The sequence below is a fragment of the Gossypium raimondii genome, chromosome 12, assembly GCF_025698545.1.
Source record: "Gossypium raimondii isolate GPD5lz chromosome 12, ASM2569854v1, whole genome shotgun sequence".
NCBI classification, from domain to species: Eukaryota; Viridiplantae; Streptophyta; class Magnoliopsida; order Malvales; family Malvaceae; genus Gossypium; species Gossypium raimondii.
The window spans coordinates 26,650,426-26,722,514 of NC_068576.1; the positions used below are offsets into that span (position 1 = coordinate 26,650,426).

Genomic DNA, 72,089 nt, shown 5'->3' on the forward strand with positions numbered 1-72,089 from the left:
GCCAAATAATCTCTATTTTATAAACCAAAGATGTACACACTGCTTGAGACTGAAATATCGAATAAAAGACTTAAAAGTTCTCACTCTAATGAGGCGTACCTTTAGAATTTGAGACTTGGTGATATTAATCAACAAAGAATCACTATACTTGTGAAAGAAAATATCTTAAGTTCACTTAAAGAATTTGATCTTCCACAATGTGAATCTTGTTTGGAAGGTAATATGATTAAGCTATCTTTTAATATAAAAGGAACAAGGGTTATAAATTTGACCTACCACCAAATAAAGTGGTATTTTTGGCATATTTAGGCACTTAAAAGGCTTGTTTTCTAGGCATTTTAGGATTAATTATGTTATTTTTAGCAATAGTAGCTTAATTGTTTTTACACAAAAATTGATGTTTATTAATCTATTGGGCCAATTTGGGACTTAAGTAGTTCTAATGTGCTTAATTGAGTGTGCAAGATGATTATTTAGCAACCCAAGAGCCTCATGGATGACACCCGAGTGGAGTACGAGTTCCCTAGAAGCAAAACGTGAAGCTAGAAGACCAATTGCCACATATCAATGTCGTGTCGCGACACATGTATGGTGTGTCGTAATACAGAGCTAAATGTGGAGAGCAAGTGCTAGGAAGGCTAAAATCATTCATACAATCGATATATTATGAGATTAGGGCTTCTAATTGACCTAGTTAGGATTTTTAAATGTCTCTATAAATAGGAAGGTTATTCCTAAGTTGAGGAGGCCAATTAGGAGTCGTAGTTAATAGATTTAGTTTTTTATTATGTTTTTATTTCATTTCCAACGACTCTTTATTCTTTTTAACTAGGTTCAGTTTGAACCTAAGCCTTTTCTATTGAAGTATTCAATTTTCATTCATTGTTCTTATTCAAACATCGAGATCAAGTTAACAATTACGAGATTACGCAACTCCATGCACATCCGATTCCATTGATTGAGTGATTTCTTACTCTGCTCTTATTTTATTTATTTGTGTTCTTTTGTGTGTTTAAATTAAATCAAAGAATTATGACATATAGATCAATGAGACGCTAAATCTTTAAGAAGATTAATGAGTGGATGTAGGAGTAGTTAACAAATGTATTAGGTTTCTCGAGAGGAATTAACTTGTAATAAATTATGTATGCTTAAACCCTAGGAGTGACAACCATAGGAAGTAATCTAGGATAAACGAGGTCAGTAGATAAGTTTACTGAGTAAACCATAGTTTATCTTGGTGGGGAAAGTGAAAAATAGATAAGCAAGTATCTGACGAGTAGTTAATTAGTAAAGGCCGAGAGGTAAGACTAGTTAGTTAATAGTTAATTCCACCTAAAACTTGGTTCTGATGTTAATTACGACCACTGAAACTAGTTAATCTTTTGCTTGTTATTCTAATTTCGTTGTTTGATTATTTTCTGTTTATGTAATTTAGTTAATTTACTTATCATTGATTCTCTATTTAATTTTTCATCGCAATATATATTTTAATCATTACTATTTAGACTTATGATTGTAGAAATATATTTTTGGTTTAATTAATCCTTCATTAGGTACGATCCTCAGAATACTTACCAGTATTTCATTGTAACACAACTATATTATAATTTAACCTGTACACTTGCGGACACCACCATTTTAATTTAAGATATTTTGGTGTGACATTTGTACTCTAAACAATAACATGTTTAGAGGCGGTCAAGTTTTTGGCGTTGTTGCTGGGGAGGTTTCGACATTAAACAAAAATTTTATTTTCAGCAATTAACAAGATAAATAGGAAAGTTAAAATTTATAGATACGATTTATTTTCTTTTACTTTCTAATTTTTGTCATTTATTTCTTTTTCTTTTTAGGTCTTAGTGTATTACTCGAAGCGGGAACATCCCAATAGAGTTGTACCCTGATCCGGAGCAACTTCTAAGGCGTAACTACCATGAAAGAAGAAACAATCCAACCCTGGTAATTGATTTACCTGAGAAAATCCATTGTTTGAGGATCCACCCTGTAACAGTTCGTTTTTCAGTGGTGTCGAAAACAGTGGTTTCGGAATCACAAATTTGATGAGTGGGTTCGTATAATTAGTATTTAAATTATACGAGTCAATAATAGTTTTTATATTGAATTCTGATTTGAGGAATTTTAAGCAATTGAATTAAAAGTTAGTATAAGTGGTTCAGTTCAAAAGTCAAGTGATAATCGAAAACGAGGTATTAGGACCTCGTTTCCATAATTTAAGGCTGTAAATATTTTTATTAAATATTTACAGAGTTTTATTATATGTGAATTGAAGTTTGATCCGTAATTTTGATGATTTATTGCTCAATTACGGTAAAAGGATTAAATTGTTAAAAGGTAAAAGTTAATTACTTTTGATTTAAAAATAGTAAATAGACCAAAATGGTAATTAAACCATATTCAAAAGTCCAAGCGGTGGTGACATCATTAAATCCACTAACTTTTGGTCTATTTTGCTTATTTATTCCTAATTAGTTTAGGATTAAATTGAAATTAAGCTTGTTTAATAAAAATTTAAAATAATTGAAGGACCAATTGTACAATTAAACCCTCATTAAATGGCCAAAGCGGTAGAAATGATGTGGAATTATCTAGTTTTGTAGTTAATCGTATTCGATCCTTATTAATTAGTAATTAAATAAAATGACTAAATCGTAAAAATTGTAAAAGTCAATCATTATTAGTTTAAAAAGTTTAATAGGGGATTAAAATGATATTTAACCCATAATTAAATGTGGTAAGCGGTGAAATTTGTTTTTAGTGTAAAAATATGTTAATTTTATATTTTAAAGAACAAATAAATTAAGTTAAAAGGAGAAAAAGAAAAGAAATACAAATTATTACTTATTTCTTCTTCCCCAAATCGAAACCACCATTTCTAAGACATGGGGGTTCGGGCAAGCTTAGGCCCGTCGATTTGGTGAGTAAATTCTACCCGTTTTTAGTAATTTTTATGTTTTTAAATTTATATTAGTTTAATCTAGCTAACCCGGGGACTAATTTGTAATACTGTCAAACATCCTGGATTATGCCATTGATGATTTTAGTGTATTCTTAAAGTTTTATGATAGACTATTAAGCTTGGTTGTTAAATAGGAAAATTTTGTAAAATAGTTTTTGTTAATTTTAATGTAAAGGACTAAAATGTGAAAGTGATAAAATTGCAAGGACTTGGTGTGAAATAATAGCAAGTAGGGGCTGTAGAGAGGTATTGAATAATTCGGATGAAATTAATTGTGGTTAAAAATGGTTAAATTGCAAGTCTTGAGTTTAAGGACTAAATTGCATAAAAGTAAAATATTGGGGGTAATTTCATAAAAATGTCAAAAAGGACTTAATTGCATAAATGATTTAATTTTGCTGTTGAAATTAATGAATTGAATGAAATTATTATTTTAGATCAAGAACAAGTGGAAAACTGAGGAAAAGAGAATTTTTGAATAGTCCATGTACCTTTGTCATTGCTGTAATTTAGTCAGGTAAGTTCCTACATTATTTATACTTCTAATGATTCTTATATTCTATGATAATATGATTTTTTTTAAATGTTATATTGTACAATAGTATGACCTTGAAAACGAAAAATGGAATATCGATTATACTGAATGATTTGCTCAAATGAGCATTATGCATTAATTATACTGAATGCTTGCTCAAACGAGCATTATCCACTAATTATATTGAATGCTTGCTCAAACGAACATTATCCACTAATTATACCGAATGCTTGCTCAAACGAGCATTAAGCACTGATTGTACTGAATGCTTGCTCAAACGAGCATTATCCTCTAGTTATACTGAATAAGATTTTATGTATTGATCATTGTGATTGTCGGGAATTTCATTGTCTAAATGCAAATTTTGATTTATCATGTTTAAGTGGGTAAAAATTTATTGATTATTCACACGAACTTACTAAGCTTTATATAAGCTTATCTATATTTGGTTCATTTTTGTAGATTACGTTTTTGTGGACTCGAAAGATCGAATCAACATGAGAAATTACACTATCTGGGAATCTTTGGTAGACTTTGATTTTGGTTTGGTATATATGGCATGTAATAGGACCCTTTTTGAATATGTTGTATTGGTACTTAGTTTTGTGCAAGTTTACATTTTAGCTTGTGTTGTTATGTTTGACTAACTGCGAAAATATAAATGCTTTATCTAAGTTGAATTATGGTATGAAATGAAAAGTTCTGACTTGTAAGGTAACACTCCTCAACCCTATTCCGGTAACGAAATGAGATGTGGGTGTTACATTTAGTGTTATCAGAGCTGCAGTTTAGTTGGTTCTCGGACTGAATGTAGCGTTTATGAAGTCTAGGAATTACATGCCATATAAATCGATGATAGTGTGATATTGATTGATCTGATATAACCCCTATTTTTCTTGCAGATTAATAAATGTTAAGAGAATCTGATCAAACAGACTTTGATAAGATAAATGGTAAAAATTTCTGACTTTTTAACTGGGAGTAAATTATAGTTTACTGATTCTGCAAATGTTTGATAGTGAAGTTAAAATGTCTTTTCGAGTTAAAATGTTTTTTTATGAAAGGTAAGGTTTATAACTGGTGGTCAACATCAACAACGGTGGTATCAAGAGACAGGGTTAACTGGGATTTCTTCAGACTTGAATTCGAAAAAAAAATGTCATCAAATGTTATCTGGGCAGGAATTTTTATAGGTTAATGAATATAATTGAGAAATTGTGTCTTTGAACAGTGTTAAGTAGATATCTACGCCTTAGAAAGGCAAACGCCCTATAAGAGAAATAACACTAGAATTAAATGTAGTGGGACGAAGATAGAATTGTTAGATCTAAAGCTACTGTATTTGATATTATTTATGGTACGTTCTATATCTTTGATAATATTTACTGTATATGCGCTGGGTAATACTGGATCAACTTATATATTTGTACTGTATTAGTTACAAATAAGGATATATTTAGTTGAGTTAGATGTTCAAGTCATAATTCATTGGGTAGAGTGTAATAGTTAATTTGGTATACCAAAACCGTATGACTGTGATTTTCCTATTGATATGATGTTATTACCAATTAATGAATTTTGTATTATTTTGGGAATAGATTGACTAAAGTTATATGATATCGTAGTGAATTGTAGACTGAAATGAAATGAATTGAATTGAAATATCGGTGGTGTAATGATTATAGTTGAGTCTAGTAAATCGATAGTACAACCGCGTTATTTTAATTATCTTGGTACACTCAATTATCTTGGTACGAAAACGATTTGAAAATATTGTAAAATGTTTTGATATATATGTCTACTTGATACTCAAGAATTGAGATCGAAGATTGATCATGTACCAAATGCCAATGGTTTCTTAATCTTTTTCTAAATAATTTCAAATTTCGCTTAATTATAAAATTGATTAAATATCTCTTATCTCATATAGGCGACTTGTTTAATCAATTAAAAAGGCGTAATAGTGTTCACAAAGATTAATCTGATTTGGTTATTAAGTTTCTAGTTAAAGATTGTGATATTGAATTATATGAGTCAATAATAGTTTTATATTGAATTCGATTTGTGGAATTTTAACTAACTGAATTAAAAGTTAATATAAGTGGTTCAGTTCAAAAGGCAAACGGTAATTAAAAACGGGGTATTAGGACATCGTTTTCGTAATTTAAGGCTGTAAATATTTTTATTAAATATTTACAGAGTTGTATTATATGTGAATTGAAGTTTGGTCTGGTAATTTTGATGATTTATTGCTCAATTACGGTAAAAGGATTAAATTGTAAAAAAGGTAAAAGTTAATTACTTTTGATTTAAAAATAGTAAATAGACCAAAATGGTAATTAAACCATATTCAAAAAGGCCAAGCGGTGGTGACATCATTAAATCCACTAACTTTTGGGTTATTTTGCTTATTTAGTCCTAATTTGTTTAGGATTAAATTGAAATTAAGCTTGTTTAGTAAAAATTTAAAATAATTGAAGGACCAATTGTACAATTAAACCCTCCTTAAATGGCCAAACGGTAGAAATGGTGTGGAATTATCTAGTTTTGTAGTTAACTGTATTCGATCCTTATTAATTAGTAATTAAATAAAAATGACTAAATCGTAAAAATTGTAAAAGTCAATCGTTATTAGTTTAAAAAGTTTAATAGGGGGATTAAAATGATATTTAACCCATAATTAAATATGGTAAGCGGTGAAATTTGTTTTTAGTGTAAAAATATGTTAATTTTATATTTTAAAGAACAAATAAATTAAGTTAAAAGGAGAAAAAGAAAAGAAATACAAATTATTACTTATGTTCTTCTTCCCCAAATCGAAACCACCATTTCTAAGACATGGGGGTTCGGGCAAGCTTAGGCCCGTCAATTGGGTGAGTAAATTCTACCCGTTTTTAGTAATTTTTATGTTTTTAAATTTATATTAGTTTAATCTAGCTAACCCGGGGACTAATTTGTAATACTGTCAAACATTTTGGATTATGTCATTGATGATTTTAGTGTATTCTTAAAGTTTTATGATAGACTATTAAGCTTGGTTGTTAAATAGGAAAATTTTGTAAAATAGTTTTTGTTAATTTTAATGTAAAGGACTAAAATGTGAAAGTGATAAAATTGCAAGGACTTGGTGTGAAATAATAGCAAGTAGGGGCTGTAGAGAGGTATTGAATAATTCGGATGAAATTAATTATGGTTAAAAATGGTTAAATTGCAAGTTTTGAGTTTAAGGACTAAATTGCATAAAAGTAAAATATTGGGGGTAATTTCATAAAAATGTCAAAAAATACTTAATTGCATAAATGATTTAATTTTGCTGTTGAAATTAGTGAATTGAATGAAATTATTATTTTAGATCAAGAACGAGTGGAAAACCGAGGAAAAGAGAAATTTTTTGAATAGTCCATGTACCTTTGTCATTGCTGTAATTTAGTCAGGTAAGTTCGTACATTATTCATACTTCTAATGATTCTTATATTCTATGATAATATGATTTTTTAAATGTTATATTGTACAATAGTATGACCTTGAAAACGAAAAATGGAATATCAATTATACTGAATGATTTGCTCAAACGAGCATTATGCATTAATTATACCGAATGCTTGCTCAAACGAGCATTATCCACTGATTATATTGAATGCTTGCTCAAACGAGCATTAGCCACTGATTATTTTGAATAAGATTTTCTATATTGATAATTGGGCACGAACATTGAATTAATGCTCTAAATATTATTCATCTAATGGAAGTTGTGATTGTCGAGAATTTCATTGTGTAAATGCAAAGTTTGATTTATCATGTTTAAGTGGGTAAAAATTTATTGATTATTCACACGAACTTACTAAGCTTTATGTAAGCTTACCTGCATTTGGTTCATTTTTTTAGATTATGTTTTTGTGGACTCCGAAGATCGGATTAACATGAGAAATCACACTATCTGAGAATATTTGGTAGACTTTGATTTTGGTTTGGTATATATGGCATGTAATAGAACCCTTTTTGGATATGTTGTATTGATACTTAGTTTTGTGCAAGTTTACACTTTAACTTGTGTTGTTATGTTTGATTAATTGAGGAAATATGCATGCTTTATCTAAAGTTGAATTATGGTATGAAATGAAAAGTTCCAACTTGTAAGGTAACACTCTGCAACCCTATTCTGGTAACGGAACGAGATGTGGGTGTTACACACCCGAACAACAAGAGCAAATTCGTGGAGAGCTACTGTTAGCTTAACGAACATTGCGTAAGTTCACGCTACCAACATTGAAAGACTGACAATCAATGCAAATATTTTTCTATGTACGAACCTCACATTAAGGAAGCACTATATATATATATATATGACCTTTCAACGAATAAGGAAGGAAGCACCCACTAGAAGACTATGACAATGTCACGATCATTAGGATAAATTCTTTCCTTGTATATTTATTGGTTGCACATTAAAGACAGTGTGCTATCTAAAGTATGAGAGTAACATAGAAAATTTTATTTATTTTGTTTTTTTTATGCTTTTTCTTTTATTTTTCTTGTCAAAGTGTGCTTGAGCTTGTAGAAATAGAAGTGATTGGTTAGAAGCATGTATATAAGTTAATTGTATTTATTATAAATTTTGCATGATAGTGAATGAATTTAAATTTTCAATTAGTAGACTACTGAGTTCTATATATTACACTGTAAATAAGCATTAAGTAATTGAATATACAAAATCACATAGAAAATATAGGGAAACGAGCATGCTAGTATGTATGATAAATGGTAAAATTTATGATTACTTTATTAATTAAAATTTGAAAATATTGCAACACCTAGGGATGACCTAAGGCGTTGTTTGGTATAACCCAAAAAGCTAAACGTTATTCATTTTGATAACGTTGCCTACATAAGAGTACGGGGGCCTAGTAAGCAAAGCTAGACATGGAGGGCCTAAATTAACGTAGAGTCGCCACTAACCAATTACGGCTAGGTTGGTTAGTCACCTATTGTCTAAAAGTTTAAAATTAATACTACGAAAAAATCCTAAAAGTCTAGACTCGATCTCATCACCAAATTTTGGGTTCGAAAGTACGGTTATGTGTGGGGAAGGTTATAGCACCCCCACAATGCCTATCCGGGGATAGTCCTACGGGGTTTTAGGAGCTAGGTTTTTTATTTATTTAAGCATATTAATGTCTTAACCTAGGCTAAAATCTTATGGAAATCTTAAATAAAAACTCTAAAGAAAATGCCTCCAGTTTACTTGTAACTCGATTAAGATGTGTTCACCAAACTTATCTAATTTGAAAATTAAATTAGAGATTTTTACTTTTAACGGGAACCCTAAAGGATACCTAAATAATTCTAGTAAAATACCTTCAATTCCTAAAATTAATTCTAATTTAGAATTCTAAAGAAAGTTACATGAATAACTTTAAACCTCAAAATAAAGAAGTACTCAAGGAAATTTCGAGAAATACATGAAGTCCTAAAGTAGTGGTTTCTGAACCAACTCTTGATAATAGACTTGCAAACAATCAATACGATAGGGAGCTTCGTCGTTTTGGAAGGGTCTTTCGTATGCCTGAGTTCTTCTAATCTGGTGAAAGTGTTTTAAACACTTAGTCTGTCGATCAAGACGATGATGATCCACCCACATTTCATGAAAAAAATGCCAAGTGTTGATTCCAAGCTCTAGGAAATAACTATGAAAGATGGAATGGATTTTCTTAATTTCAACTCAATGTGGTAACTTGTAGATTTACCGAAAGGGACAAAACCCATAGGGTGTAAGTGACTCTACAAGAAGAAAAGAAATGCATATAGGAAAGTGGAAACTTACAAGGCTAGACTTGTAGTAAAATTTTATACTTAGAAAGCAGGTATTGATTATGAAGAATCCTTCTCTCCGATTGCTATGCTCAAGTCATTCTGTATATTGTTATTCATTGCGACAACTCTCGATTACAAGATCTGGAAAACGAATGTCAAGATAACATTCTTGAATGGCTATCTTGAAGAGAACATCTATATGATACAATCCACCAGATATATAGGTAAGGAAATGAGTATAAAGTTTACAAACTATAACTCCCTCAACTCGACCTGATTCATTGGGTCTGGATCTTAGGTGTTACTAAACGATACAAAACATTTAACAAAAACAATTTACATTTTCTCATTTATTTTAAACCTGTTATTTGAAGTTTAAAAAAAAGGAAAACTTAACATTTTGAAATTTAGAATAAAATAAAGGATAAATTACTTCTTACATTAGATTTGTTACAGATCTTTACAAGATAGAAAATTATTTTAAGACAGGTTAGAAGGGTGTATTCAAGACTGCACCGCAAATCCACTGTATGCATAACAGCCCACTCCGCCACCAACTTGGTGTACTCCTGAAATTGTCCCTCTAGGCGAAATCCTCTTCTCAACAAACCTAAAAAGAAATAACAAACCTTGTAAGTACAAGAGCCATACCTTGATGGATGCTTTGTAATCTTATAAGAATTTCTATAAGTCAACTTCTACTCTGCATTATTTACTACGACTGATACCATACGATCTTATCACTCTCGTATACGCCAATTATCATACCCATATTATACTTAATCTTTCATATTTAATTAACTGGAGAATCCTTCTAATGGTTTCATAATTCTCTTATCTCATAATACTTTCTTAATAGAATGTACCTTTAGAAACCACTTCTAACAATCCATAACTTAACCCATGCTCTTTTTTTTATTAAATTGCTTATTGAAATTGTCTTGGATGGATACATACATATGGAGGATATTTACATAGATTTTCATATTATTGTTTTACACTCAGACATATCCTAATCCAGTTATGTTCACACATCCTTACTGATAATTCACTGCAGATAACATCCAGATGAACTTCATATCATGCTATAACAGAATATCATATTTTAAAATATTATTTACTCAGATTCAAAATAAATTTAGAAGAAGATATGATACCCCTTACTTTACATACATACAAATCATCATAACAGATACCCTTCTTGACATACAGATACACATCTCTTTTTTATGGAGAACCCTTAAGACTTTATTCAACTCTTATTTTAGAGCATATCAATACCTTATCTTGGTTTACAAAACTACTAGAACTTACTTATATCCTACCATAGAGACAGACATTCTTGATAGTTCACGCCACATGGATTTAGCAGAACACAACATACAGACAATCAGATAGAGCATGCCACTAAGGAGATCCATTCAGAATTTGCCACAAAGGCATCCCTTTTAGAGCCACAAAGGCTATTCTTTTTAGAGTTTGCCACAAAGGCCATTCTTAGCTGTCATGTTTACAATATGAATTTGTCGAAACTCACATTACGTGAGGTTTGCCCATCATCGTCTTGGGACATGCAGAGAACCCCATTGGGTAATGAACATTCTTTAGTTCTTATTTAGAGGATTCCATGACCATGGACTTTCCTTTAGAGTTCATATCAGAGTTTGTGTTTTCAGTCTCAACGGGCTCCATTAGATACCACCGCGATAAACAGAAACTAATTCTTCATGCATTGACACAATCAAAATTCAACATATTTACTTCACTAACATACACCCAAATAGAACACATCTCATAGCATACATTTCAGACACATACACATACTCAACCATACTTCAACGTTTCAATAGTCCTACACCAATCATCACATACTATACTCTTCCTAACTTCGGATTCATAGTTCAATAAATTTTCTATAGATGACTCACAATATGAACAGTATACATGCATGAGTTAGTATAGAACTCACATAAATCTCACCTTCTGCAATTCAAAGCTCCAAATCATGGTATCCATCACAAACTTGCAACACCCACTGTTTAGAAACATAATTTCACCTTTAAAATTTTTGTACATACAAATTACCTTTCATTTCAATCGCTGACAATCCCATGTAGAAACCTTATACTTATAGTCTCGCTGTTCAATTACAACATACAGATTTACTCATTCAATACTTAATATACAGAGCTGAAATACTTACCCCGATGCGAAGTAACTACTGATCATAGAAGAACCTTATCCTCTAGATCATCGAGGTAGGATACATTTAGATTTAAGAAAGGTCTCAGTATATTCCACTTAAGGAAAAGAAAGAGGAAGGAATAACCCCTTTTTAGAACACACTCTCACATATAAATATGACCCATTTTGCTTAGTGGAATTTAACAAGTGTTATACATATTAGGACTTTTCTTCTTATTGGCCTACAATTTTTGAGAAAAATATAAATAAGTTCCCTTCACCAACTTATAAAGCTAAATTATATAGTTGGTTTCTAACCAGATTACTTAAAGTCTAACTAGCATAGTATTCCATACAAACCAGACGTACTATACCTGTGGTGAATACTCATCCCATATTTCACTTTTATCCCTTAACACGAACATTTTCCTAAAATAGTAGAATATCATGAAATCTAATTCTTACTAACTCAAGTGGTTTTTAGTATATGCCTACACGTATGTGCCAAAACAATCTTTTAGGCGAATAGCTCTATGCCAAACAAACTATTTACTATTATACGCCTAAAAATTTAGATCTGGCAAAACTGGAGTGTTACACAAACTTCATAGATCCATTTATGGACTTAAGAAAAAATCTCGTTCACGGAATTAAATATTTGATCAAACGATCAAAACTTTTATATTTGAGAAAAAGGCAAATGAACCTTGTGTTTATTAATGTATTGGGCATGGAAATATTTTTTTCTCATTATATATGTCAATGACATTCTACTCATTGGAAACGATGTAAGGACCTGCCATCAGTTAAGCTGTGGTTAACTCAATAGTTTAGCATGAAGGACTTGGGAGAAGCTAATTTTATTCTAAGTATTTGAATCCTAAGGGATCAAAAGAAAAAAAGTGACAACATTATCACAACCTTCACACATAAACAAGATATGCAATGGCTGATTCTAATAAGAAAACCCAACCTTCTATATCAAGATTTTATCTTTCTTTGGAGGACTTTCTTAAGACAATAGAAGAAAGACAAAACATGAGAAAGGTTCCTTGTGATTCTATAGTAGGAAGTCTCATGTATTCTATGTTATGCACACGTCTAAATATTTATTTCACAGTAGGGTAGATTAGTCGATATCAAGCAATCCTGGTCCAATACACTGACAAGTAGTTAAACATATACTCAAGTATTTATAAAGAACAAGGGATCATATGCTTGTGTATTCCAGAAGAGATATTACTCTTATCGAATGTACTAATTTTGACTTCCAAACATGTCGAGATTCGAGGAAATTGACAAAGGGCTGTGTCTTTGTCCTAGGCGGTTGGTCCATAGTGTGAATAAGTGTCAAGTAGGGTTACAATACTAACTTCACTATAGAGAGCCGAATATATGGTATGGAAAAATTTATGACACTATAATAGTACGGGTATAGCTAAACCCAAAGAAACCATATGAGGACAAAACACATTAATAAAAAGTATCATAAAGGAGACAATAGTGATTGACGAAGTAGTGGATGTAGTCAAATATCACATTTGAGAACAAACCTTATGGATTTGTTTACCAAGAATCTACTAGCTAGAGAGTTTTCGGGAAACATATGGAGAGTATAAGAATGTGGAATATATCTACTTCATTAGGGCAAGTGGGAGACTATTGGATCTGGTGCCCTAAGTGTAGTATTTTTCATCTATGTACACTTGTATTTTTTTGAACAGATTGGTTTAGTAAAATTATTCATGAATTAAATTAATACCCTTTGTATATTGTCCTCAATGGTTTTTTTCATGAAAAGAAAAATGAAAGGAAATATTAGCTCTGTGGTTATCTAATGTTTAACTAATATTAAGCAATATTATATGGGCAGATTGTAATACGAAAAGACAACTTATTTTAGTAGATGAACCTAAACATGTCATTAGTCTAATTGGAAATGAGCAAATCAATTCAAAGACTAATATGTTGTCTATTAAGTCCAATTGGGGAGATGCTTTGTCTTGAGAATTAGAGCAAATGACTCCCAAAAGATAGAGATATAAATGTGGCTGACTAGACTGACAGTACATTAGACAAGACCCAGGTAGAATAGATCCTCAATTCGTTTATGGATTTATTAACTTGTGACACTCATAGTGTGGCATACTTTAATCCTGAGTGGATGATAGGCTATGTATTTGTGACTCGTATAGTTTGACATAAGTAAAAGTCTGAGTTCGAATAGATAAGGAACCGAAAGCTAGTGCATTGGGTATACGACTTTTGTAGTATGTAGCATTATTCACAATAGAGGAATTCATAGCCCAATAAATGCATAAATGACATCTATTCATTGGCATTACATGATAGATGTATAGTAAATGTGGCCACATGTCGTTTGTCTTTGGGATGAATGACTTAATTACTATATGATAGTAATTGACTTTTCATAAAAGAATAGTAATTGTTACCATGAGGTAAAATAGGATCATATTGAGAGAACGATTTATCCAAAAGAGATAAGGATATCCTATAAAGGTAACACACTTATGACAAGGTTATTGGACGAGCACTGATCGAGTAGCTTTCGTAATGATATTCAATTAGGGAGAGCTCAGTCACGATACCATAGTGGAATGACTTCGTGACTAAATGAGTTTATAATTGATAAGTGAAAAGTTGGAACTTAATTATAAATCATTTAGGCTCTATATGTCCAATTGGACCCTCCACTAGCTTGTCGAAACCATAAATGAATTGCATGGTGAATCAAATGAATAGAAATAGATAGAAATGATAAAGTTAGAAAAATGGGTTATATTCGGAAATGAAAGTGGTTTCTCACTTAGTATAGAAATGATTAAAGATTAATTTAAGTTTTTTGAATTATTATTTATTTAATTGAAGTTCGAAAATAGAATTAAATTAATTAGTCATTATGAATCCGTTGAAGGTAAAAATTAAATACATTTTCTCATTGATTTTTTACGGTAAAGTTACAATGATTTTAACGAAATTAGAATTAGGTTGAGAAAATTATTTAATGGAAAAATTAATTTATTTAAATTAACAAATAATATCTATTTAAATTAAATTAATAAATTAGAATTGGGTTGGATTAAATTATAAAGTGTTGGGTTAAATGTCTAAGAAGCACTTATAATTGGACCCGATATATAAGAGGTCCAAAACCCCTTTCTCTCCTAGTTCAACTAGGGGATTTCTTTTATTAAATAGGCATTAAATACATTCTACTAAATCAGCTAGGGTTTTATTTCTTTTCCATATAATTAGATGGCACCGGTAAGGCTAAATATATAAGAAGTTATATGCAAATTTAAGATATTGTTATTCTGCCCAAAAATAGTGAGAGTTTATATCTATGTATAAATTTTATTTTTCGAGAATAATGACTCTATCGATTTCTATAAAAGAGAGATTTACTTTCCTATTGAAAGTAAAGGAAATAATTTTGGTTTTGTATTGTTATAAATATCACAAACCGACTTGGTTTTCAAAATTTTACCTTTCCACTATGCAAGAAAATCATTTTTGAACCAGATTTTTTCCAACACTTTTGAATATGGGAAAATTGTTATACCCCTTACCCAAAAAGGACACATGGCACCATAATGAGACACCCGAAATGCTCCCATGGATAGCCCTCCGCTTACCTCTAGACCTATAACACTTGGTATGTTCTTACCTAAGTGTCTGGACAGTCATCAGCCACCCAAATACCTCATCCTCTAGGTCATTCGGTTTTAGTGGGTGTGCACTCACCCCTAAAAAGGGGACCACCAATGGACCATTAGGCGAAATAACCTCGTACTACCTCAGCCAAGGGTATGTCAGAGTAGTACAAAGCATGAGGATAACCCACGTACAATGGCCTTGCCATCTTGCAGACTACGTGATCACCATGTCCTAGATTTTCTAGTGACGTGGCCTTATTGGGAATGAGATCTCATTCCTTATAAATACCTTGTACCACGATGAAAGGGGTATCAAGCCTTTAGTGTTTTAGCAACCTTAAGCACTCTCAGTATTCAACACACTTAGCCTCCTTGTCTTACCTTCTTTCTCTGGATCTCTACCTATTTAGGTGAATCAACCATCCTTGCACCACCACCTTCCTCTCATTGCCTCTTCCCTTGTTGACACCTTTACCAACAGTTCTTGGCAACACCAATCATGGATTGTCATTTACATAAGTGTTTAGTTTGTTTAAGCTTTCATTAACAAGGTAGCTGATATGCCGTTGCTTATCGAAACAACGAACCTTGAAGGATTGCGGATCTAGGATTATAGCAAACATCCTTTCTGCAGCATAAACAACACACAAACAAAACAAAAGAAAGGGAACAAAATTCAAAATTAGAGATGAAAAACTCGAAAGAACCTGCACAATAGACTATGCAAACCCGAATCAAATATGTTTCACGTCGAAGGACTTGGACCCTCTAGATAGCAATCAGGAACCCTAAGTATCAAGGAAATTTTGACACGACAAACTAAGTCTGAAATGTCAAAAGAAAGTTCAATGAAGAACCAACATTGAGAGAAAATTATCACAAGTATTTGTTTAATAAAAATCATCTAACCAGATTACATTGTTTGAACATCTATTTATAAGTACAAGGAAGAGGTTGTCGAATTTGAACTTGTGGCTATAAATAAAGAATTCAAATTTGAATATGAATGAGTTATATCCTCTCTTGGCGCCATCAAATATCAGCCACACAATTAATATGTGTGAAACGTTTGAAATTCAAACATTTGAACTGTTGTTCTTATCCAAAATGTTTGAAATTCAAACATTTGAACTCTTGTTCTTATCCCTTTGAATTTGGCGTCATATGTAGAGAAGAGGGCTGATTTCGGCCACACATGCACACACATGTGTCAAGGCTGTTACGTGTGTGATTTGCATACTGGGATGCCACCTAGGCTGCCACATGTGTATGGGACACTCCCCGATACGTAGGACACCTTCCAGCTACTTTTGGACTTGTCAGCTAGAGTTGAGTCATTGAGTGAAATTGAGCTAATGGAAATGTACTGAGCTGAAATGAGATGGAAACAAACTTTCAGAACTATTTCGACCTGAGAAGAGCTGCACGCACATATTTGAGCTTCAACCGAGCTAGAAATGAGGCCTTAAGCTACTGTCCATTATTGTACCTATATCAAAACATGTCAAACTTCCATCAAAGTCTGGTAAATTTAATGGAAAACACAATTACAAGCTGGAACACTTGCAATTCTTATTCTTTAACACACTTACAATTTAGAAACAACTTAGAAACAACACAAATACTATCAACCCAATTGCAGAAACGTACTTAGCATAAAATAGACATACTTAAACACTTGAACTAGTAATATAACCGAGATATGTCACATATCAGCATGCAACATGTTATAAAGCCTATGTTCTAAGGCATGAACATGATCGAATGAATTTGGAATCGTAGCACAAGTAAGGAACAAGACTTCCCTGAATTTCTTTGCCTTAGAACGGGTAATAGGTCCTAATGGTAAGACCTCCGGATCGGTTTGCCTTGGTGGCTTTAATGTGCTCACATCATCCCCCCTTCTTGAAAAGGATTTGTCCTTAAATCTGTAGAATCATCATAAGGGGTTAAATCAAAAATATTAAATGTGGCACTCACATTGTATTCTCCCAGCAAGTCTAATTTGTAGGCGTTGTCATTCACTTTCTCCAACAACTGAAAAGGACCATTTCCGTGCGGTAACAGCTTGGACCGCCTTTGGGCTGGAAAATGTTCCTTTCGAAAATGAACCCATACCCAATCACCAACATCGAAGGTGACTCGCTTTCTACCCTTATTTGCTTGCTTTTCGTACTGCTGAATCCTTCGTTCGAGGTTCTCCTTAACCTATTGATGCAATTTCTTCACGTATTCTACTTTTGCTTTACCGTCCCTGTTCATCACCTGTTCCTGTGGCAAAGGCAACATATCTAGAGGCGTAATAGAATTAAAACGATAAACAACCTCAAAAGGTGACATCTTAGTAGCAGAATGTACAACATGGTTATAAGCAAATTCAACGTGTGGCAAACAATCTTCCCAAGTTTTGATGTTCTTTTTAATGATGGAACGAAGTAAAGTAGATAAAACTCTGTTAACAACCTCAGTTTACCTATCGGTCTGGGGATGACAAGTAGTAGAAAACATAAGTTCCGTACCTAATTTGCTCCAAAGAGTCCTCCAGAAATGACTTAAAAAATTCACATCCCTGTCAGAAACAATCAACCTAGGAATACCATGTAATTGTACAACATCTCTAAAGAACAAGTTAGCCACATTAACAGCATCATCAGTGTTATGGCATGAAATGGAATGTGCCATCTTCGAGAACCTATCAACCATAACAAATATGTTATCCCTATCTGTTCTAGTTCGTGGCAATCCCAAAACAAAGTCCATTGAATATCAGTCCAATGGGATTTAGGAATAGGTAAAGGTAAGTACATACCATGTGGTGAAACCTTTGATTTTGCTTTCCGATAAGTCACACAATGTTCACAATACCTTTCAACGTCCCTGTGCATCTTAGGCCAAAAAAGATGCTCTTTTAAGGTGTGTAACATTTTAGTAACCCCAAAATGACCCATCAATCCACCTTCTTGTGCTTCATGGATCAGTATATCATGCATTGAACGCTTTGGAATGCATATCCTGTTTTCTTCGAAAAGATATCCATCATGCCTGTACAATTTTCCATCTGCCCCTTTCTCATAAGCATTATACTTATCTCTAAAATTAGGATCATCAGAATATAATTCTCTAATATATGCAAATCTGATCAACTGTGAATCAAGGTAACTCAAAAGGGTATATCTACGTGATCATGCATCAGCAATGACATTGTCTTTCCCCTTTTTGTAACGAATGACATAAGAAAAAAATTCCAAAAATTCAACCCATTTAGCATGACATTTATTCAATTTATGCTGACCTGTAATATATCGCAAAGCCTCATGGTCAGTATGGATGACAAACTCTTTAGGCAACAAATAATGCTGCCACATCTCCAAAGCCCGGATTAGTGCTTACATTTCCTTGTCATAGACAAGATAATTCAACGTTGCTCCGCTAAGTTTCTCACTGAAATATGCAACGGGCATATTTTCCTGTGACAAAACAGCACCTATACCAACTCCAGAAGCATCACATTCAATTTCAAACATTTTATCAAAATCAGGTAATGCTAAAATAGGCGCTTTTGTCAAATAATCTTTTATTTTTAAAAAGGCATCTTCTTGTTCTTTACCCCAAGAGAAGATGAAATTCTTCTTTATAATCCCGATTAAGGAAGCGGTAATAGAATTGAATTGGGGAACAAATCGACGGTAAAAACTGGCTAAACCATGAAACGATCTAACCTGACTAATGAATGTCGGCCGTGGCCAATCTTGAATCACCTTTATCTTCTCAGGATCAACCTCAACTCCCTGAGAACTAACAATATAACCAAGAAATGTAAGTTTGTTAGTACAAAACACACATTTCTCCATGTTACCGAAAAATTTCTCTTCTTGCAAAGTCTGCAAAATAGCTCGTAAATGTTCTATATGATCCTACAAAGTCTTGCTATAAATTAGTATGTCATCAAAGTATACAACATAAAATTTGCCTATAAAAGATCGCAGAACATGATTCATCAGTCGCATAAAAGTACTAGGTGCGTTCATTAATCCAAATGGCATCACTAACCATTCGTACAAACTTAGCTTTGTTTTAAAGGCTGTCTTCCACTCGTCGCCTTCTTTCATGCGAATCTGGTGATATCCTTCAAATCAATTTTGAAGAAGATACTCGCTCCGCATAATTCATCCAGCATGTCATCGAGTCGAGGAATGGGGTGTCGATACTTGATTGTGATTTGATTTACTGCTCGACAATCAACACACATCCTCCAAGTCCCATTTTTCTTAGGTACCAATAGCACTGGTACGGCACACAGGCTTAAACTCTCTCGAATGTAACCTTTATCCAACAACTCTGAAATTTGTCTTTGAAGTTCCTTTGTCTCTTTGGGGTTACTTCGATAGGCTGGTCTATTTGGAATCATGGCTCCAGGAATGAAATTAATCTGGTGCTCAATGCCATGAAGAGGGGGTAAACCCTTGGGTGTTTCATTCGGAAACACATCTTGAAACTCCTGCAAAAGAGATGAAATGGAAGCAGGCAAAACATTAGAAGTTTCAGACAATAAACAAGAATCTTTAAACAACAAAATGAGCAAAGATTGTTGAGAGGAAAGACATTTCCTAATTTCTTTGCTACTTGCATACACATTCATCTTGGTTTTCCCACGAACTTCTTCAGTATTCTTTCGCAATCTCTCCTTATCTTCTTGCACTTGACTCGGTGTCAAAGGTGCTAAGGTGAACTTCTTTCCTTTGTGCATAAAAGAATATATGTTTGTAAAACCATCGTGCGTCATCTTCTTATCAAACTGCCACAGACGACCTAATAGCAAATGGCTCGCATCCATTGCAACGACATCGTAAAGTACTTCATCCTTGTACTTTCCAATGGCAAACGGAACTAACACCTGCTTGTTTACTTTAATCTCTCCTCCATTATTCAGCCACAGCAACTTGTAGGGATTGGGATGCTTTGTCGTCTTCAGTCCTAACTTTTCAACCATCACAGAACTAGCAACATTAGTGCAACTACCACCATCGATAATTACAACACATACCTTGTCATTGATGAGACATCTTATATGAAAGATGTTCTCTCGCTGCTGTTCTTCTTGAGTCAGTTGAGTGTTCAAACTTCTCTTGATAACAAGTGATTCACCGGTTGCAAACGTCTGCACATTGTCATCATCTTCATCAACATCTATTGTAGGAAGTTCTGGCTCTTCTTCTTCTATCTCGGACTCAATCTCGCCACTCTCTAATAATATCATGGTCCTCTGATTTGGACATTGACTGGCAATATGTCATCTACCAAGGCACTTAAAGCATAAAATGTCTCTCGAACGTTCTGGTTGCATTTGTTGTTTCCCACGCCCAACATCAACAACTAGAGCCTTGGGTTTGCTCGTTTCACCATTTTCTTTGTTTTGGAATAGTGTTTGCTTCCTAAAATTGTTAGGAGTACCCAAAGAATTGGAAAATGATTTAAATGGAGTATTACCTCTATTAGAAGACTTTCTACGTTGCTGTCTTTCAACTTTAATCGCCATATGGACCATGTCCTCCAACTCAACATAATGCTGCAACTCAACAACGTTAGAAATTTCAGAGTTTAAACCTGCAAGGAATCATGCCATAGTAGCCTCTCGATCCTCAACAATGTTGGCTCGCATCATGGACACCTCTATCTCCTTGTAGTAGTCTTCTACACTCCTATTTCCCTGTTTTATCGATTGTAATTTCTGGAATAAATCACGATGATAGTGAGAAGGAACAAATCTCTTGCGCATGATTTGTTTCATTTCTGCCCAAGTTCTCACGGGACCTTCACCGGTATGTCTTCGACTTATCACTAATTGATCCCACTAGATCAAGGCGTAGTCTGTGAATTCTATCACAACCAAACGAACCTTCTTCTGTTCTGAGTAATTATAACACTCGAAAACATGTTCTACTCAGCTTTCCCAAGCAAGATATGCATCAGGATCTGTTCGTCCCTGAAAAGAAGGTATAGCAACTTTTATGTTAGAAATATTATCATCAACTGCGCGTCCTAGTCGTTGATTCACCTTTGGTGAAAGTTCAACGTCATTTTCATCATTCTGTTCATTATGGACAGATTGGGAACCACCCCCATCGATCTTGTCCAAATGAGAATGTATAGGCTCTAATACATTTTCTAACAGATGTTGCAAGGTGCGAGTAAGAGCCTATATTTGCAAATCTGGTGGCTGATTTTCATCATGAATACGATCTTCCAATCCTATCATACTTAAACAACACAAAGAATACTGATAAAAAGTTAAGTAAAACAAAAAATAATAAAAGTCCTCACAGCACACTCACAAAACCTCTCGATTTTCACTCCAAAGAATAGTGCACTAAAAATACACTCAGCGCTCGTGTTTCACTTGAGAGAATACTTGAATGGCTCTTTTTTGTCTCCCCTTTTATTCTCACAACGCTCAATGCCTTTTTCCACTCGATCACTCACAATCAGTTCTTTAGGGAACTAACCCGATCCTTCGGACTTGTTAACTATGTCAAACTTACAAGAGAAAGGAAAAAGAAAAAAAAGGTTAAAGAAACAAACAGTTAAAGAAAGATATAGGACTGAGAAAAAAAAATGAAGAAACGAAGATGACAACAAAAAAGAAAACTCAACAACTTACTATAAAAGAAATGCTTACAACGATCCTATCACCGAATCAAACAAGAAAAGTTGTTTCAGATGATTTTCACGTATTTCAAGGTGTAATTTGAGCATCTTCCAACATGTCACACGCAATTCAACACTGTTCTTTTGTAATTTGCACAAAATTTCAAAAACTGATTTTGTTATATATTTTTTTGATTTTTTTCTTTTTCTTTTAAACTTTGATAATTATATATTTTTTTGTTTTGTTTGTTTTTTTTCTTTTTGGTGCAGAGCGTGCTAAAATCCAACCTAAGCTCTGATTACCACTTGATATGGCGTTGCTTATCGAAACAACGAACCTTGAAGGATTGCGGATCTAGGATTATAGCAAACATCCTTTCTGCAGCATAAACAACACACAAACAAAACAAAAGAAAGGGAACAAAATTCAAAATTAGAGACGAAAAACTCGAAAGAACCTGCACAATAGACTATGCAAACCCGAATCAAATATGTTTCACGTCGAAGGACTTGGACCCTCTAGATAGCAATCTAGGAACCCTAAGTATCAAGGAAATTTTGACACGACAAACTAAGTCTGAAATGTCAAAAGAAAGTTCAACGAAGAACCAAAATTGAGAGAAAATTCTCACAAGTATTTGTTTAATAAAAATCATCTAACCAGATTACATTGTTTGAACATCTATTTATAAGTACAAGGAAGGGGTTGTCGAATTTGAACTTGTGGCTGTAAATAAAGAATTCAAATTTGAATATGAATAAGTTATATCCTCTCTTGGCGCCATAAAATACCAGCCACACATTTAATATGTGTGAAACATTTGAACTCTTGTTCTTATCCTTTTGAATTTGGCGTCATATGTAGAGAAGAGGGCTGATTTCGGCCACACATGCACACACATGTGTCAAGGTCACATGTGTGATTTGCATACTGGGATGCCACCTAGGCTGCCACATGTGTATGGGACACTCCCCGATACGTAGGACACCTTCCAGCTACTTTTGGACTTGTCAGCTAGAGTTGAGCTGCTGGAGCTGAAATTGAGCTAGCTGGAAATGTACTGAGCTGAAATGAGATGGAAACAAACTTTCAGAACTATTTCGACCTGAGAAGAGCTGCACGCACATATTTGAGCTTCAACCGAGCTAGAAATGAGGCCTTAAGCTACTGTCCATTATTGTACCTATATCAAAACATATCAAACTTCCATCAAAGTCTGGTAAATTTAATGGAAAACACAATTACAAGCTGGAGCACTTGCAATTCTTATTCTTTAACACACTTACAATTTAGAAACAACTTAGAAACAATACAAATACTATCAACCCAATTGCAGAAACGTACTTAGCATAACATAGACATACTTAAACACTTGAACTAGTAATATAACCGAGATATGTCACATATCAGCATGCAACATGTTATAAAGCCTATGTTCTAAGGCATGAACATGATCGAATGAATTTGGAATCGTAGCACAAGTAAGGAACAAGACTTCCCTGAATTTCTTTGCCTTAGAACGGGTAATAGGTCCTAATGGTAAGACCTCCGGATTGGTTTGCCTTGGTGGCATAAATGTGCTCACATCAGTAGCATTGGGAGTTAAATGCTTCAGTATATAGTAACTTTGTATTTGTTATTTTATGAGTCTAGTTCGTATTATAAATGTACTCATGTGATCTGCAACAGGCAAAGCAGATCATTACCGCATTGTCCTACATTAAAATGTCAATTGATAGAGCTTTTCATTTAGAAAATAAGATTGGAGTTCATATCTTAACATGAAATTCTTTCAAGTTTTTCAGCTCACAAAGTAAAACACGAACCTAAAATTAGAGCATCAATTTGCACACAAAAAATGACATGTAAAATTGGCATTATGCAGTGATTTCAACGACCCTAATATTTGGCCCCTAGTAAGACCCTAAATTTGATCGGTCATTGCATTTCCAATGAAAGGGGTTATTTGAAGTTACCATTTTGGGTGCTTATTTGAAACATCTTTTTATTATGAATGAAAACTATGACTCCATCCCAAGTGAGCATTTGGGAGGCAAGCCTCGAAGACATGCTTTGTAGGGTGGAAAGAAAAAAAAAGGAAAAGGAAACCAACCATCACTGAAAGGGTCTCAAAGGATTGTTGGATATAACTTGTTGGTGATTACGTAACATGTTTCTAGTGGGTTAATGGCTAGACTGAGACTGAAAGAGAGTGAAGGGAACTCTTTTCTTTTTGGGAGAAAACAAAGGGAACACTTTATGTAAATTGAATGATCATTCAGTTTATAATATTTAGGGAGACCCAAATTGTTGATTTGGATGATGCTAGATATCCTTTAGATGGGCAGTGAGATTAAAAGTAGTGATGGTGAGATTAGTCAGTGTAACAGTGAGAATAAAATCAATGGTAGAATAGTGTTTGTATTCAAACACAATTGTAGCGGTGAGATGAAAATAAGAAATGGCTATTGAGGGCATTAGTTTAAAATGGAGTTATAGCTATTAAGGGCATTAGTTTAAAATGGAGTTATATAGGGAAATCATTTAATATACTGTTAGTAGAGTTTTTAGACTCCACAAGCAATATTAGAGGTTGAAAAATATCTTATAAGGATATAGTAAAATATTTAAAAAATTTTTAAAAAAAGACACATATCAATTTTTAAGACGGTTGGTGTAATAAAAAGTATATTGTCAATATACTAAATACTCACCCTATAATATAATAAATAATTATTTAAAAGCATTTTATATGAAATATTAAATTACACTTTTGTTAAATAACAATTAAAAATATTAAAACCATTTAATGAATTTTATAAGATTATTTATTTGATGAATTATATATAGAAATATTAAACTATGGTGGGATATGCATTTCTCAATTATTTCACTTTTTTTACCAAAATTATACAAATTTATTAATTTGATGAATTTTAGATACAAATGTTTATTACTTTTATTAGAAAAATGAAGATTGTGTGGCTGGGTTATTATTCTTATAACAAAAGGAGGGTCATAATTGTCAAATAAGAAGCCAATGTTTGTCAAATGCAAAGCCAATGAGTTCACTGGAGGTAAAAGGTTCAGTAAAAAAATTCAGTTTCAGTGGATGAAACTCACTCCACTGCTATCATCCAAAGGAAAGATAGTTGTGAGATTAAACAAAAAAGGAGTCTAGACAGACCTCGTTGGTGTGAACTGTGCATCATCATTGTCCTCGATTCATTGCTTGAGTGACTTCTCCTTTTTTTTCTTTTTGTCCTTTTGGTTTTCATTAAAAAAATAAAAAAAATTTTAAAAAATTGAAAGTGAACAATTAAAGATAATTAATCATAATATTAATATCTTCCGTCAATTATACATAATTTTAATTCATATAATAACAAATTTAGTCTTAAATATTTATATATTTTATCATTTTGATCATAATTTTAAAAATTTAATAAATTTAGCCTCAACATTTACATACTTATACTGGTTAAATTTGTTAAATTAAAATTAAATTGATAGAATATATAAACTTTGAGGGATAAATTTATTTTATATAAATCAAAATCATGTAAAAAATATTAAAATTGTGATCCATTGTTCTTACTTGCTCAATTTCAAAATTAACATAAATTTAGATCTGATTTTATGACACAGGCCATTTTGTTAAATTTGGTTTAAAAAAAAAAAGGTTTTTGTATGGAAAAACACAGCCATGGCGACTTGATTTTATTAGACGGGTCAGTTTATTAATTTTGGTAATTAAAAAAAATTGCTATATGGAAAAACACAGCCCTGGCAGCTCCACTGGGGATCAAACCCAGAATCTCTGGTTCCGTAGATCAGCGCCTTATCCATTGGGCCGAAACCAGGCTATCTGCCCATAAGGATTTACTTTAAGCATACTCTTTCTCCTTTGCTCCGGCTACCAAAATGAAAGGGAAAGGAAAGGAAGTGGGTAATATGGTTTCTCCTTTAATATGTGATATTTTATTATTATTTCAATTATGCTGCTTTTGTAGCTGAATTTGGTAGAAGCCAGCCAAAAGAAGTTGTTTTCTTTGTTCTTTTTTTGAGAATATGAATGGAATATAGAATCAGACACCACTCAAATCGACAGACAAAAAAGCTAGGAAGCTGTGGTGTAAAATATCTGTCTTTCGGGGGTGAATTGGATTGGATATTAAAAGGAAGGAAATGGGAATGAAAAAGTCTTTGAGGAGCAAAGCTGTTCACTTTGTAACTGATCTTACCACTGGCCTTCTTAACCCCATTTCTGATAAATCCTCCTCGCCTCTCCACCCTCCTCCTGTAAGTCTCTCTCTCTCTCTCTTTGCTTTATCTTGAGAATGCTTCTTCCTCCCCCACCCCTCCTTATTTATGCTTTTGAGTGCTTATCATAATTATGATCATCAACGATGATGTTTGCCATTGTTCTTCTGTTTAGTCAACATCCCAAATAATGTTTAATTGTGTGCAGCTTAGATATAGATTTTTCATATGCTTTAAATTGTTTTGATTTTTCATGTTTTCAATGTATTTGATTGGGTTTTGCAAGGTTGCATCTTTTGTTTTCCTTTCTAATTATCATTATTGTTTGTTTTCTTCTCTTTTTCCCCTTTCTTTTGTGGGTCTTGGTTAATCATTTCTTGAGATTAGGATTATTGAACTGATTGTGGAAATTCTTTGTTTGAACTTCAGCTATGGTTTAAAAGTTCAGGTTCTATTGTATTGTGATTTGAAACTTATCTCCATTGAAAAAACTTGCATTAAGAATCTCAACCTTGTCAAAGAATAAAAAGGTCTATGACTACTGAGTAGTTAATCTGTTTTGAAGTATTACTAAGTTACTCTGTTGAAAGCCTGCAATCACGTACGATTTCTTTGTGGTAGGAAAATTTGAGTGAGTCAAAAAGAAGCCAACTAGAGAAAGAGTTAATCAGCAAGGAGGATGGGGATCTAGTTGATGGCCCTGATACGTCTTCTTTTACTGCATTCCTCTGTTCACTGTTGTCTTCTTCGGAATCAGGTCACGATTTGAATCAGGCTGAGCGGAATGATAATCAAGAAGAAACTGGTGATTCATCCGACAACATAATGAAAGAGAATGGTAGAAGGAAAAGCTTACTTTCTAGAGGTAAGCAATCACTTAGAGCTCTTTACCAAGCTACTAGGATCAGTGGAAACAAAAATAAAGACAAGGGCGATTCTGACGTGAAAAGTGACGATGAGGGTGATGCTAAGTTCGATGGGATCGAGATGAGACATATGCAAAATGTTAAGGAGCTTTTGGCTTTGGGAGAACTTCCTGAATCTTCTGAACCGTCATTGCTTCTTACAGAGAAAACAAGAAATGCCCTTTATGCATCACTTCCTGCAATTGTTCAAGGGAGAAAGTGGTTATTGCTCTACAGGTGAATACCGTTGTTTCTCGGTTTCATGGATCGACTTTGGTGTTTCATTTGGATATATAATTTTGCTTAGACTGAGAAATAGCTATTTTTCCTTCATTGATATATCTCTGTTGGCCTTCATAGTACATGGAGGCATGGTATATCACTGTCAACATTGTACCGAAGAAGCATGCTGTGGCCTGGTCTCAGTTTGTTGGTAATGTTTAAATGACTTTCTCTTGTTACTTTTTTTTTTCTTTTTTCTATTCTTTCACAGCATATTTTAAGTCTTCAATGCAGTCATCCTTAATACTTATCAGGAATGTCATTGCCATGGATCCATGGTCCAAATATTAGTTGGACATGCCTGTATCGTTAACTTAATGAATTTTTATATTCTGAGAACTCATTCTATGTTATGCGGCTATGTCTACTGATCTCTGTATTCTTGAACTCTTTTTCCAATTCATATTCAGTTTTTGCATTTCATCTTTTATACCAATGATGTGTTGACTTCAAGTCCAATTGTCTTTTATCTATGCTTGAAGAAGGAATTTCAGAAGCTATAAACATGCTTGATGTCAGATTCCTTATTGCAGTTATTTTCCCAGTGCTAGTCCTTAGGCAAGGAAATCATTCATATTTTCTGAGCACTTAGGTCAAGGGCTCACAGCATTTTGTTTTATCTTATAGGTTGTTGGAGACCGTAAAGGTGCAGTGTTTGGTGGTCTGGTTGAGGCACCCCTAAAACCAACTAATAAGAAATACCAGGTGATGCTAGAAAACACCCTTTTTTTTTTCTTTTTTTTTTTGTATCCACCAATATTTTGTATAAATATATTCACATTTCATTTTGATTTTTGAACAGGGAACAAATAGTACCTTTGTTTTCACGGATAGACCCGGGGACCCAGTTATATTCCGTCCTACAGGTATTCCCATCTTTGTCTACCGTTTCCATTGTCATATATATTGATTACAAGCTGTTCAAACATCAGAGTATGCTAGTGCTGAAAATGTTACTATGGAATGATGTTTGTGTTTTAAAACACAAGTAGATTGACTACTGAAATGACATAAGTATATTAATCTGGTCTACTTGGGGCTTTAACTGATGATTGGCTCTTCTGGCTTTCTTTTGTATTTAAAACAGTTCCTGTCTAAGGAAACTTGGTATATCTAACTGCAAATGTGGAACAGGTGCAAATCGATATTTCACTCTGTGTTCCACTGAGTTTCTGGCAATTGGTGGTGGTGGCCATTTTGCGCTCTATCTAGATAGTGATCTGTGAGATATATGTCCTCTCTGGTTCCTTTTTTATATTTAAAAAATACAGAAGCCCTCAACCCCCCCCCCCCCTTTTTCTTTCTTTCTTCTCCTTTAAAATAGAATTCTTTTGTTAATTACAATAAGTTTGATACGAAACAATGCTTTTTGATATGTCCCAAATTTTATGTAAAGCTTGAATGGATCTAGCTCATTCTCAGAAACCTACGGGAACCCCTGTCTTGCATTATCTGAAGATTTTGAAGTAAAGGAGATTGAGGTACGCCTGTCTATCTTTCTCTTTCTCCATTCTACAACCATGTCACTGTTTTGTTTGCTTCATGAATTCATATTTGGCTTGTTTATAATTTTATCATATAGATGCTTCATTAACTTAATCCTTATATCACAGTTGTGGGGCTTTGTTTATGGATCAAAATATGATGAAATACTTGCTTTAAGTAGAACAGAGATGCCTGGAATTTGCCGATGGTAAAACACCCTTCGAGCATGATGCTATTTTACTTCTCCCTTGTGATCATCGACTACTGGGTGAGTTCTGATGATTTCTCATTTGGTACAATCATCCTTTTCCCGAGTCTCAACATAATTAACTGGATTTGGAATATTTCGTTGTATATATCCTTTCACTGTTTACTTATGCTCGACTTGTATATACTTCTGGCATCAAAGCTGAATTGTGGCTAAATGTTACTGAGAATATATGGACAAGTCAATATATTTTATTTTCAGCAAAGTTAAATCCAATCTTTACTCATTTACAGGGCCCACTTTGGAGAGTAATAAATCACTTCTTGAATCATATTTTCATTTCATATTAGTCATATTCATTTTTGATGAGTTGCAAATTTAAAAATATTTTCTTTTGGTTAAAAAACGATGGGAAAATATTAATGCGTTAAACGTCACTTTATAATTGAATCATGAAAGAGCACTCTGTGCCTTTTGAGCGTTGTCCTAAAGAAAGTATATACTGCTCTTAGCTTCAAGGTAAGGAGTACAAAACTCCCGCTGGCCTCTAAACAGGATTTTCTAGATTTTCATTAGCTCAAGCCTCAGTTCATGCTGGAAATTTTGAATTTTCAGAACACATCATTCGAATTTGCTGTAAAAACGTTAGTTGAAAGAGGATTGATCTCACTATATTAGAAGATGGAGTTGGTGCTAATGGCACCTATTCCTTCTAGAGTTTTCATGGTGAGAATTGAGAAAGGAAGAAATGTTTGACCAATAACATTTAATTAGCGCTTGCAATTTATTTAGTAATCGATATTCACTGTAATGTACAACCATGATAAACAAGACCTCAGAAAATACTTAAATTTCCACTATAGACAACTGCAAACAACATGCATAAGATACAAGCAATTACAACCAGCATAAGAATCCCAGAACAAGAAGCTAGTTTCGGTGGATGATAAACAAACATTACATAGCATAACCCAAGAGCTGACTAGTCAAATACCAAAAGGGAGAAAAAGGGGAGGGAATGGGAAAGAGATAGGAACTTAACTACATGAAAGGAGGCACCTTACAACATTACATTTGGATTCATATGACTTTTGAGCATTTGAAAGAAACAAATGCCTTCTCATTTCAGCAATGAACTAGGTCTATAAATCCGCCAGTCAGCTATCAAATAAAGATGCAGTATTTATGCTATTGCAATCTTTCCCGCAATTCCTCCTTTTTGTGCCTCATAAGCAGAGGCATGAACACCAAGTGCAGCCCGACCGGAGGGGTCGGGATTTTCTGACCATGCTGCATCCCATTCCACTGCTTTTGCTGTACTGCATGCCACACTTGGACCTCCTGGAACTGTTGACCTTGCAGCATTCTGCTTGCAATTGGATGATTAAATCCGCAATGTCAAATATTATTAAGCAACAAAGGAACAAACATAATAAAATTGTACACTATAGAAGTGTTCAGTTCAAGAATCTTGCAGAACTTATAATCAAATAGAGCTTCTTGTTTTCTCTGATATGCCTGATAATTATGACCTTGCAACACCTTGGCTAAGAGTTCCATTATACTAGAGGTCTAGGTGAAAGGGTCTTGAAGAACTTAAGTTCTTTTGCGTTGAGAGTTGATACCAAAGCACTCCTACCTGTTCCCTAAAAAATTAGGAATTCCTAAGCCCAGCAATTTTGGGCAAGTGCCAAGTAGACAAATGATGTGGCCTCCTAATAGTGGAAAACTACAATAACCTCACAAGCAGACTTGACAATCTGTATATGTTTTCATATACATATATATCATGTTTATGGTATTCTATATTTATATAAAGTGACATGGTAATAATGTGTTATATAGATTTGGCACATTCATCTATTAATGGAGTGTTTGTAGGTTCTTTTTTTTTGTAGTCATGTTTTAATTATTTTTATCGTGTCATGTAATTGTGCCATTTTCAAAATTGTCAGGTCTACTAGAGAGCATCCAACACATAGCAATCGAGAAATGTAATATTCAGTTTGGTTTGCTTTCTTTTCCAAAAGTGAAAATTGGACAAGGAGGAAAACCAAATCTGTTACATGTTTCTATACCCCACGAGAAAATTTAGACAAGCAGAAAAGAAAGAGAAAGACAGCAAGGTGAACAACGTAGTACCTTTGGAAAAAACTTCTCAAAGATAGTTCTGTAATAGTATCCCTCTTTTGTGGTTGGAGTATTCTCGGGGTAGATAAAGTTCGCATTAATCAACATTGCATCAGTGACCTGTCAAGTTCAGTAACAATAGGTTCTTACATGCAGCCAAATGGAAAATGTCTCCTGGAAGAACCATAAACAAATAAGTCTACCTGTTTGTTGGCATGGTCCTTCAAACCATCAATCCAGCTGTACCCAACTCCATCACTGAACTGCTCTTTTTGCCTGTATAAAATGTGCTGAAACAGACAGGGAAAAGAAGTTTCAAAAAAAGAAATTCTGCCAGGAAGTTTTCCATAAGAAATCATATTGAAACATTAATACACTGAAGAAATATAATCAAAGAACGGAGGACCAGAAAGAAAATGATATAGCCCCAGTAATTTTTTCTAGATGGCAGCGGTGTTTCAAAAGCAGATATAATAACCTTAGGCAGATATGGCTTCTTATCATTGTCAAATGCATTACGTAAGATCCACTTCTCAATCCTCCCAAGATCAGGCCTTATCTGAAACAAATTTGTATGGCACTAACCATAAGTGAACCTTCATTCACAGAGGAGGAAAAGAAAAGAAAAAAAGGTCTAAATATATAATTAAAATTTAGAACCATTCCTTTGACCAACATGAGATAGAAAACTACTATTGCTAAGAATCTGACACCACGTATTATTTGCATCAGCTCATTATTAAATAAAATATCCTACAAAACAGATTATCACCTCACACACCAGATGAAAGCACCAAAAGCTAGAACATATATTGCATTTAAGAGCGGAAAGTGACGTCACCCCTATAATGTTAAATGCCATCCCCATAGATAGGTGATACCAGGAATGACACCATGCAGCCAAAACCAGACATAAAGCAATAAACGTTAAACTTAGTAGAAATTTACCTCTATCTGTCAGTACTTTCTCATGTAATGGCAGTAAAGCTTTTGTCTAAGTTATTCCAGTATGGACAGACACAGATCAATTTTCTCAACATTAAACTAAATGACACAATGTAAATGACAGATATAGAAGCATAATACCATTTTCCACTCAGGATCTATACTCATTGCAATGTTGATGAACTCTTTATCTAAAAAGGGCACACGAGCTTCAAGTCCCCATGCTGAAGTTGATTTGTTTGCTCTCAAGCAATCATAAAGATGAAGAGCTTTGATCTGTCGAAATAATTAGAACACCATTAAAAAGGTAAACAAATATACAGCATATAGTCAGATAACCACGCCTAATACATGGATTCCTCCAATTCATTTACTAAAATCCTGGAAAAAAAAGCAATGACCATGCTGAATACCTTTCGACATGTTTCTTCATGAAACTCCTCTTTGTTAGGTGCTTTATGGAAATACAAGTAACCACCAAAGATTTCATCGGAACCCTCCCCTGAAAGAACCATTTTCACTCCCAAAGATTTGATTTTTCTTGACATAAGAAACATGGGAGTGCTGGCTCTAATAGTCGTCACATCATATGTTTCAATGTGGTAGATAACTTCCTCCAGAGCATCTATCCCTTCCTGGTGGGTCAAAATGGGAGAAAGAAAAACATAAAAACACAAATGAACATATTTTTCCATCCTTCTTTATTAAATCAAGCAGGGAATTACCTGGACAGTGAAATGAAACTCATGGTGACGAGTTCCAATATAATCTGCTACCTCTTTTGCAGCTTTGAGGTCAGGAGAACCCTGAATAATAAAATGTAAAAAAAATTGTAAAGTGGTAAACCCAAGTTATATTTCACAACTAAGACAAAGATAAGAGTGTATTATCTGAAGTTGCAGAAATTATCCTAACAACTAGAAGGAGACTAGATGAAGATATTTTACATAGACAATTTACATATTACTAGTAGCAGCAGTTCATAATGCAAGTCTATAGCATTCGTCAATGAATAATTTGATTCATCCATCAGCTACTCCAAAAACATCATAGTGCTTAAGGTAACAACAAACCTAATCAACAGGCATGTTTTGTAGACATTAAGTAATAAAATGACACAGGGAGGAAGGAAACCAAGATAGTAAGAGGATGTGGAATCTGTAAATGTGCCACATGAAAGTGAGTATTATGACCTTCAAACCAATGCAGAAGGTATGTAATTGTGATCCCCACTGGCAAGCAACTTCTGAATTAGCTAGCTGACGGGCAGCTACAGCAGCGACAAGTGATGAGTCCAACCCTCCTGATAAAAGCACTCCAAATGGTACATCTGTCATAAGCCTCTTAAACACGGCCTATATAAAATAAATTCACAGAAATTAGTGTTGTAACATGAATGGCATATCACAGAAGTAATACCAACATTTATAAATTTAACGTGAGAATAATAACAAATTCTAGAGACATGTATGCTCCTTCAAGTATTCAAATAACTGAGTTACCAAAACAATGAAAATCCATTACTAAGAATCTTAAAAAGTAATTTGTTTACAATTTTGTTTGTCTAACTCTGTCATGACTAAATAGGATGAATGGTACCAGGAAATAGAGGCAGACTGACATACAAATGACTACTTGGAAAAGGAGAACACAAAATTATAGAAAGAGCCACACAGTTAGAATTCAATCTTCCAGTTCTTGAGTAGAGGTCAAGCTGAAATCTTAAGAACTAATGTGCGGGATATATCCTACAAGCTAAGGATATATTAAGTTAACTAGAAAACTAAGAATCCCACACACTGAACTCCGTTTCTGTTCTCTTGGAACATATATTTCCTAATGAAAAGTAGCCACAAGAAAAGAAACATAGAAATAAAGATCCTAAAAACAAAGCTAACACTTGCCAATTAGGGGGAGGGAGAGACCTAATCAAAAGGAACCAGGTACTTTAACCCCACCTATGGTACTCCTATGATTTTTGAACAATGTTTGAATGCAATAGCATGAGAGTGCTATGTAATGAGGCCTTCGTGACTACTTGGCCAATACTGCCTTGGTTTCACGAAATTGTTTCAAGTGAGTGTTATGTTTTCCACCATTTTTTTTCTTTTTGATGGAGAGACGTAATGACATCCAATTACAGAGTTAACAGCAAACCAATAAAATCAAAACAAGAATCCCAGTTGAAGGTTTAGAGAATGCCTTCTCAAAAGCCTCCCGTAGAACTTTGGGATCGTAAGGAGTTGAAGGGATCTTTTCTGAGCACCATGGGGGATTATACCATCTTCTAAGCGCTCCTGCAGACATTTGGAAATGCAACAAATAAAAGGCACTGGGAAACAAAAATGAATTTGTAGAATTTGTAGAAGAACATCATATACCATATAAAATTCCAATTCTCCTTAAGAAGTTCTATGATTTATTTTTAAGCAGGTTAGGACTTAGGAATTAACATCCAAAGAAAAAGACCTTGCTTGCTCGAATATATATGCCCTGGAAGGAAAGACATAAATTGTTCACAATCATCACTCAAAGCTTTCATCTCTGAAGCAAACCATACAGAACCTGCAAAGAAAATAGTATTTAATTAGCAGTATGCATCCATAACAAGGAGGAGGGGCTAAATATAAACCAAAACTAGAAATGGAATCAAGGAAAAGAAGCTAAGCCCAAAGCATCACATCCATCCAAACATGAATAAATGCAGCAGCACAAGCTATCTCATATTTGCATGTTTCTTAACTATATTTGGCATCAAGCTTTCAAAGAAAAGAATCAAAAGAGCAAGGAAAAAGGTTTCTAAGATATTCTCTAGGACAAACATTTTCCTTTTCTGCAAACTTTTAAGGGGATAAACATTTTCGGGATAAGTAGTTGAACCATGTTTAATTTTCTGTCACTCCCTAAGGAAGTGGGACAACCATTGGAGCCAAGACCAAGTTCATGAAACAGACACCTAATTAGCCTAATAACTAACTAGATTCTAGCTATACATTATACATCTGAATAAAACCAGTGTAAAGAAGGAAAAACTGCATACCGTCAAGGCCCCATCCAATATAAAGTGGGGTAATTCCTATAGCATCTCGAGCTGCAATGAAACTTTTGTCACGAGTGTCAAGAAGGACAAATGAGAACATTCCATCCAGCATGTCCACAAAATCTTCTCCATATTCTTCATACTAGAAAAAGAAGTCAAATTGGTACATTAACGAAAATGAGACTTTGAAATGTGAAAACCGCGCAACAAAGGAAAATGCTTTAATAATGGAATAATATCCAACCTCTTAAGAACTTACAAGATGAGCAATTACTTCACAGTCACTTCCAGTTCTAAACTGATGGGAGTTCAGCTTTTCTCTCAATTGCTTATGGTTATATATCTCTCCATTAACCTATAATCATCAACCAAACATGAAAGTAAAACTAAACATCGCATTCTATCAATGATTCCATGTGATGGTCAAATTTGCTACTTATTTTTTCCCTTATTTACGGAGTAAAAAATAATAGGTAATAAATATACGAATGACTGAAATCATACATTTACTTTTCTATGTGAAAATGCAAAACCAATTTAACATAATGCATGCATTTTGTTTTAATTAATATGTAAATATAATCTTAAATTTAATTATTGAACAATATTATTCACTTTTATATCCAAAAACAAACATTTCACGCTAAAAACAAATAGAAAAATATTATAAAACTAAAATAAAAAGATTATTTTATTTTCATGATTATTGTACCAACCATTATCAATGTCTCGACGAAAAAAGAAAGAAAGTATACCGTGACAACAACAGTCTTATCCTCGTTATAAAGGGGCTGATCGCCTGAAGTCGGATCTACAATAGCTAAACGCTGATGAGAAAGGTAACAATTTTGATGGCAATGTAGTCCACTCCAATCAGGACCTCTATGCCTCAATCTACGCTCTCCATTTCAATCAAAATCAACGATCATTTTCATCTAAAATAAAAATAAAAAGTGCTAAAATCTAAATTCTCAAAATCACCTTCGAGACAGTTCAATAATGCGGGAGCGTTTAGCTTGAGAGTTGTCAATGCAGCCAAGGACTGCAAGTATTCCACACATGCTGCTGCCTGGGTTTTGGAATGGAAGGCCCTGTGGAGGCTGCTGAGAGAGGAACCTGAAGTAAAATCGAGTGGATTTTGTGATTTAAATAATGCACCCTATTTCAATCACAGCCGTTGATTTTGACTAGCTTTTTGCTTAGATTCCCCTTTCCGCCATTTACCAAATCCATAGTGTGTTCACAGATATAAATTCTTTATTAGGGTTTTGGAATTTTGAGGAATTTTTTTATTTTATCGTTTTTTTAAATAGATTCTCGATGGTGGTGAGGTCACTCGCTCGTTGGGAAATTGGGATATTTTTTTAATAGATACTTTTCAAATTATCAGCTGCTACGTAGAGTATTTTCTGTTTGGTGCACTTCAGATCTTCGCCGTCCGAATTTTCAATGAGTGGGTCTCTCTTAAGTTGTAATGTGTAGGATCGTAACCTGGAGCAAGTTCACTACTTTTCTCTTGCTAATAACGTTGTAGACATTCAAATAATAATTTAAAAAAGAAAGCTAATAACGTTGTCAGTCAAATTAAAAATTCAACACCGTGGAAGATTCAAAAATGGAATCTCTCTTTTTGACAAAAATAATTAAAAGCCTTTTTTTTTAATTTATCGAAATAGGCGCGGTATTTTATTATTTATCGGAATGGTCCTTTTTCCCGAAAGCGCGTCCATATCAGCACAATGTCAAGGGACGTGGCAGAAAATCGCGTCCCTGAGGGCGCGCTTTACTTACGTGGACGGAAATCGCTCCCTCAAGGCACGTTTTGTTGTCACGTAAGCGCTCCCTTGGGGACGCGTTTTGCCCGTTTCTCCCCACGTTAGGTTTTGGGTTTTTAGGGTTAGGGTTAGGGTTTAAGGTTTTTAAGATTTTTAGGGTTTTGGAGAAAAAAATTAAACAAATAAGGGATTAGGGTTTAAGGTTTCTTAATTAAATTAATTATAATTTTTTCAAAATTGGATTAGGTTTCGTGTTTATGGGTTTTTAAGAAATAATCAATTAAATTAGGGTTTAGGGTTACGTGAGTAATTAAATCAAAAATTTGTTAAGGAAATCGCTCCCACGTGGACGCGCTTTTACTACAGTAGGTCCTGAAAAAATAATTTTGAGTTGACGTTTTTGAGCAAATAGTATAAAAAAACGCTTCAAGCAGTATGCTTTATCAGAAGAATTTCTGAAATCGCTCACACGTTGACACGCTTTTACTACAGTAGGTCTTGAAAAAATAATTTTGAGTTGACGTTTCTCAACAAATAGTATAAAAAAACGCTTGAAGTAGGATGTTTTATCAGAAGAATTTCTAAAATCGCTCCCACGTGGACGCGCTTTTGCTACAGTAGGTCCTGAAAAAATAATTTCGAGTTGATGTTTCTGAGCAAATAGTATAAAAACGCTTCAAACAGGATGAGCGGGAGCCTTGAGCACCGAAGCTAAAGTTGGGCCCCTGTTGGTGCGGGAGCGTTGGGTAAAAAAAGTGTCCCCATTTCAGACAAATGAATGTCACCTGGTAGCGCATTGACCAAGTTTTTTTAGCTCTTTAGGGAGGAGGTGATATTGAGCGAGTAGGGGTTGTCCAGGGCACGGCCCACGCCCACCGTATGCCCGGACGTCGGTGCCCCCCCACCGCCGGTTAGGTTCCTGACGGTGCTCCGGCGATCCGTCCCGGCGGTGCTCCGGCGAGCCATTCCGGTAGCATAGGCCCTTGGTCGTGCGAGAGCCTCGGGCACCATCGGCACCTTGGTCCTAGGATGTGCGGGAGCCCCGGACACCATCGCCAAACTAAGCCCTTGGTCATGCGGGAGCCTCGGGCGCCATCGGTACCTCGGTGCTTCGATGTGCGGGAGCCTCGGGCACCATCGGTAACCTAGGCCCTTTGTCGTGCAGGAGCCTCGGGCACCATCAGCACCTGGGCGCTCGGATGTGCGGGAGCCTTGGACACCATCGACAACCTAGGCCCTTGGTCGTACGAGAGCCTCGGGCACCATCGGCACCTGGGCGCTCGGATGTGCGGGAGCCTCGACCACCATTGGCAACCTAGGCCCTTGGTCGTGCGAGAGCCACGGGCACCATCGGCACCTGGGCGCTCGGATGTGCGGGAGCATCGAACACCATCGGGAAACTGAGCCCCTGGTCATGCGGGAGCCTCGGGCACCATCGGGACCTCGGTGCTTGGATGTGCGGAAGCCATGGGCACCATCGGCAAAATAGGCCCTTGGTCGGGCGAGAGCCTCGGGCACCATCGGCACCTGGACGCTTGGATGTGCGGGAGCCTCGGACACTTTCGGCAACCTAGGCCCTTGGTCGTGCGGGAGCCTCGAGCACCATCGGCATCTTAGTGCTTGGATATGCGGGAACCCCGGGCACCATCGGCAACCTAGGCCCTTGGTCGTGCGAGAGGCTCGAGCACCATCGGTAAACTAAGCCCTTGGTCGTGCGGGAGCTTGGGGCACCATCAGCAAAATAGGCCTTTGGTCGTGCGGGAGCCTCGGCCACCATCGGCACCTAGGTGCTGGGATGTGCAGGAGCCTCGGACACCATCGGCAAACTAGGCCCTTGGTCGTGTGGGAGCCTCGGGCACCATTGGCACCTCGGTGCTATGATGTGCGGGAGCCTCGGACACTGTCGGCAACCTAGGCCCTTGGTAGTGCGGGAGCCTCGAGCACCATCGGCACCTTGGTGCTTGGATGTGCGGGAACCTCGAGCACCATCGGCAACCTAGGCCCTTGGTCGTGCGAGAGGCTCGGGCACCATCGGTAAACTAAGCCCTTGGTTGTGCGGGAGCCTGGGGCACCATCGGTAAAATAGGCCCTTGGTCGTGCGGGAGCCTCGGCCACCATCGGCCCCTAGGTGCTGGGATGTGCGGGAGCCTCGGACACTATCGGCAAACTAGGCCCTTAGTCGTGCGGGAGCCTCGGGCACTATCGGTACCTCGGTGCTATGATGTGCAGGAGCCTCGGACACTGTCGGCAACCTAAGCCCTTGGTCGTGCGGGAGCCTCGAGCACCATCGACACCTTGGTGCTTGGATGTGCGGGAACCCCGGGCACTATCGGTAACCTAGGCCATTGGTCATGCGAGAGGCTCGAGCACCATCGGCAAACTAAGCCCTTGGTCGTGCGGGAGCTTGGGGCACCATCGGTAAAATAGGCATTTGGTCGTGCGGGAGCCTCGGCCACCATCGGCACCTCGGCCCTTGGTCGTGCGGGAGCCTCGGGCACTATCAGCACCTTGGTGGCTCAGATGTGCGGGAGCCTCGGGCAACATCGGCACCTCGGTGGCTAGGATGTGCAGAGCCTCGGACACCATCGGCAACTTGGTGCTTGGATGTGCGGGAGCCTCGGGCACCCATCGGCACCTTGGTGCCTGAGATGTGCGGGCTAAAGAAAACTGTCCCCATTTCAGACAGTCGAATGTTTCCTGGTAGGAGATTGACAAAGTTTTTTTAGCTCTTTAAGGGGTAGAGATCCGCTACCCCCGGCGTGCCCTCTCTCCGAGCCATGGTGGGATGCGTCTAGCCCCCCACGGGGGTCGGGTCGTCTCGTAATGACTCACCACGGTGGTGAGTTGGTCGCCGACGGTGGTGGCCGAGGTGACAATTTTCTGAACCGGAGCCTATTCTAACAGAACCTGAAGATGCTGAAAGGAGTTCAGATGAAGAAGAAAGTCCACGATTCAAAGCATACTCACCTCCAGCCTACATGCATAATGTCGATCTGTCTGCAGATGATGCGTTGGAGTTTCCAGATCTACCACACCGGTTGCGTGATCATACAAGTTCGGGGCTGGATTCGGGTGAATTTGAAGTTGGTAATCAATTTTCCAACAAGGATGGTTTTATTGGTGCTTTGAAACAATATAGCATCAATAACGGCGTTAACTACCACGTGGTTAAATCTAAATTTGATAAGTTTGAGGTGAAGTGTGCCATGCAAGACGGTACATGTTCATGGAAAATCTACACCTCGTTGATGAAAATGACAGGGTTGTGGGAGATAAAAAAAAGTACAAAGGTCCACATACATGTGCTGCAGGTACAGTATTGACGGTTTCTGAATAATACTGTTATTATGTAATGTTGCATTATTTAATGTACTCCGTTTATAATTGTTTCCCAAGATCATCCCAAGATGGATTCACCTATGTTAGCTAGCTTGATACTACCCACGGTGAAGGCAGATCCCAGGACTTCAGTGCCAGTCTTAATTGCCAATATTCGTAGCCAAATTGGGTATACGCTCTCTTACCGCAAGGCTTGGATAGCTAAGCAGAAGGCGTTGGAGAAGATGCATAGTGGGTGAGACGTTTCATATAATGAAATATGGTAGTGGTGTCAAGTGCTAGAGAGATACGTCCCATGTTGCATCACAGACCTTAAAACGGAACATGCGTACTACAATGGCCGATTGCTACGTGGATGCCAAGTGTTCAAACGCCTGTTTTAGACTTTTAAGCAATGCCGAGACGCATTTCCATACTGCAAGCCATTGGTACAAATTGACGGTACCTTTATGTTTGGTAGGTATACTCATCGACTATTGCTTGCAGTGGCACAGGATGGTGGTGGGAGAATTCTTCCAATTGCGTTTGCAATAACACCGGGGGAGTCATCTGATGACTGAGATTTCTTTCTATCTAGGTTAATGAGGCATGTGTGCCCCCAACCTAATATCTGTGTTATTTCAATCGGGGCACCGGTATACTAGCTGCATTTGATCGACAGGGAAGCTTATGGCAGCGCACACACCATCGATATTGCCTAAAGCACGTTGCTTCCAACTACAACATGCAATATCCATCTAAGAGCGAACGATGACAAGTGACCAACATGGGTATTTAGTCTCTATCTGTGTTATTTCGTTTGCCATTTTGAATTTATTGTAAATGAAAAAGTGGTATGTAATATTCGATATGAACTTATATTGGCAGGGTATGAAATAAATAAAGACTGTTTTCACGAGATGTTGGCAGTTTTGCGTTCAATTAACAACGAAGGTGTAGACTACCTTTGTAACATACGTTTCGAACAGTGGGCATACGACGGCGGCCTACGATATGGTCATATGACCTAAAACCTGGCTGAATGCATAAATTCTGTTCTAAAAGGAACGCGCCATCTACCGATAACATCGGTTGTGTGAGAGACATATTTTCGTTTGGCGGCGCTATTTCCAAAGCGAGCAGCGAGTTATGCAGGCCAGATACAGGGAGGCCATGTATGATGCAGTAAAATACTGCAATAAATTAACAAGGCCAAGGCGCGGGCGAACACCATGCACACAGTGTGTCACGATCGAGACAACTTATGGTTTCGCGTGACAGAGTTTGACAGACCGCACCAAGGTGTTATTGGCGGGCAATATCGTGTACACTTGCGAAATAGGACTTGCGACTGTGGGATGTTTGATGCACTTCGTTATCCATGCGCTCATGTAATTGCAGCTTGTCAGAATCTCCGTCTAGATCCGATGAGCTATGTCAATGAAGTGTACAAATTAGAAAACATGTACAACGTTTGGAGACACATTTTCCCACCTATCCTAGATGAACGTAAGTGACCGCCTGTATCGCTTGCTCCTTTTAAGCTGTTACCGGATAGAGAATTGCGTCGCAAACCAAAGGGTCGACTTTTCTCGACTAGAATACGTAACAATATGGATATCCGAGAAACAACCAGTCAACAGAAGTTGTGCGGATGGTGTAGGAATCCAGGCCATACAAGCCGATCATGCCCAAATCACAATAGTTGAACGTCATTGTAAACAACTTTGTATTGTTTATATTTTTTTGAAATCAAAAATTGGTACAAATATTCAAAATATTTACTTATCTTATTTTAAATCTATTTCATTAAAAATATTAAAGTAAATTACAACCACTTTATTCAAAACTATTTTGTATTTTATTAAATGAAATAATATGCCAAGTGTTCAACATATTGCCTTATTTAAAAGAATTTCTATTATTAAGAATATTAACTATTTTGTATTTTATTAAATGAAATAATATCAAAATATTCAAAATAAACTATTTTGTATTTTATTATATCAAATAATATCAAATTATTCAAAATAAACTATTTTGTATTTTATTACATCAAATAATATCAAATTATTCAAAATAAACTATTTTGTATTTTATTACATCAAATAATATCAAATATTCAAAGTAAACTATTTTGTATTTTATTACATCAAATAATATCAAAATATTCAAAATAAACTATTTTGTATTTTATTACATTAATATAAACTATTTTGTACAAATATATTAAAATAAAAATCAATCTCCGTGTCTTGAATTCAATTGTGACATGGCGGTCATTAAGCGATTCGCGCTAGATTCCTTCTTTGTCCAGCTTTCGGCGGGGGTTGTGGTTGCTCCGGTGGGGATTCTGGTTCATCCGGTAGGGGATCTGGTTGTCGGTGTTGGGACGATGAGCCACATTGATAGAATAGTGAATGTGGAGGTGTTTGCATCACCAACAGCGAAGGTGTTTGAAACCCATACGGTGATGGGGTTTGGTAAAAAGAAGAGCTCCCCGACGGCCCCTCTTGTGATCCCTCCTGTGACGATGGCCTATACATCGGCGGTCTACTCAGCATAATCGAAAATGGAGATGAACCGGGCCATTGACTCCAACCTGCCATGAGACTAGAAAAAGGAAACATATAAGGGTTAGGATACATAAAAGAGCTAGGATACGCACCTGACATCATCTGAAAAGGCTGTGCCGTGGGTATCGTCAGTTGAACTGCTAGGTCGAGTGACTGTGTCGGTGCTGTTGCTGGGCCTGATGAAGTTATGGGCGCTAATGATGGGCTGGGTGAATTTCTGGGCCTCGTTGATGGGCCTGCGTCGTCGTCCCTTCTTCTTGGATTTAAAGAGCCATGTCGTTCCCTTTGGACATGCAATTGTTGTTGCCTTTCCTCTGGCGAGAGTAAATACGGCTTCCCATGGATCCTAAACCATGGCATGTATTTCGGCACGCACGCTAACTCTGAAATGATGATCGGTTCCCGAGTAGGTATATAGTCATACCGATCTTCCCACATTTGGATGTAGTGTGACCAGAATCTCGGCCAATCTGTATGCAATTGTCGTAGGTCAATTTTGTGATGATCATCCAATACCTCAGGTGCCACGGGAATCGGTTTTCGGAATCCAAATTGTTGTAATACTCTGTCTGACTGGTGCATCTCCATAGTCGCAAAGTTGACCAATGGGACTTTCACATGCCAACCGTTTCGATTTTGGAAGTACTCATCCGGAATTACTGCCCGAATTGCCGGATCCTCGTATGGTGTCCATTCAAACTATATGACCATGATGGAAATATTAGTTATGTACTAAATACTAAATACCAATCGACTATCTCATTATGGAAATATCTATTTTATTTAATACTTACTTGTGCTTCCGACCGTTGGTCCAATAGAAGCCGTATATCTTCAAGAGAGGTAGGTAATTGAGCATAACTTGCCGGATGGTTCCACCTAATTAAATAAATTTTTAGCATTCGATTATATTTTAAATCTACGTAATAATTATAAAATCTAATATAAAATTTACCTCGTTATAAGTGAGAATATATACGGCTGGTCTACTTGAGGACGTAAAAATGGAAAGTGAAACCGTGCCCATGGCTGTAGTAGTGACAAGCAACCTCCGATTTTCACTTTATTCGGTCGCATCGCCCTGCACATCTCTCGGTACAATGTTGCCAACATGGCAGACCCCCAGCTAAATTCATCAGCTGCTCGAAAATCAACGAGTTTCAGCAGCCATCTTAGATGCACGAGGTTCTGTGACAAGTCCGGCATCAGATAACCTCCAATTATTTGAAGAATGTATGCCTGAGCATATCGGATTCTTTCTATTTTGGTTGAATCATCATTTGTATCCGGGAATGTGTCTCGTAACCAGCCCATCACGATTCGACCTCCGTTAATATTCTCCGGAATAATGCCCAACAGCTCGTAGCATACTGCTCCCCAATCACCAGATTGAACAGACCCGGTGACTGCGTACCCGCCCACTGGCAACCCAATTGCAAATTGACATCTTCCAAAGTGATAGTGCACTCTCCACATGGAAGATGGAATGTGTGCGTCTCAGGTCTCCACCTCTCAATCAACGCATTGATGAGTTTCAGGTCCAACTTGCATCCCCAGCCTACCATCGCCACTTGCCAAAAACCCGCCTCCCGCAAGTAATTCTCTACCAACGGTGATGGAGGACCATGCATATTGCGGATAAAACATTGCAATATCCGATCTACAGACTTTTATAACAAATAATAAAATAATGATTATTTAAAATTGCATAAATAAAAAAATCTTAAATAATATTTAAAAATTAAATTTAATACTTACCATTTTCATTTGTTCCACGGATATATGCTTGTCATCAAGACGAATCAATTCCTACCATTGCTAAATTGGTACAAATTTTTACGATTTAAAAATTCAAAAAATAAATTTTAAAACTATTTTAAAAATAATTAAAAATTTGAAGCTCTTTTAAATAGAAATTTGAGAGGAATTTGAGAGGAATTTAAGATAATATTAGAGAGAAATTGAGAGAAAGGATTTAGTTGTGAAAAAAATAAAGGTGGGGGGGTTTTTATAGTTTTTTTTGTACTGTTGGGGGATCACCAATGGTAAAAAAAGTAGCCGTTGCTATTGTTCACGCGCGGGCAAAACGCGTCCCCAAGAGAGCGCTTACGTGGCAACAAAACGTGCCCCTAAGGGAGCAATTTCCGTCCACATAAGCAAAGCGCACCCTCAGGGACGCGATTTTTTGTCACGTCCCCTGACATCGCGCTGACGTGGACGCGCTTTCGGGGAAAAAGGGCCATTCTGGTAAATAATAAAATACCGGCCCATTTCGGTAAATTTAAAAAAGGGCTTTTTATGGTATTTTTCCCGTAGTTTTTTAAAGGTTAAAATATATTATAAGTACTGTATTTTTCAGTAAATTTAAAATTTATATTTTGAATTTAACAAAATAATGTTAATAATGTTAATAATTAAATTTGAATTTTGAAATTTAAAATTAGAATGACTAAATTTCTAAAAATAAAAGTATGTAGACTAAATTCCAAATTTGTGATTAATACAATAACCTAGTTTCTAGTTGTATGAATTTTGAGAATTTTATTTTTATTTTACAATACCTAAAACTACCCATAACTCTTAGAGGATAAATATACTTAAATACGTTTGAACCTACATCCTCTTACACAAAAAACAACATGATGTCAACCGAGCTATAACTTAACAAGCGAAATTAATTTTATTATTACTTATTTAATAATAAATTCTAACATGACATATTCACTTTAATATTTTTTTTATAGTTAAATATTTAGTGTGCACTTGTCTACGAGACTTTAGCAAGGTTGGTAAATGCTAAAGCTTTGGGACTTTGATGTTTCAAGTTCAATTTTTTTAAAAGTTATATGTGGTTTGTCTCGACATTTATTATGACTTAAATCTTATCATATTTAGGTCTTTATAAGTCATATCACATTTAGGTCTTTTAGAACTATTCTAGTTTGTCTCTGAATATATTTTAGTTATTATTTTAATGTGCTCTGTAAGACTTTATTCTAATTCTAAGCGATTTACACATGTATTGATTGCAATTGTAATTGAACTTGTAACTTCAATAAATAAAAATTACACACTTAAAAAGAGAAATGGAGACGAAGGCCTAATGCTTGTCAAAATGTACAAAAATTACTAAGTTATATATGTTACATCATTATATATTTTTGTGAAAATAAATCATGTCAAACTATTCGATTAATAAACTGAAAATATTAAAACTATAATGCTAGATTAAATCCCACAATGTATAAGTTCTCTCTAGAACTATTCTAATTTTCCTCCAAATATATTTTGATTATTAGTTCGATGTGCTAATTCAAATATTTATTGATTGTAATTGTAATTGAACTTGTAACTTCAATAAAAAAACCCACAATTAAAAATGGCAAAGGAAAAAAAAAGGTATAATGCTTATTAAATTATATAAAATAATCCCAAGTTATATATGTCATTGATGTGAGTCTCAAAGCCCAAAATCAGGCTCATGAACATGATAGGATCAATTTTCCTCAAGGCCCAATAACGAGGTCGAAGGCCAAGCAAATCCGAACAAGATTGAACGGGGCCATCTAAGATTTCATTACCAAGGCCCTAGATGTGCACACGACCGAAAAAGAAAATCAAGATTCACTTTCTTGTTTTCAAGAAAATCAAGAAACCAAATCTTGGTTCAATTTTGCTGTTTCAGACAATTTCAAGAATCAAGAAAATCAAGATTTCGAATCTTGGAAATCTTGGTCCAAGAAACCAAATCTTGCAGCCAAGGCGCATTGTATTTCATGTACGAGCTTGAACAAGTCAATTTCGAAAGCAAATAGATCACAAGACCAAGCTCTTGAAAAAATGGCCTATTAAAATGTCTACAAGCCCATCCTAAAGTTTAGAAAGTAATTTAATTAAATATTAGGCCAAATTTTCAAAGTGGTCCAAATTGTAAAATATTTAAACTATAGGTTCAATTTTATTTTAATAGGTAGATCATCATGTAAGAATCAACCCAAAGAGCCCATTTAATTCATTTGGCTGAATTCCCATTAAAAGTCCACACTTAGAATTATTTTTTTATGAGTTGTCATGTTAGTTATTCCTTAGGGTTAGGAAAACTTATTCTGGGGGCCTATAAGTAGCATAGACATTTACCTTTATACATATACAATTGATTTTTGTTTTTTTAAGTTAATAATAATTCCCTTTGACTTTTTCTTCAAGAATTGCTCTTGAGTTTCTTTTAGAAGTTGTTTTAATAATCTTTTAGGTTGTGGAAACCATCTTCAAGCTTTTTCTTGCCAAGATCTCTTTCTTGGAGGGGAATTAGAGCTATTGAAAGGAGTTGTAAATTCTTAATGTTTCTAAGGCTTCTTAGGATGTCATATTCTCTTTTCTATCCTTAATTTATATTTTCTTGCTTATTTAAGTTAGTTCTCACTGTTTTGGCTTGCTGGTTTTATTGATTTTCGTTCTAGGTTAATGTTGCTTCAAGAAAGACGTTCTTCTATCTTGTTCGAACAAGAAACACATCAAAATTAGGAGTTTTAATCTGTTCTTGTTGTTTCAAATATTCTTGCACAAAACATTTTGTTTTTGTCTTTAAAATCACTTTTAACAAATCTATTTGTGTTTTGTTTTTCCAGATCTGGTTAGGGTGTTTGCTTGAGGTCCAAGGACGGTTTCTTTCCATCAAAGAAACCCTAATTCGTTCTCTTTTGGACTCTATACCAGTCGGTTCATCTTTCTTTTGTTTTAATTTCTTTTGACTCTCTTTTGTGACAACTAATCTATTTTCGTTGTTTCTCGTTTTAGTTTACATTCGTCTATAGATCTAGGTTAAATCGGCAAATTAGACAAGCTATGATCATGTTCCACACACGTGCTGTATCATTCATACCATCATTTATTTCTATGAAAAATAAATCATGCCAAATTATTTGATGAATTAATGAAAAAAATAGAAACTGGCTTAAATTCCATCATGTCTAGGTCCTCTCTAGAGCTATTTTAGTTTGGCTTCAAATATATTTTAATTATTATTTTGATGTACTATCTAACACTTATTCTAATTATAGGCTATTCATATATGTATTTGATTGTAATTGTAAGGGTAAACTACCCTAGTAGTCACTCTAAAATTAGGTCGTTCCTATTTTGGTCACCTTAAAAAAATTGTTAATTTGATCACCATTATTAACTGAATTGACTAAAATGGTCGATTCACCGTCAAATTTAATGGAATACCTAGAATACTTAGAAAATAGTTAGCTTCATCTAAATCATTCCCAATAAGTAGTATGTCATCGACATATAAAACTAGAAAGACTACCTTTTCACCCATAATATGTTTATAAACACAAGGTTCATATACATTTTGCTCATGTCCAAAAGTTTTAACCGTTTGATCAAATCTTTAATTCTATTAGTGGGATGCTTGCTTAAGTTCGTATATGGACCTACATAGTTTGCAAAATTTATGCTTGTTTCCTTTAGTTATATATTCACTAGTGTTTGAGTTGTGTGACCCAAATTCTTGTTAAATAAAATAAGAGATTGCTTGCAAATCAAATTAAACAAAATATATTTTATTTCTAGAAAATTTAGTATTTATTATTATAATATATTTAGCATTTTGTTAGCATAATTTATTTAACCTACGAATTTAGCCTATAAATAGGCTCTTTTACAACCTTAGAAAACACACCCATTAAAAGATTAAAACTCATACACTTTTGGAGAATTTTGTGTTTACGTTTTGAAGGTTCTTTGTTTTTTGAGTTTTCAAGGTTTAGTTTTTATCTCCACAGTTTGTACTCTTTATTCTTTTGACATTATAGTAAAATTATCTTTACCCGTAGTTTTTTATCCTCTTTGGAGGGTTTTTTCCACTGTAACAACCCGTTTTCAGTGAAATCGGAACAGTGGTTTTTGGACCACAAATTCAAATTAAAAAATTAATTTATTATTATTTGATGGTCTATTGCATGATAGAAATACTGTATAAAAATTTCGTTAAGAAATTTTACTGTTTAAATGCTCAATTTGATAAAAAGAACTAATCGCATAAAGTGCAAAAGTTGTGTTCTAATAGCTAAAGGTGTCTAATAGCTATAGAATTTTAAAGTGGAGGTCCTTATATAGTAATTAGAGCATTAAATGTGATTGTGGATGTACATGGCTTGGAATTAGTGTAATTTTTAAAGTTAATGAAGGTTGATTTTGTAAATAAGTCATAAATGATAAAATAAATAAAACCAAATTTGCTATCATCTTTATCCATCTTTTTTTTCAATCGAATATTGAAGGAAGAAAGCCATTTTTTGCTCTTTAGGGTTCGACAAGCTTGTTTCCATCAATTAGGTATGTGTTTTGTCCAGTTTTTGATAATTTCTATATTTTCGAGATCGTTGTAGCTTAATCTAGCTAGCCCGGGGACTAATTTGTGAAACTGTTAAAGTATTTGAGTTTTTCCATTGATTAACATGTTATGGTTTTGAAGTTTAATGGTAGAAAATGAATGGTTGTTGTTAGATAAACAACTTTTGTAAAGGAATTTTTGATGAAATTATCAATTAAGGATTAAATTAAAAAATGTGATAAATTGTGTGGTAAAATTGTGAATTTGTGAAAAATGTGGGCTGTTATAAGCATGTATATAATTCAGCTATGATGGGTTGTAATGAAATTGTGCAAATTTCCATTTTTATGAGATAATGACTAAATTGCAAATAATTAAAAGTATAGGGGCAAAATGGCAATTTTATCAAAAATTGTGTTGGATTAAATTGAATGAGAATTATATTGAAATGATTTAAATTCATTTGTATAGATCCTATCAAACCTCGTACGGAGTTAGATCGAGGCAAAGAGAAAATATTAGATTAGTCGCCTTCGTACCTACGCACACTCGTCGAGGTAAGTTCGTGTAGTTAAATTGTGTAATTATATGATTTGATTGAATTAGATGTATGTTATTTGCATTAACATCATATATGAATACTGATCGCATATCCAATGACGTACGACAATTATCGAGCCCCATTTGAACTTTAGAAATTCGTCCCAGCCAATAAGTATACAAGTTCCAACATTGAATTGGATTTCATCGAATCCATCTAAACTTCCATAGCTACTTTCTAGAGCTTGGAATCAACACTCTATATTTCTTCGTTAAATGTAAGTGGGTCATCATTTTCTTGTTCGACAAACTCAGTGTTAAAAACACTTCCGCTATACTGGAAGAAATCAGGCCTTTAGGAGATCCTTCCACTGTGACAAAGCTCCCTATGTTGTTGACCATTTGCAGGTCTACTATATAGAGTTGGATCTAAAATTAAAATTGGAGGGTTTTCTTTATTTCTTGAAAGTTCCTCTAGTAACAATCTACTTTGAGGTTTAAAATCATTCATGTAGCTTTCCTCAAGGAAAGTAGCATGTGTTAACACCTTAATGGTTTGATCTTTTGGGTTATAAAATGATCCACCATTCGGTCCTTTTGGACAACCAACAAACATGCACAATTTCATCCATGAATCCAACTTCTTCACATCTTTTCCTAATATGTGGCCCAGGCTTCCCCAAATTCTAAAATGATTTAGGCTTGACTTCCTACCATGCCACGATTCATATGAAATTTTTGGCGTAGCCATAGTTGATACATCATTTAGAATAGATTAAGTCATTTATAATGTGTATCCCCAAAAGGATATCAATAATTGTGAATAACTAAACATTGAACAAATAATGTCTAATAAGGTTTTGTTCAGTCTTCCTACTAAATCATTTTGTTTTGGAGTACTTAGCATGGTTAATTAGGATAATATCTCATTCTCATAGGTATATTAAGAACTCATCCCATAAATACTTTTCACCTTGACCAGATTGAAATGTCTTTATGGGTAAACCTAATTGCTTTTGCACTTTTGCACGAAACTCTTGAACTTTATCAAAGGTTTCACTCTTGCAATGCTTTAGGTGTACATACTCATATATAGAATAGTCATCTATGAGGGTTAAATAGTACTCATAACTGCCTCACGCACTGACATTCATAGGACTACATACGTCAATATGCACAAGTTCTAAGGGTTGAATAGCCATTGCACCTTTTGCTTTAAAAGATCCCTTGATCATTTTTTTGGAGTATGTCCAAAGACCAATCATATATTGATTGTAATAACATACTTTTACCTAGTTTATTAATAAATTCATTGCCATTATTGTTTCCAGTCTTTTTTAAATAAGATGTATAATGATAAAGTCCTAAAAATGATATGATCATTCTTAAATGTCCTTAGTTAAGTATTATTGTGGGCTTGAACAACAATAATGCATTGAAACTAATATGTGTTTGGTTGATGGAAAATGTTGTTATGGATGTGTGATATCAAGTCAATACATAAGTATATGTCAGAGAACAATAAACCGAATTGATCCTCCATGAAAATGCTTCTTTTATTATTAAGCAATAGTCACGAAATTTCTCACACTGATAATTTTATGTATGATTCTTAGACTTGAGATCATCATTGTTTCAACATCAGGAATTGTATGCTATGACACAATCAAATGTCTTCCGTAAATAGTTGTACTATAAAGACTGATATTGGGTGTGCCACAATCTATGTAAAGGGATGTAAGTGATTAAGATAAGATTTGTCCCCCACATAATGGGAGCAATATCTCAGGCCTTTTGATCGAGTGAGACTACAAATGGATGGTCATGCTCAAATGAGTTGATATGAGATATCCCACTCACTTGTTTATCTTAGCCTACTCGGGAAATCAAGAAACAAGATATTAGGTTATACAAGTGTGGCAATTCCATAATTTGTGTTTAACCTAGATATCAAGGATAAATAGATATTTTACATGATGACATTATCATGGAAATGTTATGTCGAACCATGACTCCTTGTAACTTAGGTAGAAGTGATGTAACATGTCACACCCAATTTTCATTAAAGTCTCGAATTTAAAAGAGAGTTGGGAGTTAATCGAATAAAATAGTAAGTCGGTGGACTCTACTAGAAAACTTGGAAAAATTTTGTGATTGATTAGTAATTAGTTGAGTCTCAATTCTGGTTCAGTTAGAATGGAGCTGGGTAGATCCTTAGTGGGAGACAAAATAATTACCGATGAATGGCTTAATTGGGGCTTTGGTGATTGTGTGAGAAGGGCTATATATATATGTGTGAGAAGTCTTATTCAGTAGAGGAAAATTTTCTTCTCAATTATGTTTATAATTCTCTTCTCATCTTCATCGTCTTTTTTGGTTGCTCCAAAGAATAGGAAGACAATGAGATTCTTGCATGGAGTAGTGATTATGAGGTTTGAGACTAAAAACTAGAGAATTCGGGGAACTGGTAAGCTTTTTTATCTTCCTGTATTTGTGAAATTGGGAAAAGAGAAGTAAGCTTTCTGAAATCTTTGATAAAGCTCATATATGAGACTTGATTCTGGGTTTCTAAGTTAATTACCCTCGGTTTAGTTGGTGTATGGGTTGTCATGCTTAGCTTCTAGGACAAAGGAGGCTTTGGTGTTTGGACAAGGTAAGCTAGCAAGGACGAAGGATTTAAGGTAAGTTTTTGTACCCTGCTTTGGGTGTTGTTTGTTGTTGGGCTACTAAAGTGTTCTACTCGAGTGTCTATTCTAAGTTTAGTTTGAAATCCATGGTTGTATATAATTATGATGAATGAGCAAACTATGCATGATTAATGCCGTGGATACATATGAATGAATGCTAGTATTCTCTCTAAATGCACGATGTGTTTGTGTATTAATGTATTAAAATATAGCGTACTATATGTTGTAGTAATAAGTGAATTGTTGTGTGTGAAAGGTATTTTTTTTAAGATGTGGAGTACGAAGGGAGTTACTTTGATGAGTTAGTTGAAGATAGGAAAGTTGGCATAATGGAGGAATGGGTGGATTGATAGGGGATTCAAGGGAGTTTAACTACATCATGCAACGATTATCTACTTATCCTTTAGGGCGACACCATGTAAACGATATATAGGTCCTTCGAGGCAACACTGTGTAAATGATTATCAACTGGTCTTTCGGGGTGGCACCGTGTAAATGATATACGGGTCCTACGGGGTGACACCTCAAAAGGGGTTTACTGATTCTTCAAAATCAAAACTCCATGGTTAGCCATGGCATAATCCACTTGTGAACAGATAAAATAATATTCACGAATTAATAAAAATAGTCCATCGCATAACTATTTTCAAGAGTTATCACACCCACAAACCTGAGTTATTGCTTGTCCTCAAGCAAAATATGCATGCATAAATACCAAAATTTTGCCAGTGCACCAAACCAACTCATACTGCCAGGCTATTCAAAGAATAACAAGTACATCAGTTCTCAACAATATCCTTTTTCCTAAAACTCGTTCGAGTGTCAAAGGGTTGCTCAATAAAGGCAGAGCAAAAAATTCTCCCTAAACACATAATCTCCTAAGTACTCATGTATTCTCTCTTTTGGCCTATAGAAACCATCTTCTAATTTACTTACCTAAACATAAGTTACTTGCTTTAAGCCTACTCATAATATATTAATCATATTTATGGTTATTTTGTTTTTTAATGGTATTATTATTAGGGAATTTAGCTTGTCACAAAATTCTTTGACTTGGCAATCACAGTGGAGCATACACCGAATTGCTGAGTACTCAATCATGTCACAATTTAAACCAAAAGTCACTCGTAAAGCTCAAACTTTTGACTAAAAAGATGGATGAAGCATACAACTACCTCCTTAGCTACTTAGTCTTTGTTGCTACAGCGGAGTGCCCCTAATTTTATTTCCATGAAACACACTCTTGCTTAGACTCACATTTCTAATTAACAACACAATGAATCAAACAAAGTGATGTTGACCTGCTTGGCAACTCTAAATAGTGGAGTGCCAATTGTCCTTTATTTAAATAATGTTATGGCAATATAACTATTGTTTGGCTTTAAAAATCCCTAAGTTCATTAAAAGATACTTACTATATCCCCCCCAAAAAACAAACAAATTGAGGCTTCCTTTGGTTTGGCTTTTAATGCCAGTAAGGTGCAGTTGGGGGGAAAATATGGTACCAACCTCACTGCTATGCTGTTTGGTTCAGCAGGTCAGTCCAGTAAGTTTGCATCTCCACCACGTTGGTCAGCTGAAAATCAGCTGGAGATTTCAGTAGCAATGGAAGCCTAACTGAGCTGTTGGTATTTTTAACAGACAAAAATACCCTTACTTTTATTTATTATTTTACCATTTTATCCTCGAAAGTTAAACTAATTTATTTCCCAATCTTATTTTTCTTCAGATTTGGTAGCCAAATTCTGCTGAAAACGGTGAAAGCTCTTCAACTCTTCCTCAATTGACACTCCTACAAAACCCCACCAACAACAAGCAGACTCAAAGAAACTCTGTTTTTCGACTCATCCTATCAATCTTGTTCTCAACTTTGATCTGGTAAGTCAAAACCCTTCTTTTTCCACTCTATATATGTGTTTGAATTGTATCAAGGTAGTTTCTATTTTTCCTTCTCATCTTGTTCTTAGCTAAAAAATAATAACTATCTGGGTTCATTTGTTTGTGCGTGAGGTAGAAATATTAAACTATAAAAGGCTTCCTTGTGACCACATATACTAACATCCTGAAGGTAGAAATATTAGGATTGTATTAGATAATGGTATACAGAGAACAATATACGACTACAGCAATAGAAAAGAACGTGATGGGTTACCAGGTAAAGACATTATTAAAAATATATCACATATAGGAGTCTAGGATACCAAAGGCTTTACTGGCAGTGTCATGACATAACATATGTGATTTTATTAGATAATGGTTCTTTAATACTTTTTTGAGGGAAGACTATAGTTCACTACTGTCTATATTTGGCAATTATCATTTAGCACCAAACAAAATTACTACTTTAGCCATACCTGTGTACTATTGTTTGCCAGTTATCTCCACATACTTCGTTTCTTTTCTATGGATCAATTCCTTTGGTTTTCGAGATATCTTATTTTCCACTCTACCATCTGAAGCCATCTCCAACATCTTCTCTGCAAGTTCATCACCTCATGCTTGTTTCCTCTTTACCCAAGTCATCAACCACAGGCATGAATGATGCAGGTCAAATTGTATCCTTTGATAATCACTTGTGCAAAATACCACTAGCTTCCTCTAACTTCCCATCTTTACAAAGTTTTTCAATGAGATCCTTATAAAGGAAATTTCCAGATGAAAAGATCTATCTAATCTGACTTCAAAGATCATTTTAGCTTCAAAGTAGCCCACCGAAAGTAATTCATTGAACATTAAACTATAAAAGGCTTCCTTGTGACCACATATACTAAGACCAATCTCGAATAACTCCTTCGCTACTCCAAAATCACTTGCCTTGCAGAAGCTTCTATTAACATCCCGAAGGTAGAAATATTAGGATTTATACCCATTTGCGACATGTCATCCAAGATAGAAGTAGTGTCTGTATTTTCCATTTTACAAAGAGATGAATAATGTTATTGTATATGCAAACATTAGGAGTAATCCTCTTTCTCTCATTTCATCGACAAGTCCATAAATTTCAAATATTTGATTTTTACTTCCTAAGCCAAGTATCAGTGAATTATAAGTCTGTACGCTCTTATTACATCTTTTTTTCTCCATGTCATTGAGAACTCGAAATGAAGATGAAATCTTTCCTTCTTTATAGAAAATATGGATGAAAGTATCAAAAATAACCGCATCGGGTTGCAAGTTTTTACCCATCATCTCTCTGAATTTATTTTTAGCTTTATCTATCTTTCCTGCTTTGCATAAAGCACTGATTATGATAGAATATGTAACTAAATTCAGGAATACATCTCATGGTACGGCTAACATCATCAACTAGGCCAATAAATGAGTTTCCAAGGTTACATAGAGCAACACTTCCATGTGTCCACATCTCTTGTGCAATTTCCATAGCTTTGTCCAATTTCCCACTTTTACACAAACCATCAATTACAATATTGCAGGTCACAGTATCCACACCATAGCCTTTTTCATTCATATTTTGCAATAACTCTTCTACCTCCAATATTTTACCCTCTTTCCATAGGCTATGCAGCAAAATATTACAAGTATAAGTATTAGGGACACAACCATTTCTCATCATCTCATTTAGAATAGCATTTGCTTCAGATAACTTCCCTTTACGACAGTAGCCATGCAATAAAGTGTTATAAGTTACTGTATCAGGGGAAAGACCACTCCTTACAATAAAACCCATCTCATTCGGCAAGCAACCTTTCTCAGCCATTTTATCAAACAACTCTCGGACATCCTCCAAATGACCCAAATCACATAACCAACAAATCAAAAGATTAAAAGTATAAGTCTCCGGAGAAGTGTATTACTCAAAAACAAAGTTCAAGTCAATAGCATATAAGATATATCTGATCTTTTCGTTGCCTAACTAGCCTAACTCTATTGATAATGGAGAGACCGAGCTTCTATTTTCTATCTATACATGCTACCATTCTGTCACCAAGTCATTTCTAGTGATTAGCAACGAACGTTTGAGCCCTTAGTCCCGTTGTCTAGAAGCAGAACACCTAAAATCCTTGATACTAAATGCTTTCAACACTACAATCCTGAAAAATGAATGCATTTCATCATCAACGGTATGTATCCAAATCCTTCCACCGACCAAAACTCAATTCAATTGCCTAGGTTGACACTCAAAAGTCAAAACTACTAAAAGCCTCCTTTCCCCTTTCCACTGTATTATTAGTTTATTACCTAAAATGTACATTAGTGGGGAACAATGAATAATTATGAATAATACAAGGTTACCAACATAATTTAGAAGAATTTAACCTATTGTTTGTAAAAGGAAAGAAAGGCCCCTTTATTAAATGTTTGGTAAAGCTCAATTAATTCAGTCCAAAACTAATGGGAACTTTAAAGACATACTATTATAAATATAAATATAATATATAAATATTAAAATAAAACTAGCATTCATGTTATTTTCTAATTAGTAAATAATATTAGGATACTTCTTTTCGGTGTTTGGATGATACATTATAAATATTTTATATTTAAAATTTATTTAATTGATATTCATATATATTAAATACCAAATTTAAAAATTATCCGTGCTACCTCATTTTAAAATGCAAAAGAAGTCATCTGGGTAAACCACAAACATAAATAATAGATGTATTAATGATTTTGTGAATGTTATCCAACTCTCCTCTTAATGATGAAATATAACTTAACTGTTATTCATTATATTTGATTTCTTCTATCTCACTTTTCTTTTATAAATAGAAAAAGCTCTTCTATTTTAATTTTCATAACTTAATCTTGAAAATTATTTGAATAATATTTTTAAACCTTATCGTAAAATTACTTACTTAAAAGCATTAGTTTAAAGCAAAATTAACATTTCAAATTCATGTATTTATTATGAATTAGATGAATTTTGATAAAGTTGAAGGGTTTTAGGGTTTAGGGTTTAGGGTTTGAGATTATTGTAATATTAATTTTTAAAAAGTAGTTTTGATGAAGAAAAGGTAGGAAGGCCACATATACTAATTATTATTTAGGATATTTTTTCACAAGGTCTCCATTGAAAGCATTAAAAATGGACAAAAAAGATATATAAATAATAAAGTGTTTTCTCTTTGATACAACATCCAAAGAGAACATTGTATAAACAGATTGAAGGTGGGTTTTGTGGGAACATTTTTCTTATAGATTGAAACAGGGAAAATGCTTTATCAAAGAAACCCCATTTGGCCAAGAGATTAACAAGTGAAATGAAGGGAGGAATGGACTTTTCTTGAGGCTGTGAGGATAAGAGAATGAGGTGAGGATAAGGATAAAAGATTAACAAGTCACTTTAGTCCAGTTATAAACAAAGTTAAAGCTCTCCAAAGATAAACTAGAACGGTAAATAAAAATTTGATGACTAGTGTTGCTAAGAAAAACCAACTGCTCAAGTTTGCTTACACTTTTCAAAAAATAGTCATAATCAATTATCCTTTCTATATCCTTGTTATTGTTTACAATGGATCTTTGAGAATTTTTCTTTAGTGTTCATATTATGGCTTTCATCCATTCGTGATGTGTTATTCTTATTTTTTATGAAACTATATTATTATATCTAATTATATATTTATGGTTTTATGTCGGTTGACATTTAAAATCAAAATAATAATAGATGGTAAAGACACGAAGTTTTGTGGAGGGAGATAGTACCTTAGCAACAAAAGCTGTTTGGGATGATGAGCTGACGTTGATATTTTGTGAACTTTGCGTGAATGAAGTCAATACTGGTAATAGACCGGCAACTCATCTAAACTCAAAAGGATGGGAAAATGTCATTGCTCTTTTTCAAGAAAAAACACAAAAAATTTATGGAAAACCTCAATTGAAAAGTAAGTGGGATACATTGAAAAAGGAATAGAGGTTATGGAGGGAGTTGCTTACATGTATTGGATGGTGTCCATCTAAAAAGACGGTTGATGCTACCGAAGAATGGTGGGCTTCAAAAATATAGGTTAGTGTTAACTTTATCATTATTTTAATGCATAAAGTTTATTGAAATTAATAATTTACAATTTTAAAAATCTTAGTATAACATTTAACATTTAACATGTTATGTAGGAAAATCCTGATTTTAAAGGATTTAAGAAGAAAGGAATTGAACCAGGATTGAATGAGTTAATGTGGCAAATGTTTGGTGGCATTGTAGCCACTGGAGAGAATGCATGGGCACCTTCGTCTGGTGTTCTTCCAAGTAGGGTTCCTATGGGTGATGATGCACCTAATGAGGGATTTGGTGATTCAGATGAACATAGTAACGAGAATGAAGGTATTCCTCCTGATGAGGTATCATCAAACCCTTCTCATGAAATTCCTAGTCGAAAAAAGCAAACACTTAGGGCTATACACGGTAAAGGAAAAAAATCAAGTTCAAGTAGAAAATCATCAAGAAATACATTAACTACTCAGATTGAGAAATTGTGTGAGAGTATGGCTAGTCCAAGGAAGTCAGTGAACGAAATTATTTGTCCTCACTCTCAATATACTATTTCAAATGCAATGGATGATTTGCGTGCTTTGGGAGATGAAATTCCAAAAAAAATGAACTGTATTATTTTGCCACCAAAATGTTCCAAATACCAGTGAAATGAGAAGTGTTTTTGAACTTAGATCCAGATGATAGGGTTTCGTGGCTTCAACGTGAGTATGCTGAACAAAATCCAATTGCATCATTTTCATCCTTGGCAGCAACATCCTCAATTCCCTTCCAACCATACCATCAACCACCTCCACATTAAGCTCCTTAGAATTATTATTGGAATATAACTATACTACTTTTTTATATGTAAAACTAATGTATGATACTTTTTATGTTTGGTATTTTTATGCTATGCTTTTAATCAAGTTTAATGTCACAAAATATTAATTTATTTTCATTTGATTACTTTTTCAGGTTATGGATGAATTTAACAATATGTATAATAGTTTTGATATGCATTATGATACCCCTGAATTAAGTGAAGAAGCTCAACGAAGAATAGCCACAATTATTACCCAAGTTGAGCACAACAATTATCATGAAGAGGAAGAATATGTGTTAAGCAGTGTAATGGTACACCATGAAACTTATTTCACTATGCAACCATGTATGGATTCAAATTATACAGGTCAAATGTGGGTGGAAAAATATTAAATGAGCACGATAATCGTTGCATGAATAGTTTTAGGATGCCAACAAATATATTTCACAGCTTGTTGCATGATTTGCAAACAAATTATGGCTTAAAGAATGGGAAAGTATCGGCGATGGAGAAGTTAGCATCATCATTGTACATTCTTGGAAATAGAGAATCAAATTCAAATGCAACAGAGCGATTTCAACGATCTGGGGGAACTGTTAGTCGAATTTTTATTCATATGTTGCATATATTTGCCCGAATGGGAATAGACATGATTAAACCCACTGAAGGTTAATTCGAGGAAGTACCGAACCATATTCGACATGATACAAGATATTGGCCTCACTTTAAGGTAAATTTTACATAATCTTTATATTTTTAAAATATAAATAATTTCTAACTTTTATCTCATTACTTATATTTATTTTAAAGGATTGTATTAGGGCCATAGATGGAACACACATAAAAGCATGCATTTTGCCTTCTTGTCAAGTACCTTATATCGGACAGAAAGGTGAACCAACTCAAAATATTATGGCAGTTTGTGACTTCAACATGTGCTTTATTTTTGCATTTCCTGGTTGGGAAGGAACATCACATGATAGTAGAATTTTTTTGCAAGCACTTAGAAAACAAGAGTTAAAGTTTCCACACCCTCCACCAGGTTGAGCTTTAAATTTTTAATTAATTTTTACATAAAAAAATATTAAAATTTTTAATTTATTTTTAAACTTGATATTATGTTTTACTTTTTTGTAGGAAAATATTATCTTGTGGATTCAGTATATCCACAAATGGCAGGTTTTCTAGGTCCATATAGGGGGGAACGATATCATTTACCTGATTTTCGTCGAGATAATCATCAAGTATCTGGAAAAAAAGAAATCTTTAATCATGCCCATTCTTCGTTACGCTCTGTGATTGAACGAACATTTGGAGTGTGGAAAAAAATGGCCAATATTAAGAGATATTCCAAGTTATTCATTCAACAAGCAAGTTTTAATAGTTATTGCAACAATGGTTTTGCATAATTACATTCGAAGACATGCTTGGTCAAATGATGAGGATTTTCGAGAATTTGAGAATATTCCCGACATGCCAGTCTCTTCAAGCCAGTTTGACAGAGGTGAATCGAGTTCTTCTAATATAGAAAGTGACTTTGAAATCACGATGTTAAGGGAAACCATTGCAACTAGTTTAATGAATCCATATTTGTAAAAACATTTTGTATCATAACCTAATTTCTAGTAATAATGAAACTTGTTATGTCTTATGTTACTATATTTTTTTTATTAAAAATCATCCGTTTAGATACTTCAAAATTTGATCCAAGTATAATGTTACTATTTGTGAAAATAATATTTATCATTATTATAAAAAATATTTAACTATAAAAAATTAAAAATAATTATCATTTTATCTAATAAATAATTTAAATTAATTATATAATTCATTAAAATATTGGAAGATACATTTTAATATTTTATTAAATGAATTTATAAATTCACATATTTTAATAATTTAAAAAAGTAAAATAATTTAAAAAACTTCTATTATATATCAATTCTAATATGATGTCCTTAATTGTCATTTTTTATTCTCACCTCACCGCTACAGCTGCGTTTGAATCCAAACACACACTCCACCATTGTTTCTAATCTTACTGCTACAATATCCAATCTCACCGCTACAGTAACTAATCTCACCGCCACTGCTGTTTTTAACCTCACCGGAGGTAAAGACACTGCCCATCTAAACTAAGCTTGAGTATAAAATATCCTATTTTTAGGAGTTAATTTTCCAGCATCTTAACCTAAGCTAAATTCACCCAATCTACGATCACATATTCTTGATATATCGACTCATCATCGAACATAATAAGTATAAACTGTACTTCTTATAAACAAAACAATACTTCGATGGTTACAATGCATTGGCAAAACATCTATATTATATAAAGTGCAACCTAAATGCACAATACACCCCCAAACCTAAGGGATGCATTGTCCTCAATGTATGTGCATACGACAAAAATATAGTTATGGACAGACAAATGTCATGGAAAAATGAAATGAAATGCATGATCATCAAAAGAAAAAAAACTTATCTGGATTGGACTATATTGTAGGTACTTTATTTAGTTCTTCGTGTGGACTTACGGGCACTGACCTTATACCTCATCCTCCTTTTCATGGGGTTTACTTCTTCACCTTCTTTATCAGTCTTCGTGAGATCATCGATCAACAGATCAATTGCATAGTCTTGTGTAGTCACAGAGGTTGGTGGAGATGGTGGTACAGGAGTTTTGCCTTTTGTTGTGGAGGAGTTGTAGTAGTAGTGGTAGGGTCATTCTATCCTTCCTTTCCTTCTTATTTATCCTTTCCAAGCTCAACAGATGTTGACTTCTTGGTCTCTTCAATAGCTTGTCCAACATCAGCATTGGTATCTTTATTTACTGAGTCAACTCCGGTAGTAGTTAGAGCTGGTTCTACCCAGTCTTAATAGATGGTAGCAAAATCATAGGGAAAACAGGAAACTTTGGCACTGGCTTTGAAAAAATCTTTTGAAGAGATCGCTTAACTGCCAAATCTCTACCCCTCAAATGTGACCAATACTGAGCCTGCTGCTCTTTAGCCTGGACCAACTCTTCAGCTAGTTGGTACTGCTGACTTTCAAATAGGGACATCCTTTTCTCTAGCTACTTTAGGGAATTCAATATTTGCTGGTCAAATGATCCTTGAGTGATTGAAGGTGTTTTTGTGTTAACGCGTGTGGCGGTAGAAGCCTGACTCTGTCGAGTTGTTGAGGCAGTATCAATACCTCGAAGCTTAGCAAAAATTTCCTTTGTGAGTCCACCCTTATTAGGGGTAATATCCTTAGCATCATTAAGAGGAACATTACTAGTTTTACATAATGCAGTAATGAGTGAATGAAAATTTAAACTTCCAACATTCTTCTCAGCACAACGATGGAATTCTTAAAAGATGATCCTTCCCACATTAATCGTTCTTCCTTTTATAATAGAATGCAACAAAAGCATCCTTTCCCTTGAAACAGTGGTATTGTGCGTAGATGGCATAATTTGACTTTTCAGGAAGTGATACCACACCTTCCCAATCAGTTACAATGAAGCCCTTTCAACAGCGTAGCATTCTTGACTAAAGGCAATCCATTGTGTGCTCCCGACACATAAAGCCTTCAAAAATTGTGTCATACCCTCAGTTGTGACGTTATTTGCAAACTTGATATGTTTATCTTGGACCTCTCTAAAGCCAAACTGGGCATTTATACGGTCTTCATCAAACGGTACAGAAGTGCCCTGGACATAGATGAAAGGAGAATTAGGGGAGTTCACATGGGTATAGAACTCCTTAACTATTCTGCCCAAAATATCCTCTAGGTGCAAACAAAAAATGCCCCACCCATGCTGCTCTACTATCGATAATGCAGACTCTTCATATCGTATATAGGTTCATCCTTAAACAAAAATCCCTGTTCAAAACAAAAGGGACACTTTAAAATATTATTTGAGTGCCTTGTGGTTGCACCAGAGTTGAAGAATGTCTTTGGTTGGGAAGCACCAGTGCGTGGTGATTCAACAGTTTTAGAAGCACTCTTGACGCAAGCCATTAAGAAGAATAAAGATAAATCTTTGAGAGATGTAGTGTAAAGAAAATGGAGTAGAGGTTGAAGATAAAGAAACTATAAAGGTGCGAGCTTTATGTGAAAAATAAAACGTGAACAGTTGGGGAGAGGGAAATAAGGGGGGTTAATGATGACAGTTTTAAGGAAGATGAAACTTGCTAGGGAAGTTTGTGACGTGGCGAGAAGAAAATAAATTTTTGGGGAGAAAAGATAAAGTGACCTAGCCCTACAATATAGGTTGTCTTCCTAAGGTTTCCCAAAAAAATTATTAGGTTAATATGCTCAAGGAATCACTCCTTTGGACTTTTCTACCCGATCAACCCTTGATAATTTAACACCTTATCACCCAGTTTTTGACGATAGAATGCTCGTCTGTAATGTTACAACAATAGTCCTCCTAGTACACACTAATAAGTTTGATTTTTTTTATCTTGCCTTTGAAAAACTGCACTAATGTATAAAAAAATCAGAAATGAAATGGCATGAAATAAAAATTTAGCACATAACCAACAAACAAAAATAAAAAAAATGAATTTAAAGTAAAGCAAATAATTAAAATATAATAAAAAAATTGCTAACCCAAGCATTTCGAAGGTCGATGTTTTGCTTGCCACGCTCCACATAAGCACCCTAGTAGTGCTTCAAGCGTTGTCCATTAACTTTGAATGTAACACCCGTTTTCATGTCTTTGATAACAACAGATCCATGTGAGAATACTTAAACTACTTCAAAAGGACCTGACCAATGAGATTTCAATTTACCAGGGAACAAATTGGGTTTAAAATTAAACAGTAATACCTGTTGTCCCGGTTCAAATTGTCTTAGCATAATTATGTTATCATGTCATCGCTTGGTCTTTTCCTTGTAGAGTTTAGCATTTTCATATGCTTGTGCCTGAAACCTTTCCATTTCTTTCAACTTTAATAAACTTTTATTGCCAGCAGTAGCCCAATCCATGTTCAGCTTCTTGATAGGCCAAAGTGCTTTGTGCTCAAGCTCAACATGTAAGTGACATGGCTTCCCATAAACAATTTTAAACAGTGACATCCTTAATGGTGTTTTAAACGTAATCCAATAGGCCCACAAAGCTTCATCCAGTCTGGTGGACCAGTTCTTACGAGATGGATTCACCATTTTTTTCAAAATTTGTTTAATTTCTCTATTAGAAATCTCAGATTGTCCATTTGTTTGGGGATGATATGCCATAGAAACCTTATGATTCACCCCATACATGCGCAAGGCATTGGCCACCAGTTTACAATAAAATGGGATCCTTCATTGCTGGTAATTACTCTAGGTGTACCAAATCTTGTAAAGATGTTCTTGTGTAGGAACTTCAATACTAAATTAGCATCATTAGTAGCTAGGGCTACCACTTCTACCCATTTAGAAACATAACCTACTGCCAAAAGTATGTACAATTTTCCTACTGACAGTGCACATGGACCCATAAAGTCTATTCCCCATACATCAAATAACTCAATCTCTAGTATACTTTATAGCGACATTTCATGTCTCCTAGATAGATTCCCCGTTCTCTGACAATGGTACATGATTGAAAGAATTCATGAACATTTTTGAACAAATTTGGCCAATAGAATCCCGACTGGATTACTTTAGCGAAAGTTCTCATTCCTCCAAAATATCCTCCATAAGGAGTCGAATGATAATGCTATAAAATACTATGTATTTCATCGTTAGGGACACAATTTCGATGATTTGATCAACACAATGTTAAAATAAGAAGGGTTCATCCCAATAATACTTCATAGCATCATGAAGAAATTTTTGCCTTTTTTGGGTGTTTAAATTGGGCGGCATCACACCACTTGCCAAGAATTCACTATGTCAGCATACCAGGGTAATGCCTTGGCAACTAATAATTTTTCATCTAGGAAATCTTCTTTAGTAAAGTTATCATTGCCATCTCCATTACCTGATTCTAACATTGAAAAATGATCAACAATTTGGTTTTTAGTCCCCTTTTGATCTCAAATCTCCAAGTCAAACTCTTGTAGAAATAGTATCCAGCTAATCAATTTCAGCTTGGCATCTTTCTTACGCACCAAGTACTTAATAGTCGAATGATCTATGTAAACTATGACCTTGGCACCCATTAGATAAGGACAAAATTTATCGAACACAAACACCACAGTTAACAACTTTTTTTCCATGGTGGTATAATTAAGTTGTGTGTTTGTCAAAGTTCTACTAGCGTAATATATTGCACACAGTATTTTGTCTCTCCTCTGCCCCAACATTGCTCCCACGACATAGTCGCTGGTATCACACATGAGTTTGAATGGCAAGGTCCATTCTGGAGCTACTATAATTGGTGTTGCTACCAATCTTTTCTTTAATTCCACAAAAGCAACCTGATAGTGTTCATCAAAATCAAAGGATTTATTTTGCTCTAATAGTGTACATAAGGGTTTAGATATCTTCAAAAAATCCTGCATAACCTAGAAAACTTCTAACACCCTTGACACTGGTGGGAGGTGGCAATTTTTCTATTACTTCAATTTTTGCTCTGTCTACTTCAATTCCTCGCTGCGATATCCTATGACAATTCCTTCATGAACCATGAAGTTGCATTTTTCCTAGTTCAAGACAAGGTTTATTTCTTCACAGCAGCACAAAACCAATTCTAGATTTTTCAAACAATCTTTAAAATCATTGCCAAAAATAGAGAAATCATCCATGAAAACTTCAAGGAAATTCTCTACCATATTCGAAAATATGGCCATCATATAATGCTAAAAAGTTGTTGGGGCATTACATAATCTGAACAGTATCCGTCTAAATGTAAAAGTACCACATGGACATGTGAAAGTTGTCTTCTTTTGGTCATTGGGAGCTATGGTAATATGATTATTCCTTGAATAACCGTCCAAAAAATAGTAGAAAGCTTTCTTTGCTAACCTGTCCAACATCTTATCAATAAACAGCAAGGGTAAACGGTCCTTCCTAGTTGCCTTGTTAAGCTTTCGATAATGCATGCACACTCTCCATCCCGTGATCGTACGAGTCGGTATGAGTTCATTATTTTCATTGCTAGCCATTGTGACACCTCCTTTCTTGGGGACACATTGTATAGGGCTTACCCACGAGCTGTCCGAGATTAGGTAAATAATGCCAATATCAAGTCACTTGATAATCGCTTTCTTAGCAACTTCTTTCATTATAGGATTCAATCTTCTCTACTGCTCAATAGACTTGCTATGGAAATCCTCTAATAAGATTTTATGCATGCAAAACGCAGGACTAATTCCCTTTATATCATCAAGGGTCCATCCTAATGCCTTTTTACATCATCGCAGGACTTCTAACAACTTGACCTCTTGTTTGGATGTCAATTCCACAGAAATTACGACTGGCAAGGTGTTGTTATCTCCCCAAGTATTCATTTTTAAATGCTGTGAAAAAGGTTTCAACTCCAATGTAGGTGGTTCTTCTATAGAAGGTTTAATAGGCTTGAACAAATGAGTCGATAAATCTGAAGAGTTAAACTTTTTCCCTGGTCTCGCCACCATTTGTTTGGCTTCCATGAATTCACCGAGTTCTTCTAAACTTATTTCGTCAATCCTTTTAAAGAGTCTTAATTACTATCAGAATTGCTGTGGCAAAGTCTATTGAATTCCTCTACTACTATTTCTATCAAGGCAATGGCGTGGCATTCTTTAGTTTTGCCTGCACATTTCAAAGCATCAAAAAAATTAAAAGTAACCTATTGATAATTTACCCTCATGGTCAGTTCACCTTTCTATACGTCAATTAGGGTTTTGCCTGTAGCAAGAAAAGGTTTTCCAAGAATAATTGGTACATTTTGATCAGTTTCAAATTCTAAAACAAGGAAATTATCAGGAACGATAAACGTATCTACTCTTACTAGCACATCCTCAATTTTACCTTCTAGATGGGTTTAGGATCGATCAACTAATTACAAAGTCACCATAGTAGGTCTTGCTTTCCCAATTCCTAGCTTCTTAAAAATAGACATAGCTATTAGATTTATACTCGCTCCTAAATCACATAATGCCTTACCAACATAATGATTTCTAATTGAATAGGGGATAGTGAAACTCCCTAGATTCTTCAACGTCGGAGGTAGTTAATTCATCAACATTACTGTGCACCTTTTAGTGAGAGTAACAGTCTCAAACTCTCTCAATCTGCCCTTCTTCGACAATATATCTTTCATAAATTTCACATAATTGGGCATCTACTCCAAAGCTTACACTAACGATATGTTGATGTGGAGTTGCTTCAAAACATCTAAAAACTTTTTAAACTAAATATCCTATTTAGAATTTTGGAATCACTGAGGAAAAGGTAAAGGCAGCCATCCTTCAGGTTGCTGATATTGTTTTGCTGTGGCATTTTTGTTGGCAACATGATCTGATTTTGTCACAACATTTCTCTGTGTACCTTTTTCAAGTGCTATCTGTTGTTTAGTAGATTCTGAGATCTTTTCTTAATTATGGCTGGATTTGTTTTCCTCTACCATGGCATCTTGAACAACTTCATCCAATTGAGTCCCACTTCTAAGAGTGATGGCCTTGCACTGCTCCTTCCCTTGGGTTATCGAATTTTCAGTATCACTTGGCAGTGCTCCTTGTGGCCTTGAATTTAGAGCGTTCACTATTTACCCCCACTTGATTTTCAAGAGCTTAGAGAGATACAGCCTGGCTTTGATTCACATCATCATTTTTTTCCATATACTCCTTTAAAAAAGATTTAATAGAATTAGAAGATGATACCTAACCTTGTTGAGCATTTTGCCTCGGCATAGGATGATTATAACCGGGTGGTGCATTGTGGATATTTTGTCTTGCAACATTGTGTGAACTCCCCGCACCTTGATTATTCCAACTAAAATTCGGATGCTGCTTCCACCCTAGATTGTAAGTGTTGGAATAGGGATTATTATTTTGGTTAAAATTTCCAATATAGTATACCGATGCGGGTTTGATGGGCATTCAGCAAACACAAAATCTTTCCCACAATAAACATATGACAGCTCGGCTGATTTCATCTCCTAGAATGCAGTTAGATTTTTCATTGTTTTAATCATGTTAGCTAAAGAAGATACATGGGCTGTCAATGAAGTAATTGCATCGAGCTCCATGTACCAGTAGCTGTCTTGTATGTTCCAACTCTTACGGTAGGGTACTGATAATCATTATTGGAAATATTTTCTAAAATCTCATATGCTTCATTGTAAGATTTATCCAACAAAGTACCATTGGTAGATGCATCAACTACCATTCTCGTATGTGCATTCAACCCATTATGGAATATTTTCATTTGAGTCCAGTACTAAAATCCACGCATCAATCATTTCCAAATTAAATCTTTAAATCATTCCCAAGCTTCATATAATGTTTCATCCTCTAATAGTCGAAAAGAGATGATGTCAATTCCATGATGTCATCTCTTAAAGAATATGGAAATAGTTTAAGCCGCAGGGCGTCTTCAGGAACACCCTATTGCCTGAACGAGTCACAAACTTCTAGGAAAAGCCATAAATGAAATCTTGGATCTTCAGTGGCCAATCCACCAAACTGTGCTACTATTTGCAACATCTGAAACATTACTAGTTTCAGTTCAAACTGCTGAGCCTGTATTTATGGTCTAACTATCCCTGGAATCAGGTCATCTAAAATTGGAACAACATGCTCTCAAATAGGTCTATCTTGGTCATTTCTTACTTGATGAATATAAAGATTAACATCCTGACCATTTGGATTATCATTGAGACTAGGGCCATTTAGATTATTGTTGAGACCGGGATTATTCCCGTTTTTAGCTATTTTTCTCCGTTCTTTTCACCTTCTTTGCAAAGTTCTCTCGATCTTTAGGTGAAAAGGATAATATTTGTTTGCAAGAATGCCACTTCTCATACACAGTTGGTAAACCTGTGGAAATTAAACTAACTAAGTTAAAATAAACTAATGAAATTAAGTAAAATAACCAAACCAAATTACACCAAATTGCCGATCCTCGGCAATGGCGCCAAAAACTTGTTGCGTGTGAAATAATATGTGATTTGTGCAAGTATACACGTTAAATCAAGTAATAAAATGATGAGTGACTATTGTTCCCACGAGGATCGGGTTGAGGCACAAAAGTGGTCAACTTATTATAATAAAATGTGATTAATGTTATGGTAAAGGTAAGTATGTTGTGGCAATTAAAAGGAATAGTGATGTATGCAATATGTGGAATTAATTAATACTTCGAATTGCTATGGCAACGAGAGTAGAAATGTAATGGAAATTATGAGAATTACTACAGGAATATTATGTAAATGAACAAATAAATAACTACGAATGAGATGGAAAAGATTCTATGGTAAAAGATAAGGGTTAAGGGTTGTTGAGTTGGAAGGTCGGGATTATTAAGAATCTACTTTTCCTGTTAGCAATACCTTATCAAGCTCATACTTAACCTACTACTCAGAAGAGTTCTAAAGTGGCTTGCCTCTTTCAAAAGCAAAAACTTCAAGTTACCTTGCTTGTGTTTATAGGCCTTGAATATGGTACCCATCACTGTTTCCTTTTGTATGAACGTTGCTATATGTCTAGAGTCTACTACAAGTATCTATCGAGTACTTTCTTATATCATTCAACTACAGTTTAACTAATTTAACCTTTTTAGACTTTAGATTAATTTAAGGATCTGCTACATAGTCGTCTATGTCTAGGGATTGCTCACATACATTTCAAAGAATAAAGCAATTGAATGCAAAGTAAAATAATTTAGATTTATATTGCAACCATTAAAGAGAGTTAAAGTTTTATCAATGTAATCCCAACCCTATGAGATTTAGCTCATAGGTTGACAAATAAAACTCAACTCAAACTTCATTTTCATCACTATAATTCATGAAGGAATATATTAAAAATAATGGAAGAACATCGAGAAGACATCGTTCCCTTTTCCAATCCTCACTTCAGTTGCTCAATGTCCTAAGGTGGTTGAGAGGAACTGCCTTCATTTTTCCTCTATTCATCTCTATTCAACCACTACCTTCTATTCCGCCTAAGGATCTCACTCTCCACTCTCTCTTTGGGGTGTCCTCTTTTGGCTTTTTAAATTATTTTTTCTTTTTTTTTTAATAAAATTCCAACAGCCCAAGATTTATCTCCTCCTCTTTTCTAGGCAGATTTATCTAGTACAAGTAGAGTTGGGCTAAAACTGATATGCGTTGAATGTTAGCTGGACATCTTCCTGGCATTTTCATGGCATACGAGTTGGCAATCTAACCACCCTTTTTCCATTTCAAAATTTCCCTTCTTTATTTCTTGTTCTTCATCCTACACCTGCCAATACCATAAAACACAACCTTTCCACAAGTAATTAAAGTATCTAATATTGAAACACAACCCAAGTTCTAATGCAATGCTAAATATACTAATGAAATGTCCTAAAATGCAACTAGATGTACTTAAGTACAGGAAATTAACTAAGTCCAAAGGCATGAAATATAACTCTTTTAAAGAGTTATCACGTAGTCTCCAATCCATAAGTTCAACCAGGAAAGGTAAAATGGAAGTCTGGAAGAAGCTAGGCAAGTTCAACTCTTCGAAAGAGGTCGGTAGTAAGGGAAAAACGATAACTAATTCAGCTTGATTGTTTGCAAATTATTCTTCAGGAAAGAAGTATGGGTGCCACCAACGCCGAATAAACCGTAGAACCTTCTATGATATGCAGGGAGTTAAATTTTGTGTATTGATCATTTATTTCTAGAAACTCAAGTCATCTGCAAAAACTATTGTATAGATTCTCACTAAGTTCTTTTAAACTTACGTTTGTTTTTACCTTGAATGTAGGGTCAACGGATGGCTTGAGAAGCATGTGGAAGGACCAAGCCAGACACCGCTAAGCCCATGAAAATGGCACCATAATTGTACCATGCATATAGAAGGGCACCCTTAGAGGCTACACCTCAGGTTTAAACAAATGAATGTTTATCAAAGTTTTAAATTCCAAGTCACAGTATATATATAAGCATGTACATGACTCTATAAGGCAAGTTGATTGTAAGAGCATTAGAAATTGTAGGAAGTTTATTTGTAGTTATAGTTTTGAAACCTGTAAATGATTTAAAAAAAAGTTATGTGATAAATATGAATTAATTCTGGAGTTAATTACTTTGTAAATAAATCAAGTTAAAATTTATATTAAGTAACTTAGGTTAATTGTGACACTAGGTACCCAGACCTAACGATCGTGTCGAGTATATAGTGTTAGTGGTACCAAAACTTCAGTTTTTCTAATCCTCTGGACTTATGAAGTTAAGGAATAGCCCCTATATGCATGATACATTAGATCTGTCCTGGTCCCTTAAGTTATTATAAAGTCAATAAGTGTTTTGAGAATAAGTGTAGGTCGGTGGATCATTGTAAGTTGGTAGTAAATGTATTGGGAAATTACAGAAAGAAAGGTAAAGTATAGTGGAAATAAAAGACAAGGGAATAAAAGTAGAAAATTTCATTAATGAGGAGACAAGTACAAGTGCAAGAACAATTAAACATTGTCCTCAATTGGTGAATCAGCAGTCTCATTTACATCTTCCTCCCCCTCGTAACTGGCTTCCTCAATAGGGGCAGGAGTGGTAGGCTCAAGTTTTGGTGGGAAGAAGAGGTTGTCATATTAATGATTTAACTCAATGAGGACAGTCACAGGCTGGAGAATTTATATAGATTTCAAAAAATTAAGCAAAGCCACTCATAATGATAATTTTTCGTTGCCTTTTATAGATAAGATGTTAGACTGACTGGAAAAAAATGAATATTACTATTTCTTAGATGGATATTTGGGAAATAGTTGTAGCCCTAGAAGACCAACACAAAAAAACTTTTACTTGCTCATACGATACGTTTATTTTTAGGCGAATGCCTTTCGGTTTATGTAATGAACCTGCCATATTTTAACGATGCATGATGGCAATATTTACTAATATGGTAGAAAATTTT

At 34.9% G+C, this 72,089-nt stretch overlaps 2 protein-coding genes and 1 pseudogene across 4 annotated transcripts; 1 reads left to right on the forward strand and 2 right to left on the reverse strand.

Moving 5' to 3' along the window:
- The first annotated feature begins 25,508 nt into the window (after nt 1-25,508).
- LOC105763591 (oxidation resistance protein 1) lies at nt 25,509-29,241 on the forward strand. 2 transcript variants are annotated; one of them, XM_052625831.1, is made up of 8 exons: nt 25,509-26,135; nt 26,718-27,238; nt 27,362-27,434; nt 27,911-27,988; nt 28,086-28,149; nt 28,418-28,505; nt 28,706-28,764; nt 28,897-29,241. In XM_052625831.1, the coding sequence occupies exons 1-7, from the start codon at nt 26,022-26,024 to the stop codon at nt 28,737-28,739; spliced, it is 972 nt and encodes a 323-aa protein (XP_052481791.1). In that variant the 5' UTR covers nt 25,509-26,021; the 3' UTR covers nt 28,740-28,764; nt 28,897-29,241. The 2 variants fall into 2 exon arrangements, with proteins under 2 accessions (XP_052481791.1, XP_012437303.1); XM_012581849.2 differs by having other exon boundaries at nt 25,511-26,135; nt 28,680-28,764.
- A 559-nt stretch (nt 29,242-29,800) lies between these two features.
- On the reverse strand, nt 29,801-36,404 carry LOC105763590 (asparagine synthetase [glutamine-hydrolyzing] 3). 2 transcript variants are annotated; one of them, XM_012581847.2, is made up of 14 exons: nt 36,073-36,404; nt 35,847-35,985; nt 35,351-35,446; nt 35,092-35,233; nt 34,521-34,616; nt 34,254-34,348; nt 33,245-33,406; nt 32,777-32,857; nt 32,465-32,686; nt 32,193-32,327; nt 31,585-31,665; nt 31,310-31,396; nt 31,119-31,226; nt 29,801-30,342 (listed from the first exon to the last, which is right to left on the reverse strand). In XM_012581847.2, exons 1-14 carry the CDS (start codon nt 36,150-36,152, stop codon nt 30,160-30,162), a joined length of 1,707 nt encoding a protein of 568 aa, XP_012437301.1. In that variant the 5' UTR covers nt 36,153-36,404; the 3' UTR covers nt 29,801-30,159. The 2 variants fall into 2 exon arrangements, with proteins under 2 accessions (XP_012437301.1, XP_052481790.1); XM_052625830.1 differs by lacking the exons at nt 35,847-35,985; nt 36,073-36,404 and having other exon boundaries at nt 35,336-35,354.
- Nucleotides 36,405-53,846: 17,442 nt separating this feature from the next.
- On the reverse strand, nt 53,847-56,048 carry LOC105762086 (pentatricopeptide repeat-containing protein At2g17140-like; annotated as a pseudogene).
- Nucleotides 56,049-72,089: the final 16,041 nt, after the last annotated feature.

What these genes read in the sequence shown, in the direction of transcription:
- LOC105763591 (XM_012581849.2), top strand. Translation starts at nt 26,022, where the DNA reads ATGGGAATGAAAAAGTCTTTGAGGAGCAAAGCTGTTCACTTTGTAACT. An exon ending in CGCCTCTCCACCCTCCTCCT is followed by an intron (nt 26,136 to 26,717) that starts GTAAGTCTCTCT and finishes TCTTTGTGGTAG; the next exon opens with GAAAATTTGAGTGAGTCAAA. An exon ending in CAACTAATAAGAAATACCAG is followed by an intron (nt 27,989 to 28,085) that starts GTGATGCTAGAA and finishes ATTTTTGAACAG; the next exon opens with GGAACAAATAGTACCTTTGT.
- LOC105763590 (XM_012581847.2), bottom strand. Translation starts at nt 36,152, where the DNA reads ATGTGTGGAATACTTGCAGTCCTTGGCTGCATTGACAACTCTCAAGCT. An exon ending in ATAAGACTGTTGTTGTCACG is followed by an intron (nt 35,447 to 35,846) that starts GTATACTTTCTT and finishes TGATGATTATAG; the next exon opens with GTTAATGGAGAGATATATAA. An exon ending in CCTTCTGCATTGGTTTGAAG is followed by an intron (nt 32,858 to 33,244) that starts GTCATAATACTC and finishes TTTATTATTCAG; the next exon opens with GGTTCTCCTGACCTCAAAGC.